This window comes from Uranotaenia lowii, chromosome 3, assembly GCF_029784155.1.
Source record: "Uranotaenia lowii strain MFRU-FL chromosome 3, ASM2978415v1, whole genome shotgun sequence".
In the NCBI taxonomy this organism is placed as follows: Eukaryota; Metazoa; Arthropoda; class Insecta; order Diptera; family Culicidae; genus Uranotaenia; species Uranotaenia lowii.
In genome coordinates this window covers 138,114,059-138,186,147 of record NC_073693.1, presented here as the reverse complement: position 1 = coordinate 138,186,147, position 72,089 = coordinate 138,114,059, and the positions used below count along the sequence as shown (strand labels likewise).

At 36.6% G+C, this 72,089-nt stretch overlaps 4 protein-coding genes across 16 annotated transcripts; 2 read left to right on the top strand and 2 right to left on the bottom strand.

Annotated features, from left to right (window-relative positions):
- Positions 1–13,282: 13,282 nt before the first annotated feature.
- LOC129750880 (DE-cadherin) lies at positions 13,283–57,624 on the bottom strand. 13 transcript variants are annotated; one of them, XM_055746015.1, is made up of 5 exons: positions 57,187–57,624; positions 46,483–46,553; positions 45,418–46,031; positions 28,930–29,093; positions 13,283–28,791 (listed from the first exon to the last, which is right to left on the bottom strand). In XM_055746015.1, the coding sequence occupies exon 5, from the start codon at positions 28,407–28,409 to the stop codon at positions 23,871–23,873; it is 4,539 nt and encodes a 1,512-aa protein (XP_055601990.1). In that variant the 5' UTR covers positions 28,410–28,791; positions 28,930–29,093; positions 45,418–46,031; positions 46,483–46,553; positions 57,187–57,624; the 3' UTR covers positions 13,283–23,870. The 13 variants fall into 13 exon arrangements, with proteins under 13 accessions (XP_055601990.1, XP_055601994.1, XP_055601996.1 ...); XM_055746019.1 differs by having other exon boundaries at positions 45,418–45,608; XM_055746021.1 differs by having other exon boundaries at positions 45,418–45,608; positions 46,483–46,529.
- A 1,307-nt stretch (positions 57,625–58,931) lies between these two features.
- On the top strand, positions 58,932–60,592 carry LOC129756513 (UPF0389 protein CG9231). Its single transcript, XM_055753419.1, has 3 exons — positions 58,932–59,089; positions 59,854–60,129; positions 60,196–60,592. The coding sequence occupies exons 2-3, from the start codon at positions 59,855–59,857 to the stop codon at positions 60,401–60,403; spliced, it is 483 nt and encodes a 160-aa protein (XP_055609394.1). The 5' UTR covers positions 58,932–59,089; position 59,854; the 3' UTR covers positions 60,404–60,592.
- A 183-nt stretch (positions 60,593–60,775) lies between these two features.
- On the bottom strand, positions 60,776–61,832 carry LOC129755593 (vacuolar protein sorting-associated protein 28 homolog). The gene is made up of 2 exons (XM_055752165.1): positions 61,709–61,832; positions 60,776–61,644 (listed from the first exon to the last, which is right to left on the bottom strand). The coding sequence occupies exon 2, from the start codon at positions 61,586–61,588 to the stop codon at positions 60,956–60,958; it is 633 nt and encodes a 210-aa protein (XP_055608140.1). The 5' UTR covers positions 61,589–61,644; positions 61,709–61,832; the 3' UTR covers positions 60,776–60,955.
- Positions 61,833–64,717: 2,885 nt separating this feature from the next.
- Positions 64,718–67,111, top strand: LOC129754609 (uncharacterized). Its single transcript, XM_055750759.1, has 3 exons — positions 64,718–64,921; positions 64,984–65,551; positions 65,609–67,111. Exons 1-3 carry the CDS (start codon positions 64,790–64,792, stop codon positions 67,072–67,074), a joined length of 2,166 nt encoding a protein of 721 aa, XP_055606734.1. The 5' UTR covers positions 64,718–64,789; the 3' UTR covers positions 67,075–67,111.
- The last annotated feature ends 4,978 nt before the right edge of the window (positions 67,112–72,089 follow it).

Genomic DNA, 72,089 nt, shown 5'->3' with positions numbered 1-72,089 from the left:
CAAGAGTCTACATAGGAAACCTCCATAGCTAAAAAAAACTCATACAAAAATTGAGAGTGTCTTTCATTATTCTGGCAACACTTGGAAATGGGTGATTCAATTGACTCGAAATTTTATACCTGAGTGGTTTTTAAGGATAAGAAGAGGTTTTGTGATACATATGTAGTTACAAACCGTTTCCACCTGTTGAATTATGTGAAAATCAATTCAAAATATGGCGTTACCAGGCTAACGACATACGAGAAAAAGATCTAGTCGCAATTTTTGGCTCAGGACTATGACATAATTTCGTCCTTGAGCGTTACTCGAATAATTTTCAAAACAGTTTCATCACTACTCGTACTCAGGCAAGTTTTGACTACACGATGATTTATTGGGCTCTAAGACCCCTTCCATTTTTTTAAAAGGGGGGTCGTTAATTAAAACCAATGTGAAAAACGACAGAAATTTAGATGTTTTGAAACATCCTCGATAGTATTTCTATTCAAAATAATTGTCTAAGAACTGCGTTCTCTCCACTCCACAAAAGGTTTAGTTCCAAAAAAAAACAGAGCAACGAAAATCAAGAAGCTGACCTCGACCTACTAATATTTCCTCGATGTAGCACATAATTCCATTGCTCGGTTTGTGGTTCTTCTGACCACTTCTCTGCTGAATATAAACTGCGTAAACACTAACTAGACAGGGTCAAATATCGCCACACCGACCAATTTGACTATCCTATAGGGCATTGTTTAGGCAGCAAATTGTTGTAATCAAAAACTATGCTACACTTCACCTCTAACTCTATGGATACAGATACAGAAACTTAACCGCGACACGGTACGTTTTTTTTTTTGTCTGAATTAGGTGTGAATTAATGCCCTCACAGCACCAACGTGCAGTGCGTTCTGAGGAGTCAAATTATGTTCTGGGAAGCGGGAGCTCAAAGTGGAAGCACGCGAGATCAGTCTTGAGATTCATATTACCAAATCAACCGGCCAACTAGCTAGCTGGGCCAAATCTGAACAAAAATATGTCTGTCTTAAGCTTAACCAGACACCAACAGCGAGAACGTGTTGTTGCTGGAAGCATGGTTTGCAAAACTCTACTAGCTCTATAGTATCATATCTCTTAACGAGGGCACACGATTGTTGTTTGTTCTGCTTTAATTTCACTCAACCGTCGTCCACCGTACACCAAACTAAATAAACAAATTTTCACGCTGAACAGATTCAGAATCGTGCTTGGTTGCTAATGCTTGACTTTGGATAACGCTCCGCTTTCGGTTGCATTTTAATGGGGTACTTTATTACCAGTTGGTGCGTTCGAAAAATTATTATTTGAAAAAAAAAAACGATATTACTTACTGCATATGCTGTATGAAATGCATTGAACAGAATTTTTGTATATCATAAAGGTATATGTTCTCTAAATCAATGTTAAAAGTTATATAGTTATATGTATTATTTTTATTTATTTGATAACATAAGTTACTATACACTGTTAATGTCGATAAAACCTTGTTTTGAGTTGTGTAGCAAGAAACTTTTCATTCCTCAACAAATCACTTCTTTTGAACGAGAACGACATCAATCGGCGGTCTGTCTATTTAAGATAATCGATTTTGTTAAGTTAAGCGTTATTTTCGATTAAAGCTGTTCTAAAATGGTTTTAATTGACTTACCAAACATCTTTGGGTGATTATGTGTGAATTTGTTTAGTTTTTGACGGTCGCCATGGAAGAGGACAAGCTATCGCACACAAATTACTTTGTTAAAAAAAGTGTACTGCAAAAACTACTATCTACATGATAGCGAAGCTTAAAACTTTATTAACATATCTTTTCCGCCCTCTAATGACGCCGCTGTTGTAAGAATAACAAAAAAAGTTAAAAACTAAACACTTAGAAAAATGTGCCAAAGTAAACATTTTTTTATGTAGATAACTGGTGATTTCTGCCAAGTTTATTTTAAATTATAGCTCGTTTACGTATAGATTTTTTGTAAAAGAAGTGAACTTTCCTTAAAGTCGGTATCGGTGCTCTCTGGTTTAACAATATTATTGAAACGTTAAATGAATGTAACGGCTGTTTCTCAGTTTGTAAAGGTCTTATGTTGAACTGATCTAGCTATTTTTGGTAAGTTTAAATTAGAACGTGACATTCATGATGTATCCAACTTTTACAACTGAATTGATTAAAAATAAATAAGTTTTAAATTTATTAGTGTGCATATTGAATAGCTTTATGAGTGTAATCTGGTAAGAACGTACAATTTCCTAGAATTTTTTTTAAATCAAAGCTAAAAGTTCTTCCAATTGCATACCCTATATCTGTGGCAGGAATGTCCGTTGGGCAGCAAAATTCGATACCGATTCTCACGATTTTTCCTCAACCGAGCACGACTCGGCGATCAAATTTCGGATGTGTGTTGTTGACATTTGACTGGCTGGCCACTCGACTGTATCGACTCTGTTTTATATATGTGAAACTATGCGTATTTCAGACGAAAAGTGGACGGACAAACAACTAACGAACAAACGAGAGAGAAAAAAGAAAGAAATGGCCGTTATGCGACATTTGCATATTTAATCAATGGGGGATCGGCCGGTGATTTCGATTTGTTTGTGTTTATTTTGCGCTTTACTTTTGCCGGGAGTAGTACATCACATTGTGATGGATTTTGACCGGTAAACGAGACGTGTTTTGAATCATTGGTTCATGAGCTAGCTTTACTTTGAATAGTGCAAACACCAGAAGTGGTTATTGAGGTGATGCCACGTCTCATTTTGATGGATTGGATATTGGAAACATAGATCCACGTTTAACGATAGAATTCATTATGCAAAGAGCATCATAACTCCATTTAACACATTTAAATTCAGAATGAGAGAACAATGAATGGAACTTTTTTTTATAAACATAGGTGACCACATTTTAAAATCTCATAATTATATTTTAAGAGCACGGTGTCTTTTAAGAACGATTTCAATTGAAAAAAAAAAACTTCACATCTCTGAAAATATTCCACATTATAAGTGAGACTCTCCCCTATCTATTGCACTATTCAGGTAAATAATCGATCTAAAACAATTTTTTGCTAAAATTTTCGAACAAAATATAAGATATAAGAGTTTTTAAAATTTTCACTTATAATCGTTATTAAGAACTTGAAATTTTGCATTTGCCAGCTTAGATGTATAAAAATTCCTTCAAAAATAAAAATTAACTCCAAATATTTTGATAAAAAAGATTTTTACCAAAAATTTTGGCCACAAGCTTTAAGAAAAAAGAAAATAAGAAGAAAGAATCTAGAAAAAATTACTGACAACACTGTAGCAAATTTATAAAAACACTGTTGTAAAAGTGTGTTCTCCATGATCATTTTTATTCAAGACTAAGACTGAAAGTAGTTTTGAGTTGAGTGAAGAAAGTTGCAATTAAATCATTCAACATTACATTGTTGCTTTTTCAAAATTCATTTGTACTTTGGACATATTTGGGTGTGATTCGAAAGAAAAAAATCCGGAAACTTACTGTTCTGATTTCGATTTTGAATGCTTTTAGCTTTGTGCAGTGTATGTTGTAAATTGCCTGCAGTGTTGCCAGTTATTCTTACAGCTAACTCTCAAATGTTCTTATTAACAATTTGAAAAATTTTCATAGAAATTTTTTTTTTGCCTATATTTTTGATTTAAAATCTTTTTCCTGAAAAATTTTGGAATTATTATAAATTTTTGAAGAAAGCTTGAAAATGGAAATTGTAAAGTTTTAGGAATTATTGTTAGTAAAAATTTCCAAATTTTGCTAGTGTTTTGTTCGCAAAAGTAAAAAAAGTTTTTCTATGCCGATGCCGATTTTTCCTTTTTAAAGACCCTTTGAAAAGACGCCGTATAGAGTATTACATCCATATTTTATGCCTTTAAAAACCCATAGAAACTTTGATTGATTGAGTGGAAAAATTACAACTTCATCTTTCTAAAAGAAGAGAGACTCTTATACCTATTTGAAAACGCCCAAACCTACATAGTGAAATTCGCTCGTCCGTAACTTTCTTTCGTGGTACAAAACGACAATAATTGTACTTACGCTATTCCGGTACTAAACGACGGATTTCATGGTTCAGTTAATGGGTGGCGGGCGGCGTCCTCTATTTAGTAGTAGGTATCACTTCATTCACATATGAAGGTGCGTGTTTATCAGGGTACAAATACGATGGGGTGTTAAAAATAAACACTGCTACGCTGCCATATGCACATTTTAGTCGCGCAATTATTGTTACTGCATCGTCGAGCGAGGTGTGGTGGCCGTGACTGTTTTTTTTCTCTTCTCCGGCATCCGAAGAAATGAACGAATAAAAAATAGGAAAAAAAATGCGCGTCCCCTGATTATTTTATTCCAGCGCTAAATAAACGCATTCAGACGAGCTTGCACGCGAGAGAAAAAGTCATCGTATTGCGCTAAAAAACACAACGAAGGTGATTGTTTGATGTAAACATCCAGCTCAAATGATGCTAGGCGAAGGTATTATAATGCTCTTGATGTTAAATGTTCAAAGGTTACTACCAACGAGCTTAACGGGAACTACTGGTACAGTTCTTTCAAGTTTACAAAATTGTTTATCTAAGGCTGTCATTGAACGACAACTGTAGGTGTGGTAATACCTGGAAACAGTTGTTGCATTAAAATTATAACATTAATCCACCGTCTGAGGTTAAATACGTACCTACCATTTTCGCAATGAACCAGTGATAAAAAAGAAATAAGTATTGAACGACTTCTTAAATACAACAATTTTGAAACACAATTTTTTTCAAAAATGTGACGCAGCTTCTGTAATGTTAACAATTTAATAAAATTCTGTGGAATTAGAGATTTTTCTGCGATTTCTGCAATTTTGCATAAGGGTTGTCGAAAAATAAACGATGTGCCCCGATATTGAGACCTTAGCTGAAATTGGTTATGAGCCTGCCTGAAACCTCATGCCAATATTCAGCTCATTTGGTCAACTCATAGCGAATCATGTCATGTGGCATTGGTTGTGACCAGGCTTGTAAGTGGTCACCATCGTTTGAATTTTTCCGGAGACAACCACCACACATCGTTCGTGACAATCGTGGAGAGCGCAATCGTTTGATCGGAGAGCAAAAAAATGTCAAATGAAATTTTGATCTTTGTGTGGTTAGTCGTTTGACTTTCATCCCTCTTGCGTAGATAATCGAGATAATCATTCCACATTGTTCGACCAACACATCCAAGCCTGGGGAAGGAAGACTGAAATTTGCTGTATCGTTTTCTGTATCGTTTTTTTACTGTTCGGCAAAAAGCCAGCAATTGTTGAAAAGATTTGTAATCGTTCAAATTTAAACATTAGATGATCAGTTTTGTGTAGCGAGTAATGTAACTCAGTTGGTTAAGTGCTTAATTTAGATTTAGCTATATTTTTAGAACAACCATTAATCAAACCATTTTATTTATCAGCTTCAAAACTTTGACGAAATTTGAGCGATTCAAACGCCTGATCATGCAAGAATTTGCCAGAGCAAAACAAAACCTAATTAAATCATTGTTTTATGCAAAACAAGTGCTTTTCAGCATCAAACAAGTTTTATTAAAAATCACTAAATAAGAAAGTAAAATTTTGAACCTTCACACTGGTCGGTAGATTGATGAGAGATATTTGACGTTTGAAAGATTTTTTTCTTTTTTTATTCAGTCTTCCTCCCCCAGATCCAAACGACACCTGGCGCTGCAGAGTGGCGAATTTTTTTTCAACAGGAGGGAGTTAATAGAAAAGATTGCATATGCTTATTGAGTCTGTAAGTTCTGCTGCGTGAAAGAGATAGGCGATGTCGTAAACTGTCGGGAATTACGGTCGTTTGGCCATCAAATTATCCCTCTCGTGTACCAAGACACGAAATTTCGTTCGACAATCACACAAAGAAGAATGAATGTCGTTTCGTTTGATGGTAGTCGACTGTTCGGCAAGTTCTCGGTCGCATTCGTTTGATGGCACGAACAATGAAACTGATGAAAGCAGGCTGTGCGACTGTCAGGCTGATGTCATGCTGAAGCAACTAGCAACGCAACACAACGCAACGTTCCAATAAGAAAGCGTTGCAACGCATTGGTATGTCATGCTGGCGCGACATGTTGCTTTGAAATTCCCTACAAATCATCACTTCTCTACATCTGATAATGCTTTGAATCGTCTCCTTTCTTTCGGGAGCCATCAAAAACTTATCAAATCACGACCCGGATTGCAAGAATGCCGAAATTTGAACCGACAAAATTCCTTGTTTTTTTTTTGCCGGAACTAAGAATTTATGAAAATTTTCTCGCCGATTAAGATATTTTTTAGTTTATTATCACAAGTCCGGACAGATCTTCGTACTATTGTGCTTAAAACCCGGAATCACTACCTCAAATCGAGAAAAAACAATATTCCCAATGGATTTCCTACTAGTCGCGCTACAAAACACACTGGCATCAGATTTGTCGCGCTTTACAAAGCGACCAGTATGACAGGTCTGCGCTTTTTCCATGGAGATCAAATGAGAGGTGGTTTGTCGTGTGAACGTTGCGTTGAAGGTCGCGTTGCTAGTTGCTTCAGCATGACATCAGCCTCAGAGAAAATGTCGATGGTTTACAAGTCTGGTTGTGACTAAGAAGCTTCCTCAGTTCTATCATTTGTTTCAAAGAAGTGTGCAAACAGCTGCGCGACTTCGGCTGGACTAATGAATCCTTATTGAAAACTTAAAAAACATATTTTGGGCAAATCCAACCCGGTTTTTATATTACGGGAGAGTGGGATTTCTTGGGCCACTTTTTTTTCTTTGCTTTATCACGGTGTCTCTGAAAAAAAACTTTATTTGTCAAAAATTATCATCACTTATTTCTGCACCATTCGAAAGCTGGGACTTTCCACTTTCACCAGCCCAAATTTGAAATAATCCATCCATAATTTCCCTGGCTACAACTTTGTAGAATTGATGTCTAATACAAATTTAAAGATAAGAGTTGCGAGATCTCATGCCAAATTTGGGCCAGATCGGATCACAGGAAGGGGTCGCTCAACGAGGCTGAAGTTTATATGGGATTTTGAGACATTTTGTTCGAGAGAAACATGAAAAACCATTTTTTCATCAATGACTTTTGTTTCCGTTGGCTGATTTCTTTCGAAAACGGTTTTTCTTTAAGCCTAAACTATGAAAAATATTTCATCCGAAGACTGCATATCGATACGAGTTAAGATAAAAATGTTACAAGCCTTCAAAAATGGGCAAACTTTTTTAAGGATGGTATTCATCACTGTTAATGAGTCGGGGCGGTCGAACATATTGACGCCTCATTAACAGTGATGAATACCATCCTTAAAAAAGTTAGCCCATTTTTGAAGCCTAATAACTTTTTTATCTTAACTCTTATCGATATGCAGTCTTCGGATGAAATATTTTTCATAATTCAGGCTTAAAGAAAACCCGTTTTCGAAAGAAATCGGCAGACGGAAACCAAAGTTATTGTTGAAAAACTGGTTTTTCATGTTTCTCCCGAACAAATTGTCTCAAAATCCCATATAAACTTCAGGCTCGTTGAGCGACCCCTTCCCATTATCCGATCTGGCCCAAATTTGGCATGAGATCATGCACTAGGCCTAAGATCAATTTTAGCCTGCAGCGCATAACTTTTTCGAAAGTCGGGTCATTTGGGGCACTCTAATAATTTTCCCGTCCTGAGTGTTTGTATCGTTTTAAAATTCGAAATTCTTCTGAACTTAATTCTTATGCGAAATTCAAGTATAGCCAAGCTTCAAAATGGTGATCCAGAACTGAAAACTCGGAACCAGATCTTCATTCGAAACTCATATTTAAATTCAGATTCACAAGTCGGATAAAAAAAATGAAATAATGATTGAAACCCAAAACATCAAAACTTAAAATATAGATTCATGGATGAGAGCTCTGAAACATATTTCACATCTTGGTTAATTATTTAATTCTGATTTGGAATAAAGATTTAGAAAACGTATTGAAATACAGAAACAGATTCGAAATTCAATTTTTGAATGCAGGTTCCGAATTCAGATTAAGGATTTATATTAAAAATTCATGTTCCAATTCAGATGGTAAATTATTTCTACAATCGACATCAAAATATCGAGATGAATATATATTCCATTGAGGCATTCAAATGTCAAGAATTGATTTTAAATAAAGAATGTTTGCCGATAAAGAAACATGTAATCTTTACGTGAAATAATCTGTAGGGAATTTTATATTTTCTCGGTGTATTTATTGATTAGTTTTTTCAAAATCGCAGTTTTCCAGATAATCAAATTTCGAACTAAAATTTTTTTTTTCGGGAAAAAAGATTTTTTTTTTTTTTTTTTTTTTTTCGGGACTTGGTAGGCTGTGACCGTTTATTACGGATGTTTTTTTTTCGGCTGCAAATTTTTACTCCAGAAAGTGAATTGAAGAATTGAGATTTGTGCTGAATTGAGTCAAAAGGAATAGCGCTAGGCCTTCCGGATTGGTCAGGATCATCTTCCTAAGTGAACGACGGTAACCTTTGGAGGACTCATTAAGATAAGTGTTGTTTTTTTATTATGATTTTCCTTAGTTTACAATGGACGTTTTGTAAATTTCCGGTAAGTTTACGTGTGCTGTCATGTTCGAAATTTGTTGGATTCGAGATTATTTTCTGAAAAATTTGATCATGTGAAAAATATTTCTTTTTGCCCTTGAACGTACTGGTTTTAATTACTATAAATCGTTTTAGGGTGAGTAAAACACGCTGTCAAACATTGCTCGGTAAAATCGTTATCAGAAGTCACACTGTATAATTAAGTATATGAACTTTTCATTTATATCCACTTGAATAGGCAAGGAAGCTAAAAATCTACTAAAATTTACTATAAATTTACTTTAACTTTCAGGTTATTGAACTGCAAAGTCAATTTCAGGTGTCGAATAAGATGAGTAAGTTGAAAACAACATATTGAAATGGTCATATTTTTCTGTATTGTTTTCAAAACAGAAAAGCTAACAAGTCCCAGAAATAACTGAAAGTTTATATTCACTTGAAAACCAACAAATAAAATATTTTTCTTTATTCATTAAATGAATATAGAACAGGCTTTTAGAAAAATGTTCATAAAATCAGAGCATTCGAACACAAATCTTAAGACTTTTTATAATGCTCGTACAGTATTTAGGATGTTAATCAAATGAACAAAAAATTACTTAACTTTGTTTATTTTTCCGAAGTAAGAATGTCTAAAAAAGAGCAAGCAAGTTCGGTAGAGAAGAAAAAAATAAGAAGAATCTGAATGCCATTTTCCATTGAATGTCGCACTATTTTTGGCTACTGTGCTTGAAGAAGCTATACAATTTTATTCACAAAATTTATCAAAAAGTATTGAATTTCATACAATCAAACAAAGTCTCAAGGTTTTCTAACCTAAAGTAAAAGAATCAGATGCAAAAAAGTATGTAAATTTAAACCTCTGATAAATTTGAACACTACCTCTTCAGAAGAACAGAAGTTTCAGTAGAGAGCTCAGGAGATTAAGAGAAGAAATCTCATGCGACTTCATTACCTGTCAGGGTGATTTCCAAGTTACACTACTTTTTCTCCAAATACTCGTCGTGGAGATTTCTGGATATAATGCGTTCAACCTAATTATAAATCTTACATTTTTTTTATTCTAAATGAGGCATATGTTAGGTACACGTCAACGAACTTGAAAAACAGCGAATTTAATTACTCATGAAAAAATCGAGCACCTATTTATTTTTAAAACAAATATCATTGCATTATTTCTTATTAGTTATGATAACAGTGCCAATCACATTCTTTTTGGATTTTTTCAAAAATGTTGATCCTCATAGTAAACACTAGAAGCATACGGAAATAGGTTTCGAAAACAAGATCTTTACACTTGTCAAAAGTGTTTCCTGATCATATCCTTTTTCCCCACATCCGCACCAAAATTGTTTTGCTAGGATGCAGAGGTGACCTCGGTCCTAAAGCATAAGTTTGTTTTCTTTCATCCTTTTCTCTTATTTTCCTCACTATCTATTGACTACTAGGACGTGGCCGGCGCCGTTATTGATGTATAAAGAGAGAGCATCAGTTTTGTTCATTGAGAATATGCTGTCAATCCCAGACACGATTCTTTTGACCTCTGGACAAAAATGATGGCCTCGGTCAATCACGGAGTAGCAACCATTGGCGATGTGGAATTCGTTCTACTTAGCCACGCCTGCGGTTATGGAATCCGAAATGTTTAAGTATTAATGATGACGGAATAAAGTCGAACACAAAAGTATCAAATCAGTATCAGTAATAGTTTAAAGTGGCATTTCGGGTTCAATGACTTAAGGTGGATGTGAGTAGTCGATCAAGCTAAGCTAAGCTAATCAAATTTCGAACTAAAATTTATAATTTGGATTTTTAAGAATCAGATTTAAAAAACAGAATTTTGATATTCTACTGTCACTTTTGAAAATTTTAAATTTTTTCCATCGATGGCTGAATCGAAATGGTTGATTAATTCTAATAAGATTTTGGAAATTTCAACTGATCAATTTTTATTAAATCGTCGTGTTGTAAATAAATAATTTGTTCTGATGATAATTTAATTCTGTTGTGTTAAAGCAACAATTATTCTTTGCATTTACGGTTGATGGTAAACTAGTTCTTGCTGATGCTTCAAAAACAGTGAAAAGCTAAAAATTGTAAAATTTTGCTTAAAAAAATGCAGGTTTACAAGATTAACCGTGCTTTACCACGATTTTGTAGATATTCCATTAAAAAATGTATATAATATTAGCGCAGTGAGCTAAAGAGCCGTAGCCTTACATCAAAAGAGCCGCAGGTTGCCGACCTATGTTCTAGACGCCCCGTGGATTATTTCAAATGGCCGAAAAAGAACTTTGTAATGTATAAATATTGAGTCCTACCAGATCCGGATTAAGCCATGGGGGGCCCGGGGCAATTACAATCAGAGCCAAAGAAGGAATCATTAATTTTTAATTCAAAATATGAATTTTAATTTCAATTTTATATTCATAAACACAAAAAAAATCTTGTGATAAAATTAAACAAATGTGCGGATTTTAAATTTTACATCGAATATTGGCAACAGAGAAATTTGTCAAATAGTGATTCTTAATATGACAAAACATAAATTTGAAAACATAAAATCAGAATGTAGATTAGATATCCAATGCAAAACACATAATCAGTAATCCTTTAATAAATGAGATGAGCTTGGAAGTATCAACAAAGATTTAGAGTTCAAAAATTTAGAAAGTTCGGCACATCATTTTTCAATTGATAATTCTCAAACTGTTTTCAATACAAATAAAGATTCAATTTATTGACATTTTCAAGTCTTAAGTTGTTTTTAAGTTTCATTTAAAACAATTTGAGAATTATCAATTGAAAAATGATGTGCTGAACTCAGGATAACTTCAGTAAGAAAAATTTCAAAATAAAAGACATCAGAATCAAAAGTAGAAAACTTCAGTTGGAAATCTTAAATTTGATTTCTGAAATAAGAATTTTTAATTTTATTTCTTAATCCCGTACATATACCTATTATTTTGTTATATTGTTTTGTTATATATTTTCAAAGCGATCTCTACCGTCGCTAGGGGACGTTAAGAGTCTACAAGAATATGCAGAGTGTAAAGTATGGATGCAATGATTCATTTTCATAACGAATTGACTTCTTCGGTCGAATAACTGAGTGCTAAAAAACTAATGAACCGAAATGAAATCTGATGTTTTGAAATCGTCTTGGTACATCTTCGTACCTGAAAATGAACAAATTTTCAAAGGTGATGGGAAGTTTTAGAGAAATATGAGATATTTTTTTGATTCATATTTCTAATCAACCTTTCTTAAAAATGGAAATTATTTAAAATTTCTTTCAATACAAACATCCTTACTATAAGTTGTTCAATAATATGAAAACGATAAACACATTAGATAATCTCAATCAAAACTATAAAAAGATTAGCAAAACTTACAAAGCTTGAATGGACAAACATCGACCAAATTTCTTACAATGATGAAGTCAAAGCTTCCAAAATTTCCAAAAGTCGAACGACTCGTTTCGATTTATTGTCTCTGAATCCCCAAACTGGAGTTTTCGTTAACATCAACGACGGCGACATCACTGACAAAATTTCATGTTTACCAGACAAACATCTTCCAAGTGTCGGAACCAAACAAAAGAAAGGGTTGCCGATTGTCGAGGTATTTGATGAATTTTTCATCGTCGCTGGTTGGCAAGGTTGCCAATCACCAGCACGAAAACTTCGGATTTCAACTACATTGACAATATATTTTATGCGATTCCGAGCAAGGCAGGGTAAAATCAGATAGTGTAAAATAAATTCAAACGAAAGAAATAAATATCAACGAATAACATCGTTTGTCAAGTTTGTACAATCGGGGAGAAAAAATGACGATAATTTTATTTTTAAGTATATTTGTGTCAAACTTTGACAAAAAAAAAAAAACATAAAAAGACTATTAAAGTACAATGCTGTCACTGACGCGACGCACCACTGTGGTGGCTCAAACAGAAAATGATACCCCAAAATGAAATGTCAACGCAAAGTTGACGCGACGCGACGTCCGACGGTCTATTGTGCGGCGTCTTGACGAATACTTTGATTATAAACTTTCAAATACGCAAAATAATTATGAAATTAATTTTACGGTATTTTTCACGTAAACTAAGTGTCTAAGTATTTCCCTAATCAATCCGCTGGCAAGAGCTTCTGAAATAAAAGTGCAGTGTAAGTGTGCAGCGATGAAGTGATAGAGAAAATGAAAATAAATATTACCACGAAAAATTTCATTCGCATTATTTTGAACAAAAACTAAAAAGAAATAAGACGCAAATATCATTTCAATACTAAAAACATATGACGTAGCATCTATCATCACATCGCGTTCAACTCACTAAAAGTTCACGTAAATTGTTAGTCAGCGCCAATTCCATCTACGTGAAAATAAATTGGATAAAAATTATGAAGTTTTTCACGTAGTCACAACGTGTAAATTATTTTGCGTGTAGCAATACTTACCGCATGGTTGACACTCGGAGACACTGCCGGTATTTATTCTACCTTATAGAGATCCATTCAAACGAGACTGCAGTAAAACTTAATAATCCAACACTCCCTCAGACAATAACACACAGAACCAAACAACCAACAATTTCTTTCCTTCCAAGACGGTCATCGGCTAGAGGCGTAGAAACGCCAATAAAAACAGGCTGGCTTTCAAATTACTAGTCATTTATTTTCCGTCTTTGAAAAAGAGCCTAATTAAAAAATGGAATTATACATTTACAATTAACGTTTTGATCATTATTCCGTTTCTCTCTCTTGCAGCAGTTCGTTTTCGCACCCACGCTCATCATTTACAAAACGCACTCAATTATAGGTAAATATAGTATCAATCATATTAAACCGCTAAGTTTTCTAATTTAATCGCTCGCTAGCTGCTTCTCGACTGGACGATTCCAACTCGCTCGTGTATCAAATAAATTAAAATTAAGTCTAATCAATCTGCGCGCTTATCTAAAATTATTGATCACTTTTTGCGGCGCTCTTCGCTTTTTGCCGTTGAACTTGTTTTTTCTTCTTAGTTTGTTCGTGTCTCTCTCTCTTTCTTTCGATTTGATTATTCTCTACTCGAAATGTACCAAACCAACTTTTGCTTGTTCCTTACAGTATGTGTGGTATGCGTAATTCTTTGATTATCACTCTTTCTATTCTTTTTTGTTTCACTTTTCGCAGCAGAGCTTAAAACTATATGTTTTTAAAAAATTGACACCTAAAAGTTGGTTTCGCTTTTACCGCTAAATAAAACTCTCATTTGCCTATTCGAATATTCTCTCTCGCACAATCGAGAGTGGTCCGCCGTTTGACGAGTCTTCTTTTCTTCGAGAGAAAAAATAATCGTTTTTCCATTTTTGATTAATTGCAACTTTACAGGTTTTCTGTTTTATTTCTGTTTTAAAATCGCTATAAATATAATTACGTTTAAGGACTTAAAATTCTTGCCGTGCTTCGTCAACACGTAAAGGCACTCTCTCTGTCTCTCTTTCTTCTTAGAAAAAAAAAATACGATTTACATCATTTTTCCGTTTGTTCGTTAAAACTAGTTACTGTTTGATTTCCGTTTCTTCGTTTGAGTTCGGTAAAAGCGGGGTTCTGTTTCGCCGTTTTTCTTTATTATTTAGTTAAAAATGAGGACTAAATCGTGTTACAGGATTCCGTTTTTTTTGTCTCGGAATAAGGCAGCTAGATTGCAAGTATTGTTTATGTTTGTGTCTCATATTGTTTCTCTTTCGCTTTATGCTGTATCTGTCGTAGATCGATTGCTGAAGTTTGAAAATAATTTTCCAAGCGCTGTCAATGCTGTTGAATGTTGGTTTACGAGTAATTGTTGTCACAATCTGAACTTTTGAGTATTAACTCTATACTCTATACTTCTTCGGAAAGAAGCTATTTCTTTTTACGTTGAAATGAATAAATCAATTTTACTGCAAATAAAATACATCCAAAGACAATACTGAAATATAGAGCTTCCGTCAGCAATCGGGGAGCCAGCAGTCATTTTTCCACGCTCTATCACTTCTGATATTTCTCGGACTGGAACTGGACCTTCGTGTTCAATCAAAGAATAAACAACGATTCGTGTCGTCTATATAAGGAAAGTTCAATGTGTTCTCTCGGTAAAGTACTACTACATGGTTCGGTGGAAAGCACAAGGCAATCGGCAGTCTAGCGACGGCCCCGTTACGCCACTTCGTCATTCATGGGGCCGACCTGTACACGGTCAATTCGTTCGGAATTATAGTCCAGCTTTTAAATGAATCGATGTCATACTTGAGACACAGGGCGTATCAAAAGGAAATCGAACTGATTTGATATGTTCGACCAGGGGTTTGTTAAAATACTGGAGCATGACGACACCCCTTCCTCCCTCCCTCATTCAGGTTCTCTTTCTTCATCATTCTCACTGGACAGAAGCCGAAACACGAAATGTAGCACGGGGGGAGAATGACCTATGCCATGATGACCTACCGAATTCGAAGCGTACAGGGTGTACCCCGAAAAGAAGACACTTTTCTCTTTATAGACGGATTTCGCGCCAACTCAACACAGTATCTTACATGACTCTCTCAGAGTTGAATGAAACTTTATATGTGTATAGACCTAACGTAGTCACTTGGTATACTTAGTTTTCCCAAAAAGGATCTAGACTAACATTTAAAAAGGGCGCTTTTCAGGCCAATTTTTTATGTAAATTTATAGCTCTAAAAATACAATTCCTACACAAATGTGGTTTACCGGGGAGTTTTAGAAAGATGATTGAATTTTTAGAAAAAAAAATAGACAAAAAATATTTTAAAATCCTACATTGAGAAAAATGCATTTTAATAACTAAAACTTTATTCCCCAACAAACTCCATCTCAGAATTTAAGGATTTTTTTTAAGACGAGTAGTAATAATGCCTACATTGCAACTTGTACACATATTTAAGGGGAAAAAAATCTCTAAAAAAAAATTTCTTCAAGTCCATACTGAAATGAATTTTTTTTAAGTGTATAACTTTAATCCAAAACTAAAAGTTTATTGCATTGGTTCATTGCAACACCAATAGAACTATATGACTGGACAATTAAACAAACAGAGAAAGGTATAACAAAATTCTATATCTATTACATATCTAAAGAGTTATTCAAGTTCATGTGCAGGATATTCTGCAAGGACGCTTCGAAAAGTCCAGGACCAGACGGAATTCCTCCTGTATTCATGAAAAGTTTGACAATGGAAATGACAGCTTCATTGTTTTGGCTTTTCAATATGTCATTGGAATCAGAAAATTTTCCTAAAATTTGGAAAAGTTCATTTTTAGTGCCTATATTCAAATCTGGTCGAAAGTCTGACATTCGAAATTATCGCGGAATAGCCATTATCTCTTGCATTCCAAAGCTTTTTGAAGCAATTATAAACGAAAAATTATTTGCCCAAATTAAGAACCGAATAACTGACAGGCAACATGACTTTTTCAAAGACCGTTCAACCTCAACTATTTTAATTGAATTTATAGACTTTTCATTGAATGCAATGGATAATGGCAACCATGTGGAAGCTCTTTATACAGACTTTAGTAAGGCATTTGATCGCATAGACATACCAATGCTTCTTTTCAAATTACAAAAAATTGGCATAAAATCTCAACTCCTGAAATGGCGTGAATCATACCTAACGAATCGCCAACAAATAATAAATTTCAATGGAAAGAAATCGCTTCCTATTCAAGTCACTTCAGGAGTTCCACAAGGATCTCATTTAGGACCCCTACTTTTCATACTATATGTAAATGACATTTCCTTTATTCTCAAAAATCTCAAAATGCTCATTTATGCCGACGACATGAAGCTCTATTTGGAAATAATAAATGAAGAAGACATCAGCTTATTCCAGAATGAAATTCACATTTTCTACCTGTGGTGCAAAAAAAGCCTTCTGAAGCTCAATGTAAAAAAATGCAGCTTAATATCATTTAGCAGAAAAAGAACAACACCAAACATAACAATTACATTAGGAGATCAGAATGTAGAAAAATGTGAACGAGTCAGGGATTTAGGAATTATCTTAGACTCCAAACTTACTTTCACAGACCATTACAATACTATCATCCATAGGGCAAATAACATGCTGGGCTTTATTAAGCGCTTTAGCTTTAATTTTCAAGACCCATACACAATAAAAACACTATATATTGCCTATATAAGGTCTTTACTGGAACATTGCAGCGTTGTTTGGTCCCCATATTCAATTTCACACGAAGAAAGAATAGAATCAGTTCAAAAGCAATTTCTACTATATGCCCTTCGTAAATTAGGTTGGACATCATTTCCACTTCCATCATATAAAGCGCGCTGCATGCTCATTGACATACAAACACTAAAAGAACGCCGCGAATATGCAATGGTTTCATTTGTAAACGATATCGTTTCGAAGCGTATAGACTCAAAAGAAATTCTATCAAAATTAAACTTTTATGCACCCTCTCGGCAACTCCGAAATCGAAATTTATTTTTCATTAATCACTATCGCACAAACTACGCGAAAAACGGGCCAATAAATCGCATGATGGCCTCTTACAATCAACACTGCGAAACCATTGACTTTACAATGTCTCGGCAAAAACTCAAACAATATTTTCATCGAAGAAATCTAAATTCTTGAGAAAAATTGTAAAGCAGACACTGCTTAAACCTATTCTTAAGGAAATACACATGTATCAAACTAGTCTACGTTACGATTGACGAAACAAATAAACAAATAATGCACACAAATGTCAGAGGAACTTGAGAGTTTATTTTAAAAAAGCCAAAACGATTTCCGGAACACAAAAGTTTGATTCGTTTGTACCTACAAATAAATAAACATCAAATTCCTGCTAAAAGGTATTTTTATTCTGAATATGGCCCCAAAAAACTTTAAAAAGTTTTTGATAGTCAAACTTTTTTCCCTTAAGAGTGCTCACTTTGTGATGTTCAGAAGAGTTGTAGACCACATTATTCTCCACCACTTTTTTTTTTAATTACACTGTATCAAAAAATTGTCCGTACAGCACGTACCTTGAAATTCAAACAATCAAAAAGTGCACTTTTTCAGTCAATAAAAATACTACAATTACATCATTCGCTGCAGAAACTAGTCCTTCTTGTAGATCAGTATTAAAAATGTTTATGAATTAAACCTTTAAAATAATAAAAATCATTTTGTATAGAAAGTCCCAAAAACGACGTCAAAAAATTGTCCGTACACTGAGGCCTTTGTCAAATATTAGTCAAATAAACAGTTATGTGTCAGTCTATCAAACGCAGAAACGTGAGTTCTCTGCAAAGACAATTTCCAGTGGTCTGAGCGATAAATACGGTAAAATGAACGGTATTTAGCGTTAACCAATAGATTACAACAATTTGTGGATTAAATTAACAGGAAACTGTCTGCTCCTCACAAAAAAAAAAACCCGTTGTCATCCGGAAACTGATTGTTGACCTGAAGAATGACGGTAAAAGCTTGTCCGGAATTGCAAGTATAGTAAAAGGGCCACGATCGTCGGTTCAGTATGTCCTTCAGAACTTTAAGAAGACTTGCTCCCTGGAGACATAACATACTTCAGGAAGAGGCTGCGAACTGAAGCTTACGGATCGTCACCATCGCATCATTGTCAGGCAATTAGTCAGAATCCTAAAATCAGTGCACCGAAACTAGATGACAGCCTGAAGAATATTGAAAACATACACCCATAGAAGAGGTTGCAAAAATCCAATGCCTATTTAGCATATCTCTGTGCCGATAATGCGCTGAAATGTGCACTGTGCCGAAGATGATATGTTTGAAAAACCGTAACTGGCATAAGGACTCGGCTCCCAACTAAAATGATGCATGACCACTACATTCAAGCAAAACAAGAAAAACATTTTATGGGATTTCCTTCCTATTGGATAATTCATCCCAGAAACAAGAAAATAAAAATATAAACCACAGCGCCCGTAGGGAGAATCGAACTCAAATCACTAACTAAATGGACTTGCCAGACCGACATTTTAACCAGTGTACTATTTGAGCTTCATGCAGGTAGAGGGATATTTGTCATAGGCATTCTGCCACCGATCAATCACAAAAGAAACGCACGACAGTGGCTTCCCGGTGTTTGGCCTCCTTTCAAGGTATTCATTTGTCTTGCGATGGAAACGGGAAAGGGAACGGGAGTGAAGGAAACGGGAAACCCATTGAATGAGAACTGTGCTTTGCTTACTGCCTGCTATTACATACACACGCTACATATACACAGCTGCTAAAGCCGGGCAGCTTTGCCGGTGCTTGTTTGCCGGTGAATTGAAGGAATATATTCTTGTTGCTTTTGCTACATACACACGCACAGCTTAGCCGTGGTTGTTTGCCGGCGAATTGAATTGAAGGAATGTTTTTTTTGTTGTTGCTTTTACTGCATACACACGCACAGCTCGGCCGTGGTTGTTTGCTGGTGGATTGAAGGGATTGAATTAGAAGGATGTTTTTGTTGTTGCTTTTGCTACATTCACAAGCACAGTGCTCGGTTCGCTGGCTGCCTGGTGTTGGCCGGTATTTATTTCCATCCTTCTTCGTCTTGTGGTGCGATAGGGAGGGACGTGAAAGCGTTTTTATTTTGTTTCATTCAGACATACGCAATTCGGTTAACTTGGGAGATTAATGCCGGTGGGAGCAAATCGAATCAGCACCGATCGCGTTATCTTCTTGTACCAATGATGCTATGTAATTGACTACACGCCATTGGCACAGAGGCTGAATTTTGGGTGTACAAATTAATCCTCAAACGGTACGGAGCATGAGAAAAAATACTGAGGTCGTGTTGCCATTTGCGCTGAATGCACCCCACACCATTACATGGCCACCACCGTGCTTAACTTTTGGTCGCAAGTTTTTTGGATCCAATTCAGTATTTGGATTACGCCATACTGCTACATGTCCGTCTGACCCAAAAATATTAAAATTGCTTTCGTCAGTGAATATGACGTTCTGCCAGAACTCTTCCAGTTCCAGGACATACTTTTGGGCGTATTCCAGCCGCTTTTTCTTATTCTTAGCAGATATAAACGGCTTCTTACGAGCAACACGACCACGGTTTATTTCTCATGAAGTATGTTCCGTACCGTTTGAGGATTAACTTGTATGTTTTCAAAATTCTTCAGGCTGTCATCTAGTTTCGGGGCACTGATTTCAGGATTCTGACTAATTTCCCTGACAATGATGCGATGGTGACGATCCGTAAGCTTCAGTTTACGGCCTCTTCCTGAAGTATGTTATGTCTCCAGGGAGTTAGTCTTCTTTAAGTTCTGAAGGACATACTGAACCGACGGTGGCTCTTTTACTATACTTGCAATTTCGGACAAGCTTTTACCGTCATTCTTCAGGTCAACAATCAGTTTCCGGATGTCAACGGATATTTTTTTATGTGAGGAGCAGACAGTTTTCTGTTAATATAATCCACAAATTGTTGAAATCTATTGATTTACGCTAAATACCGTTCATTTTACCGTATTCATCGCTCAGACCACTGTTTCTGCGTTTGATAGACTGACACATAACTGTTTATTAGACTAATATTTGACAAAGGCCTCAGTGTACGGACAATTTTTTGACGTCGTTTTTGGGACTTTCTATACAAAATGATTTTTATTATTTTAAAGGTTTAATTCATAAACATTTTTAATACTGATCTATAAAATGGACTAGTTTCTGCAACGAATGATTTAATTGTAGTATTTTTATTGACTGAAAAAGTGCACTTTTTGATTGTTTGGATTTTAAGGTACGTGCTGTACGGACAATTTTTTGATACAGTGTAAATCTGAGAACAATATTTTAAATCGATTTTTTATTTTGCATTTTTATCAGTGTACTGTAGGATTGCCACTTACTTATCAATTATTACAATCGGAGCTATTATTTCTTCGAAATCAGTACAACCAATTCAACGAAGCAGCTTTTGAATTGAAGGTTGGAAATCTACACTGAAAAAATAAATTACATGATATTCAAAAAAAACTTTTTGTTGGAAAAACTTGTTTTCCTTAAATATGCACAAGTTGTAATGTATGGACGACTTGTTGGCCTTATTATTATCCGGCTTAGAAAAAAAATTCATCAAATTTTGAGATGGCATTTTTTGGGGATTGAGTTTCAATTTTTCGAAATGTATTTTTCTCAGTGTAGGATTTCAAAAAAAAAAATAAATATTTTTTTCTAAAAATTCAATCGTTTTTCCAAAACTCTCTTATGAACCTCTCTCATGTAAGATTCTTATATCTATAAAGTTTCATTGAATTCTGAGAGGGTCATGCACACTTCGTGCCGATTTGATTTGAAATTCGTCTATATATAAGGCGTTATCCAGAATTGATTCTCAAGTTCTCAAAGGTCACACTACAGATTAAATTGGGACAATCAAGTTCACATTTGGCTGAGTAAAGGTTACTTGAGGGAAATCAAACCACTTTGTAACCAAATTGAAAAAAAGTGGTAGACGAATTCAAAATTCATCTGTACCAACAAAGGTTCATAGAAGTTCCAAATTAGTACCAAATGGAACAGAAAAGTTCGTTAATGAGTCATTGGAAATCACATTGGTTATTTTTTACGGCAAATGCTAATCCGAACGCTAGCGGCTTTTTGAGCCCGCGAAGTTCCATTAGAGGTCTAATCTAGGACCTCAGAGAAAACTTTTGCAATTTTAGCGGCATTTAACATTTAAAAGATTGGTTCCCCGCAAAAAATCAGAAAAAAAGCGATGAACGTGATAAAACTGAGTTGATATTGATGATCAATCTTTGTCTTTTCTCAGAACGAACTCGAACTTAACTATCCAGTTGTATAATCAAGAATTTCTAACGAAATCGTCAGATATCAACTGTTTTTGCAATTGCAACCATCCACTATTCTACAAGTGAATTAGTACTTCATACACGCTCCTTTATTTTAACTCAAAATTAAGTATAACCGAGGTTCAAAACATAGTTCGATTCTATGAACTTAAAGTTTAGTACCCTTTTTCCTCCTTGCGTTGGTTCAAAGGGAGTTCGAACTGCGAACTCAAAATTGATCCCTTTTTTTCCTTCGGCGAGGGAGCAAAGCTGAGTTCGACCTGTACCGGAACAGCAACATCCGGGTACAAAAAAATTTATATATCCTTAAATTCCCTGAAAATAAGCAACCCTCGAATAAAAAGGATAAATTTGTGTTCGGCTGCCGAACATAATATTGAGTATGCCTATCTGAACTTAGTTTTGCGATTGCCCAGTCGAACTCAAAGTTGAGGGCTGCTACTGAAGTGCTGTTTTGAACCAAAATTACTTAATTTTGAGTTTAAAAAAAGGAGCGTGTATTTACCTTTTTCCAATAGGCAGTGAGGATTTACTTTTGAACAGATAACAGCATCAAAGCTTTAATAGATTAAAATTAATTTTAAAACGAAAGCGCAATGACTACCACAATACATAAACGTCTGATTGCCACACTCACCGTGTTCTAAACGGATCGATAAAAATACGTCTAAATTTGAAAAGTCAAAACACCAATTTGGAGATATATATTTTATTCAAAATTATTTCGGATTGTAACCATATTTTTCTCCGTTAGCCTTTCATAGTTGGACTTTTTCTGAGTGAGTGACGATTGGCGACGAACATGTTAATTTTATTTTTGAAAGATTTGTCGACTCAAATTTTCGAGGACAGCCTGTACGAACTGAACAGAAAACAATAACAACATTTCCATGACGAACTTCTCTACCAGAGGTCGAAATTTGGGCAAAATGAATATTGACGTCGGACGCCGGATGGTTTAGATGTTATTTTCGTCAATCTACCGATGGAGAAGATTTGTCAACACTTCATAACAAACACATTTCAGTTCCCATCGAATTGGACAATCTTTCTCGTGCTTGCTCAAAAGAGCAACAACAGATGCCTCTGACATTTACAACATTATCAGTCTAGTCTAGACAGTCTTTCTACAAGTGATAGAACTTCAGCAGACTATTTCGAAATTACATCGATAGTTGGAGCGTACTTTTGCGAAAGGGCCTAAGCTGTTAAATATTGATTTTTAAAACAATTAAATTTTAAGGAGAGTAAAAGTTTGTTTTAATTAAAAAAAAAACAATATTCCGACAGCTTAGAACCCAAATCGAAAATGTACGTTAAACGCGACAAGTATCAATGCTTTCTGACGAAAGCATTCTTGAGTGGGGGACAATATGTACAACATGTTATCACGACTGAGACGTTTCGATTGGATGGATAAGAAAAATGTTTCCAATACCTCACTACTATTATACATAAAACATCAGAACCCGAGCATAAGACTTCATCATACCTACACAACATACATACATAACTAACACAAGAAGGGACACCGATGGAAGACATTGTCTAATTCGATCAGCTCGCCGCACCGTCGTTTTCCCCGTAATGGTTCCTGTCCTACTGGTTCCGATACCAATCAATCAGGGCACCCGAAAACCGGCCTACGGGAACTTCAATTCAAACGGGCTTACATATTTATACACATACACACACACACTAGACGCATACACACACTCTCACATACATTTAAAACGATTCGTCATGTTTCGAAAAATGAAAATGACTCATGCAGCGAACAGCGCTGTTAATAGCTACTAGAGTTGAAATGAAGAAAAAAAAAAATGAAGAGAAAAAAACGAACGGTATAAGGAATGTCTCAATTTTGGGAAAACCAGCCCAGAGGAACGGTGTTTTTTTTTGTTATTTTTGTTTGGGGGTGAATAAATGCTTTCTCATCCACGGGCTCGGGTACCGGAATCTAACAAATGTCACGTGACCTTATTTTTTACCTGTAGTCAGCACCCCGTCAGCAACTTTACGCTAGCTCATTCACACGACGACCACTTTTCGATGAATCATCTACGAAACCACCAAGCTGGAGTCAACGAGATTGCACATTGTGCGGTTTGGTCAATTTGCCTAAAATACTTGTATCCGTTTTTTTTATTGCTTTAGCAGTAGACTCTCAGTTCAAAAATTCAAACAATGTTTATTGATCGCCGTTTTCTTCTCGTTTAAAATATACAAAAAAAACTTTCTATTTCATATACCGAAAAAATTGCTACCAATATTGGTCCAAACTTTAGTCTTTGGCTTCCGCGACTGATAACTCTCTTCTAGTGGCTCGATGAGACAAACGATGCCGATTTTAATAGATATTTCTAAACTTTTGTACCCATCGTTTTCGCTCAGATTCTCCATCCTTCGTCGTCGTCCACGTTAGAATCCGTGTCGGATGGTTCCTCGCCGTACATGTCAGCCAGCTTCCGGAAGCGAGGTCCGAAGTTTGATAAATAGTTAAACTTGAGATCACCTTCATCGGTGCACGATGCTAAACTGGACAAGGATCCGGAACTGTTGCCGTCCCCTTCGTAGGCATAATGCCGCACATCGTCGATTGGATACGCATCGGCATCCTTATCGCACGCGTCCTTCTTGTCTGTCAGGAAAGCACCGATATCCGGTACGGCTTCGTTCTGCCGCGGGTCGATTCCGTAAGGTTTATCCGTGTATGGTGGTGCCCGAAGCACTGTGAGATCATACTCTGCGTCCCGCTCTCCACCGCCTTCTTCTTCGTAGTTGATTATTGTCTCCCGTATGTCATCCATATCCTTCTCGTGCCATCCGTCTTGATGTTTCTTGTGCACCACGACTGCCAACAGTAATATCAACAGAACCGCAATGCACACAATGATAGCGATCAGGAAGTTAGAATCGATTCCGAAAGATACCGCTACCGCCACCGATCGATGACAGCCCGGGTCATGGTTCTTGGCCAGGCTTGGCGAACCTAAGTTATACGTCTTGTCGTTGATCGTTAAATTTCGTAAGCAGCCACTGAAACCCTTACTTTGCGGTACATAGGTCCAGTTGAACATCGACCCGAGAGACTCCAAATTCACGGCAGCTCCACCCAATTGCAAAGGAGAATTAACGTTCAGCGACTCGTTCGGTCCTTTCGGAGCATCTAAGCTCATACAAGTCGAAAGCTTACAGTTGTCCACGATCATTTCCACCGTTTGCGGTTGCAGCACTATTTCCACAGTAAATGGTCTACCTTGAGGGTAACGATGCTTGTGCTCAATACGGATTGTACCGGTTCCATAGTCCAACAACAGAACCGGAAGTCCTTTCACCAGTTCCAGTGCCAAGAAATCTTGAATCGGCAGCAGCGGATTGAAACTCATCGGCCCAATGTACATGACCAATCCATCCTCTCGATGTGGCGTAAGCTCCAAGCTTATTCTGGTCATGTTGCACGGACTCACCGGTGGGTACATTGCATAACCATGCCCGTAGAAACCGATAGCGATCTCCTCACAATGAGGACCTTCATAACCTTCCAAACATTCGCACTTATCGTTGTAAGGAGTGCCTCCGTTCAAACATTCCGTCATTATTGGTGGGGCATCGCACACACACTCTGCCTGCACAAACGCATTGACTCCGACAAACGAGCTTGTGTTCGTGTAAACTGCTATCGGTACACTCGACTTGTGTAGCACATTTTTACATGACAGCTCACACCGCATTTTCTCTTCGATACACTCATCAATACTAACCATCAACATCCGCAGCCCAAGTTCTTCCTCCAGAGTCCTCTGATGGTAGCCAATCAAACCGTTCAAACGTTCCGGCTCATAATAAGGACTTCCGTGAGCTGAAAATCTCACATCCAACAATGATGCATTGTTATCGCGCTGCAACACCGTAAACACATCCACATTATCCTTGCTGATGTTGAACAAATCCGCAATACTGGCCTGCAATCTATCCTTTGGCGTTAGCGAAAGAGAAGGACTACGCGTTACAAATTCCTCTGCCGTGATTCCATAGAATCGTATCGACCCACTCTTGTCCACCGCTTCTTCCGGGATTTCCTTAACCGTAACCACCACCTTTGCCGACACCGAATGCCGCGCGAAATAACTCGACTGTTCCGTCACAACGAAAAACAGCTCATACTCTCCACCACGCGTACCCTGCAGCATCGTTATCATACCGGTATCTTCGTTCAACATGAAATTATCGTGACCACTGTACTCATCCTTCCAGCGGAACGTCTTGTCCGGAAGATCCCAATCATCCAAATCTTCAACATACACCCTTCCGATCTCGGCATTCGGCGATTCTCCCTTGTAGTTGTACACGAAGATCTTACTCTCGCCGTCGCTCATCTCGTTGTCGTTCACATCTCCAATCACCAGATGCAATTCGCTGACCTTGCTCAACGGCCTCGGTGAACCACTATCGGTTATCAGAATCGGAATACGGTACTCCTTCTGCTGCTCCCGATCAAAATTATGCTGAGCATACAGCACATCTGCATCAATTCTAAACTTGTTCTTGATATCGTTACTGGCACCGTCCGAAATCTCAAACTTAAACGGTGGCCCGTTCTGAGGTTCGTCGTAATCATCCGCCGTTAACTGAGTTATCCTTCCCGGCTCCTGATTTTCGTACCAAACCACCGGCATCGAATTGGTTAAAAAGGGTGGATTATCGTTGGTATCGATCAGAATGATATTCACCGTAGTTGTCGACTGTCTTCCACTACCGTCCTCATCGGTTGCCGAAATAATAACTTGCCAAGCTTTGTGCCCATTCGGTTGATCCCGGTCAAGCGGAGCCTTCTGTCGCAAACATCCTGCATCGTCAATCTCAAGCAAAGGCCTCTGTTCAACCTTCACAATCGCAAATTTAATGTGCTGTGGAGCCGAGCGATCCTTAATATCTGGATCCCAAGCCTCAATCGTCGCGATACAACCTTCCATAATCTTTTCTTCTTCGATTTCCAGGTTGTAGTCGTTCTTCGCAAACTTCGGTAGATTATCGTTAACATCTTCGACCTTGATCGAAACCGTTGCGTTATCGTCGTAGGTTCCATCGAAGGCACGCACCTGCAACGTGTACTCGGTAATGTTCTCATAATCCAGCTCGTTGTCTACCGAAATAGCACCCGTCGTCTCGTCAATCTTGAACGCATTTCCGATGTTACCGGAAACGATCGAATACGTGATTTGGGAAGCCGTATCCACGTCCTGGGCCGTGACCACAATCACTACCGTGTTCTTGTTGGCATCTTCCGCAACGTTCTCGGAAACGTAATAATCCTTGGTAAACTTGGGCGGGTGATCGTTCTTGTCGGAAATCTTGATAATAAAGGTCTGCGAAATGGAGTTCGGTTTGCCGTTGTTGTACAGCGCAGATGGAGAATTGTCTTCGGCAATGATTTTCAGGTGATAGGTATCGGTGGCTTCACGATCAAACATAGTCAAAGCCGTGATGTTACCGGTGTTGTAATCGATGGCAAAGTATTCTTCGTTGTCTGCCAATCTGAACGAAACGATGTTGTTGGCCGAGGTTCCATCCATGTCGAAAGCACGAACTTGCATCACAGGAGTTCCTGCGGGTTCATTCTCCGGGATCCAACCGGAAGTTACTTCAGTGAAGTAGGGAATGTTATCGTTCACATCGAGAACTTTAATTTTGACTACAGTTTGAGCTATCAGATCGTGGGTATTTTTTACACTCACAGTAAGTGTATATTCTGTAATGGTTTCGTAATCTAGCGCTTTGCCCAGAAGTATGATGGCAGTATCTTCTCTCTGTTCGAGCAGAAACGTGTTTCGTCCGTTGGTTTGTTCTGTCCTTCCAGTGATCAGCTCGTAGATCAACTCCGGTTTGCCAGCTATGTTTGATTTTGCTCTCATCGTCGCTAGAGCTGCACTGTAGTTGCTGAAATTTTCATCCAGCGAGATAGGAGTTTGTTGAACTTCAGTGAAGTAGGGAGGGAGTTTATTGGATTCGATGACGGGAATTTTTACTTCCACTTCTGCATCCTGTTCCGGTACGGTGTTGTAAGCTCGAACGTAGATTTGATAATATTGACCCGGACTTTTGTCTATCGATTTAGCTAAGGTGACAATACCGTTGTTGGGATTAATCCTAAAATAGGTGTGATCGTTGTGCTTCTGAAGAATCTCATACTTGATAATACTGTTATCTCCGTCGTCCAAATCGGTGGCTGATATTGAAGCCACTCTTGTCCCAATTTTAGCATCCTTGGTGATGGGTTCGTCGTATCTGGTTTTATCGAACACCGGTGGGTTGTCGTTGATGTCTTCGATGGTCACCTTGAAGGTACAGACATCATCCAAATTCGGAAGCCCATCATCAGTGGCACGAACTGTGATGTAAACCTCCTTCTCTCGGATCGGTTCATCTCGATCAAATCGATGGGTCGTAGTAATTTGTCCGGTAGTCTTGTCTATCCTAAACTTGGATCGTTCCCCGGGAGCCGTCACAAAACTGTAGGAAATCTTCTGATGTTCGTCCGGATCCGTTGCATTCACTTGAATGACGTACTCTCCTGGGTCTCGCTCTTCCTTCACCGACGGAGCGTAACCTTCACAGTTCACAAACACCGGCTTCCGATTATCGACAGCTTTGACAGGCCTCGAAGTTCCCAGTGGCAAAAGACCAAATTCATTCAACCCATTATCAGTCTCATAGGTTTCATCGTACAAACTTCTTCGACTTCTCCGACTATCTACTCGGTCCAGACTAAACACTTCCCTGAAGCCGAAACGGCTCACATCGTCTGTTCTACTTAACCTACTGCTGCCATTGCTTTCTACATTTTTTCTGAAGAAATTACTATCTGATTGCGTGGTAAACACCGATATCGCTAGATATACGACTACAGCTATCACTATCTTATTCATTTTGCTTATGTTTTACGTTTAGTAAACTTTTACGTACTAATGGGACTTTATCTCGATAAAACTAAAATCTATCAAAATTTTCCGAAACCGAATAAAAAGGTTTCCGTTCGGAAAAAGGCACTCTTCCCGTAGTTCAAAATACTCGCTCCCTCTCTCTAAGGGTGATGCATCTTTGCGCCGCCAGTTGAAGTCATCACTGCTGCTGCTGATAATAACGCTGCCATAGGATAGTGTCTTCCCCCATCTGTCATGGTAAGGAAAAAAAGCTGCACCCAGTTGTAACGAATCACCTTAGTCAGAGTGATAAGAAGAAGGGCTGACTCTAGAAATTCCTAGTAGAAAAGCTGAGGTGTTTATTCGAGTGTCCGTGAAACGCAAACCCCTATACAACACCATCAGTTTGGAGGAAGAGAGAAGAAAGGGGAACACATGAACATTGCGTAAGGCTTATCAATAGAACGTTGATAATGATCTATTTCAGAATTGGTTGATTGACAACTGGAATAGAAAATGTACATACCAAGTTAGGTTTCAGCTGGCTGACTGATGGCGTTTACGTTTGCTTTCTTTCGCATTAGCTGCTGCTGTAGTATCTGGGTGAAGTGATTATATGTGTACGGGTGTAGTAAAATGGGCGGCCCCGATTTCCGTTGCAATTGCAGCAACAACAGGAGGTATCGATTTCTGTCAATGATAGGGGAAAAAGATAACATCAGCGCAAAGCTCTAGCGTACAGAGTTGAGTTTGATTCATAGAAACGATACATATAAGAACAGAATGCAGAAAGGACGGAATTTTTCGACTTGAAACCATTGATGATGATAGAAAGAACGAAATACGTTCTCTATTTGATTTGCCAGATGAAAAGAGATTATGAGGGCAAATGCAGTTTAGAATTGTTACAGAATCAATGAAAAGAATAACAGTTGTTGTACCATGTATTCGATTTTAATGGATTTTTGAACACAAGTCTGAATTCAGCGAATTTCTGCTTATCCGATGTATACATTGCTTATGAACCGATAAGACAATACTAATAAGGCTGTGTCGATAGAAACAAATACCGTGGATAATTTTAAGATCAATATTTTGATATTCAAACCTTTTGGTTTATTCCTCCCGGGATGCATTTAATAACTGATCTCTTTTCTTCGACTCACTGAAGAATGTGTACAAACTCCAAACAAACATCTCTAAAATCGAGTTAAACTAGTCTGCATAATCTCATAAGTCGGCTTGTTTTTAAACAGATCTCCTTGAAAGCAAGAGTTCAGTTAACACTAAATTTGGACCAGAATTAAAAATTTTGTACTGAACTATCATTATTCATCATGATTGTCAGCATTTGAAAACAACATCAGATTTAATTAAAATTTAGAATTATAACAAAAAAATAAGTCCAGGATCTAAATTCAGATAAAGTTATCGGTAATCTCAATTGCATTAACAATTCGGACGTAGTTCACATTCTTTTGAAACATTTTTGTAATTGTTAAAATTGTTTCAATACGATTTTGTCTAATTCTATCTAACATTGTTCATTATTATATTGTGATTGGTCACGAGATGAATGAATGAATGAAGAAAAAATATAAAAAATTCCAAATCTGTCAAAAAGCTGTTTTCCAAAAGCTTAATATATTTTTTTCAAATTTTTTACATGAAAAAAAGCTCAAAATAGAGTAAATGTCTAGAACCACTTTCTTCTAAGCTAAAAGAACTAGAATGAGGAACCCTTTGTCAGATTCACAATTCAGAATTCGACAATCAATCATGAAATTAAACATAATAAGTATTTGTAATGGGGATAATCCTGTTTTCCCAAACGTGAATCTGAAGGCTTTCAGATCCATGTGGTTCTTTTCAAGCATACATTTGATACATATTTTGTAAGATTTTCCTCTCTACCCAGATGGAATTTGATTCCACATTTGTTTATGTGGACTATTTGTTTGATTGTTTTATAAATTAATTCTAATATTTGAGTGAAGAGGATCCCATCTTGTAAGTTTCTCAACAGCTAACCTTATACTGAACCTACTCCTGTGCCCTTTGGAATGAATTTAAATTAAGGTTGCCAGAATTGTTTCAGCTATTTTTTTTTCTAAAAATTTGGAAAAATCCGGGCAATTTATTTCAAGATTGTCGACCAAAAATCCGGACAATATCCAGGCGAATTTTGTCAAAACCCGGAAATTACTCAACAAAGAGCAAGATAAAAAAAAAACTGAAAAAAATTATTTTCTTCGAAACTTGTCCAAAAAGTTTCATTTTGGACACATAAATAAAAAAGGTTATTCAACACAATTTGTTTTTTTTGTTTGGTTTGGCAAATAAGTGAACACATCCGGACAAAATTCAGGCTTTTTTCAATGATTTCTGCATTAAATCCGGATTATACCAGGCCATCTACAATAACATTTTGTAGATTACATATTACAACTTTTTTAATTGAATTCACGTTTTGGCATATTTATTCAGGACAGGAAATAAACTTCTTTCTACATTCTGGAATTAAATATTGGGTACAGTTTCGTTCGACCATTCGGAAATATTTTTATTTTTTTTTCGCTCGCAGTGTTTGTGCTGCACTTAGAATCAAAACTCAAAAGTTTTAAACTGAATATCTTCAAAACTTCAAAACTTTATTCTACCAAATTAAACACAATACTTCAATTAACTCAGAATTTGGCCCAGTGATTCCAGATACATATATACAATGTCGAATTTTTAATGTTTTCTGGTTAAGATTTTTTCGCGGTCCTTAGTGTGTTAATATGTTTTAGTTTACAATGAACCTCCTTTATTCTGTTCTTAATTTGGAATGTTTGCATCTAGAGCATGGGTGGTCAACATTTTCAACAGGCGGGCTAAATTTTAGAAATGAGATTTGCTCGCGGACCAAACAATTTATTTTTCTTTAAAATTCAAGGAAAACAAAAAAAAAACAGATTTTTGAATGCGTTTGGAAAAATTTAAAACTTTTGCAAATGCTTGGTTTAAGATTCATCTTGGTAAGTAATTTTTGTTTTAAGCATTTAAAAAAATTCTTTGTCATTTAATTAGGAATTATTCTAAAACTACACGCAGAGAAAACTAGGCTTTCGGAACAAAACAAAACTGATTTTGATTCAAAACACTCAATTTTTTTTAAAATCAAACTCCTGTTTTATTTGAAACAAAGAGTTTTGTTTTTGATGCAAAAAAAATATTTTCTTAGGAAGCCATGACTTTTTGGTGACACAGGCGTTTTTCTTTTCTCCCATCAACAATTTTGGTGAATTTAAGTTTAACTAAGAATTTAAGAAAAACTAATGGAACATGTTCGAATAAGTGGCCGGTGGAAGTTGCCGAAGTGGTTCCTGGTTTATTTAAGAATACTAGGGGAGAGTCATGAGCGAGTGTGAGACATTCTGATAATACAGGGGTGAGCAAAGCGCGGCCCGCGGGCCGCATGTGGCCCGCGAGACCCTTTTGTGCGGCCCGCGAAGCTTTTTTCAAATTTTTATGCCTTAACTTTTTTTTACGATGGTCTGTTAGGAAATTTATATGCCTTGATCAAATATGCACTTATCTGCATTTGCCCTACAATCATTCAAAATTCGCTTGTTCACTTTTTGCTTTTTTCAAGCATTTATTATTTTCTGTTCAAAGCATGAATGCAATATTCTACATATATTTGCACAACGTTATATTGGAGTTTTTTTTTCTTTACTCGGGGTACATTTTTCCTAATTATTCAACTCCTAACGCTTTGAAAAACAAAATCCAAGTGAGTCGAAAAAGCAGCAAAATATCGGAAGCTCACATGATCAAAGGAATTTCGAAGTCCGTTAGTGCAGTCATTATTTTCGTTCCAAGCGTAAAGTTGTATGATAAAAATTACGCTCAGCAGAAATTTTGCTTAAATTATTCTATCAAATTCGGCAAAAGGCTTGTTCTGTTGCTGGAAAGAAATTGAAATTAAAACCTTGGGAAATATTTTTTTTATTTCTGAATATTGAAGAAAATTTCAAAAGTTTAGTAATAAAGTTTGGGTGAACGTATTTAGATTTTTTTATCAATAAGAATCAGCCGGCATCAAAGCTACCGACAAAAAATATTAGTTCTTGATAAATGCAATAGATATCTGAAATTCTGTGATTCGACCTAAAAGGTCTTTGATGATTATCTGTGATGTTGTTTTTTTTCCGAAATATGATATAAAATTAATAACAAACATCGATAAATTGAGTAACGTCACTTATGATTCGCATTCCACATTACCAAAGTCGTAATATAGCTTTAGAAATCCTACCCCAATGATATCTAAATAAAGTTAACAATTATAAAAAGGAAGGTAGTTTTGAAGATAGTTGCTTAAAATATTTAAAGATGAACATTTTTCTGTGACTTCGACGACCTTGCTCAACATCCCAATGAAATGATCCAAGCAGAACATGAATTTAAAAATCTAGTTTTCAACGAAATAAAATCTAGGTTTTAAGGACACGTTTGAATTGTGAAAAAAAAATCACAGAAAGTCAAGTAGCGATTCAACGACCAACGCTTCAAATGTAAATTTTTCACACTCTTACTTATCACTGTGGTAAGTTCCTGAAGATATTTGAATGAAAGTGATGACGAATAGTACCATCGATTTCAACAAGAATGTTGTAAGAATGAATGTTCGCCAAGAAGTGTTATTAAAAAATTGAAGGAATTAGAAAATTACTAAGATTTAGTGATGTACCTTTTCAATACCGGGTATTTATAAAGTCGTGTTGAATTTCTGTGTTTAAACATGTGAATTCGTTTCATCTTTCCGTTCTAAGATTTGACTCGCCAAATATTTGTAGTTATAAAAAATGACGTGAAGCTCTGCTAATTATAAAAAAAATGTTGTTTTAAGTGCGGCCCGCCGACAAGATTGCAAATTTGAATTGGCCCGTGGGTTCAAAAGGTTGCTCACCCCTGAGATAATATATTTCAGATGCTGTAGAGCTTTTTTTATCCTGGCTAGATATGCGCAAGATTAGGCAGTAAAAGCAAATTTGATTCCTAATGCAGAAAATTCCACCAAGTGTTAGGTAGTTCCAAATATAAAGATATGTGCACAAATACAGTGAAACTGTAAATCAATGTTCAAAAAGTGTTTGGTTTTAGATTAATATCCAAGTGCTTCTTCTAGGGAAATATTGTTTATTATCAGGGTAACCAGCGAGTTTCCATTTTCAAATTCCCGGGTTTTCCCGGTTTTCCGATTGACACTTTATGATCCTCCCAGTTTTAAATTCCCAAATGAATATGTTTATCAGGGTTTTTATTTAACCAAAATAAGAATATTTTTAAACATAAGCGTATATATGTGAGAGGACTTAAAATTCTAGCTATTCAAACATCAAATTCGAAGGTTATTTAGATAACAATGTTGTTTGTTGGGATTTCTATAGAAAATACTTTAAGCGGCTTTGAATGCAAAGAAGTAGGAAAATAATTGAGGCCCTTAGGATCGAATGGATGAGGTGTCAAAATGATCAATTCTGAGTTAAGTAAATATACCAATCGATTCTTCATATCTAAATTTATATCTGGTGCAACTCATTTTTTTTTTATTTTGTCAACACTTTTCGATTGAATGAGAACGATGATGTTACAATTAAAATTTAGTTTATCGCAAACTGAATTTGACTACCAGAGCTCAGGTTTCTAAATTCTGAAATTTGAAATATAACCATTAACGATGGATTTCGGGTGAATTACGGATCCAAACTCAAATCAATTGATTGATATTCTAATTTGAATTTTTTTCTTAGCAATTTTGAAAACAGAATCCGCTGTATTTTATTCCTCTGAAGTATTCTGAAATTTTGTATCGATTCTCGTTTTAAATGCCGAGTAAGGTTTTTAATTGCATAATTATAATTTATTAGTGCCTGAGATCTGGGTGCTTGATTTTAGACTTGCCATTTTAAAATATTGCGGATCAAATACATGATATCTCGATATTTCGCTCGCCGCAAGTGTGCTACACTTAGAAGCATAAGTTCTCTATTTTATCAACTTTCTTCGATAAAACTGAACATAACACTTGCCGTTACTCAAAGCAGTGAAATTTGTGGAATTTGGTTCAATGACTTGACTAATGACAATGACTAATAATTTAGATATAGAGTGCCGAATTTCGGTGGCTAAGACCAAGCCCACCAATGGTTGCTAAACCTCGAATCGAGTACATTCAGCAACATATCTATCAACCCATCATCGCACCAACAGTCGCTAACTTGATTTGAGAAATAGCATTCGAGCAATAGGTTGTTACAAGATGCGTTTATGTAGCAACCCGGTAGCAACGCAGCCGGTCGTCGCCTTCAGAAAATAAACAAACACAAATACCAACCTTGATGGTAACAATGGGTGCGAAAATCAGTAAATAGATAAAAACGCAACCAATCAAACCATCTAAAATACCGACCAAAATAGGAACGCCCGGTGGGCTTGGTCTAAGGTGTTAATAATTCAGGTTGCCAAAGTTTATTATGTGTTTATGTGAAATAATATTCAGACTTTCTGTGATCAAACCCGAAAATTCTGCGATGGTTTTCTGTGATGCTTTTTCCATTAATTTTAATTGAAAAGCCATGACAAATTGGTTGTTTTCTACAGTTCACTTAAAACTCAAAAAAATCCAAAATCAAAAGCAATCTTTCCGGATACGAATGCCAAAAAGTTGGTAAAATGTCCTAAATAAAAAAATATCTATCTTATTACATTTTATCCTATGAAAAGATAGGAATCCAACATTTTTATTGACATGAAATTTTTAAATTTTAGATTAAAAATGAGCAAAATTTAAAATTGAACTCAGTGAATTCTGTGATAACTTAATAAAATCATTTTTTTTAAAATAATTTTTGACATGTAATACAAACCAGAAAATTTTGATTCAATTAGAGTTTTTTTTTAAACTTGAAGTATGGTTTTATGATAAAAATGTGTACTGATTATTGTGAGTTTTGATAAAATGTTCCATTCATAACCCCAATTACAAACAGTCAAAATTAAAAAAATTCATAAAAAAAATTCTCAAAATATTTTTGAACAGTACCACTTTTGAGCACTAAAATGTATGCCCTGAGCTCAAAAATCAAGATTTTTCATATCCGACAATTCCGTATTTTTCAACATTTCTCCGATGGAATTTAGATTTTATACCGCTTTTGAGAAAAAAATTATGAGACCAATGAACTTTAGAGTGAGGTTTATTTAGGGGGAAAATGATCCATAAATAATTTTCCCGGTTTTGATCTGAAATTTTCGGGTTTTCCAGGTTTTCCCGGTCCCATTTTCAATTTCCGGTTTTTTCCCTGTTTCCCGGTTTTCCCGGTTCGCTGGCCACCCTATTATTATTCATGGGTTTGTTTGGAATACTAGACGCGAAGAGCTCGGCAGTCTGCTTTGATTGCCGTAAATGATCCAAAATTTAATGTGCTTCTCGGGGTTGTGAATTTTTTTCGGGGGATTACGCCATGATTTGGGGAGAGTATGATGTTGGATTTGTACTTCTGTGACTATCCCGATCAATTTAAATTGTGTCCTTAGGAGAACAACAGAAGGTTTGATTAATTATTGGAGACACGCAAAGATAAGTATCCCTCGGAAATTTCAATTATCAGATTTGCAATTTATTTTTTTTTTGTACCGATGGTTAGTGTTTGGATTTTTTGGGAGTATTCTTGATTATGACTACTTTACGAGTTCTGTGTTTAATGACTGATATGAATTATTTTATCAAAGCTCAAATTTTCCTCATAGATTCCACAAAATCTTTTGAAAAAGTAATTTTCAAAACATTTTGTGGCTCTACTAAATTTGTTTTTTTTTTGTTTTTTCAATGTTTCTTTTCAAGAGCGAGCAAAGGGCCTACACCCAAGGTCGCAAGAGGACCAGAAATGATGGCGCACAAAAATCCAAAACATTCATTTCTAAGAAATGTCAAATACAGATGAATTGCTTATTTCAAAAAAGAATATTAACCAAATACAGCACTACTACCAATTCATAAGATGAATAATTATATGCAGCTAAGTTTTGGATTTCTGTGCAGAAATACCTCATTTCCATACACAGAAGGATGAAATCCTTAGGAGCACAATCAATTTTAGCATATGCGCTCCAAACTAAAATATTTTAAACATTTTATAATCACAGAAACGTATGGTACTGTTGTCCACGTTTTTTCCTCCCTTGGTTCCAGTTGTCTCTGTGTCCAATACTGCACAGTGGGCCTGGCCTAGTTAAGATGAGTAGTAAATGTACTTTTACTACTCACCGGGATGCTGACAAGATCTGGCTGTGTATGTATCATAAACATAAGCATAAGCATGATTCAAAAAAATATTTTTTCAAAGAAATAAATAATTCTTTGAACTAAATATTTTTGAACTTCGATTTTAAACAAATTTTTTGATTCTAAATAAATGGTTTAGTTGCTTATTCATTTTGAAATTTTTTAACCAAAGAAAAATGTTTTCAACTTAAAGAAATGATTTCTTTAAACGAAATTTTCAACCTTCGTTCCACAATATATTTTGATTTGACTTTGCTTGACGAACAGGAAAAATCGAATCAAGTTCGGCTAGTCGTGTGAAAGTGTGGATTAATGAGGAGGGTTCAGTATGAAGTATGGTAAGTGCATGATAATTAAAAAGATTATATTAAAGATTTTCTACAAGTTAATTCAAGTCCCTGGATGCCTCAACCGAGGTGAAAGGTGCACAAGATGACACCGCTCCAAATTCCGCGATCAGGATGACGAAAAATAGGATCGGATGATTCGATTATAGTGCACCAATTTGTGATCCAGTGGTTCATTTGTGAAATAAATTTGTGGAATAAATGGAAAATGGTTCAATGATTAAATGTTTTTAAATCTAAACCTAAACTACATTATGCCAGAAGAAAATAACTTGAAATCAAATGAAACGGTTTTTTGTATCAAAGCGTTCAAATTTTGAATCAAAGATTTATCTAAAGAAAAATTCTTTGAAACAAAGGAAAATACATTTGTAAATTGTTACTTCCGGATCGCAGTAACAATGAAAGCTAGTTTTTAAATTCGTAACGTTTCCTTCTATTTGTTCGTTCGAAGCTCTACCGGGACACGTTTTAAATTCCTACGATATTGATAACAATTATAATAGGGAAATTCAAAATTATGATTCGTTTGCTTACGTTTAGTGAACTTTCTACCGTATTCTTCAGCCTCGATTTCAGCTCTTCGTTTCCGCTAGTCCCTACACCTTAAATTGACCTAGGTTAGAGATATCACTAAATTTTCTCTATGAATTTCTCACCTTTGTTCGAGTTTGGTTCAATCTGGCGATCCGGAATCGAAAAACGCTTTGCTTCGTGGTATTGTAACCTAAATTAAACGGTCGCACATTAGGAACCATCACTTTTCATGTCTAAGTACAAGCATATCTGGGTTCAATTTTCCTGCGCAGTTTCACTTCGCACCCTTTCGTACTATTAAGTACTTGCTAATGCCCGGATTAAGATAGTTTAGGAGTTAGAATCTGCGTTACGCTATTCAAATTTCATTTCAGGCCTACCTTAGCATGTAAATTTAGGGTAAGTATTTGAATTCTACAAAAAACCACTGTGCACTAATAAGCTTTAGTTTCTTTCGGATCACCAAACGCTACTACTTGCATTGAAATTCCACAATCTATGTTTGTTTACAATTCAACTCGCTTTTATTTTCCCGCCTAGACTCCTGAACTCACTTCTCACCTACATTCGAACGTTCGAGTGCGTTCAATGGCACCTTTGGTATCGAAAGTCAGTTCAGTGACAGCATTTGAACCAAAGAAATGTGTATTTATCCCTAAATCAAAGGGAATTTTCTATTGTTTTTGTTGCACTTTCCTTTGAAATAAAAAATCTTTTTTCTGCGTGTAATTGAAATATTGCTTTCGAGCTGCTAAAAATAATAAACAAATAATTAAAATCTCAATATGCATGCTGAATTAAATTTATCCAATTATATCTCAAATTTTCATTATTCCTCCAGTAAATGTCACAAACACTATGGTTCTTTACGCGGTATTAAATCCGCCGAAAACGTATAGGACTTGGAATACGGTCGCTCAAAAAACGTGTTGATTCGATTGAAATGGAGCGGAATGGATGTTTAAAATAAAAATTTAAAAAAAACACTGCTGAATGGAATTGTTGAAAAATGATGCAACTCATAAGCGCACGGCATTCAAATGTTCAATTGCTTTAGTTATGCAATAAATAATACAGTACCGTGAATTTGTCGAAAATAAAAAAAAGCGAATACAAGAATTTTTTTTAGCCTTAATTGATTAGTTATAAAGTCCTGAGCAGTGTATAGGGTTTGTATCGATCAGTTTTAATCATTTTATGTATTTAAAGAAGTTTACCTTACACAAAGAATCCTCTTTAGTTTATAATACTCTTCCTCATAGCAATCTCAAAGCCAAAGCCTATAAAATATCAATTAAATAGTGTTAAACTCATTAAAGTGTATCCTTGAGTGAGTTTATCTTTTATACAAATATTTGTGAATTTGAACAACTCAGAATATTAAAACGAGCACACACAGAAGAGATCTAAATTCTACTTAAGACTAAAGCGTACATCTTTCAAGGATATAATGGATAGCATTTTACTAATGCTAATACCACCAACCCACAGAAAGAGTACTATGTATGACGTGACCGAGACTCGATATCATGACCTCTGGCTTAGAAGACTTGAACGCTATCCTTTAGGCCACGGTCGGCGGCTAAAATCATATTGAAGTCGTATTATCTCGGAATAAGTTTTTGCCTTCAAAAGCCACACATAATCTTTTATCGATAATCCCCTTTACCATATTTTTCAGAAAAAAAATTTTGGAGTCACTATCTGTCACTATCGCATATTCAAGCCTAGGCAAATAGAATTTTATTTTTATCAACAAAAATATTGAGTATCGTACTAACATTCCTTCCTTTTATCCCCATTTACTGCGCTGTTCTTAATCATTTAATAAAGGAGAGCATCGGTTTATTACATTGAGAATGTACTGCTAATCCCAAGCAATTTTTTTTTTGATTTAGTACAAAGTGGATGGCCTCGATTAATCACGGAGTAGCAACCGTGGAACTTGTTCTGCTTAGACACGCCAGCGATTCAAAATGTTAAAAATGAGAAGAAAAAATATTTTGAAAACAGAGACATTAGAATTCATTTTCAAATAAACCGTTTAGAAAGCATTTCGAGTTTAAGGTGGATATGAGAAGTCAATCAAGCTAAGCTTCATCAGCAAAATTTTCGTTGAGATAAACGAAATCTCCTTTCAAGAATGATTAACCAAGCACAAATAACGCATGGCACATCACCCACTCTACACGTAGTTTGACGTCGTATGAAGCAATTGATTAGTTTTTTCTCAATAAAAAATTAAACAAAACAAGATTATACGTGCTCCTTTACTGTAAGATTAAAAGGCAATGCATGATCGACATTTTTTTTAAATAAATTACAGAATTACGATGCAAGTCAATTAGGTTTTCTTTTCTTATAAAATGCATAAAAAATTGATCGAAAAAATCCAACAGGTTTAAGTCAAAAACTTTTCCGTATTCTAGCCATCCTGCTAATCAATTAATCTGAACAAGTCGGAAACCACCGTCAATGCTTTTCGTATCTTGATCTGCATTTGTGGGTCAGTTGCCTAACTAAGATATAGAGCATTCGTTTATTTTAAATCGTTCCACTATTCACCTACCCAAGGACATGAATCCTCTAATTGCACCAGAACTTAAGACCCAACGAAAAATACTGGGTTATTTTGAAGTAAATACTACGAAAATATCTTTAGGAGTTCGAATCGGCAGAAGAAATGAAGAAAAAGTAGATTTCTGTATAGAAAAGCGGCAACAAAATTTAATAAATGGTGTTAGGCTGAAAAGGCGATTGTTGGAATATGGTATTTAATTAAAATGAAATGAATTTCATTGTCTGAAAATTTGAAAACGATCGGTCAACTAATTCATTTTCAACAGCGTTTTCCCGTGATGCATAAGTCCAGACAGGCATTACTTCCGCTGATGTTCTGTAAATTCATCAATTCAATTTTTTGTATGAATCAAATAATGCATTATTGATTCAGTTGGCCGCTACGAATTCCTATATTTTTTCAAAACTGAGTCACTGCTATTAACTTTAGTCTTGGTAGGTGCGGTATTGCAAAATGGGTTAGCCTAGGCGTAGCTGTTTCTTAGAAAAAAAAAAATTGATTCAAATATAAGAGTAAAATATCGCGAGCGTCAAACAAATTTGGATCTTTCTGGTGGCTAATTTAAAATATCTATTCAGAAATTTCCTGGACTTCAGATCAATTCAAAGCAGTTATTAAAATAGGTCCAGATATCTTATTTGACAGATTGGTAAGAATAAATATTCAAAATTTTCAAACTTATCTGGGTCTCGGTTTCTGGTTATATTAGGCTTGCCAGATACTTTCAGAAAAAAGCGGGACATTTCACGAAAAAAAGCGAGACACAGCCGAAAAAAGCGGGGCATTCGTAAATTCTTAAAATAAGCTTAGTTGTATAGCCAAACCTATACGTATATTGTCAAGGCAGTTAAAATTTGAAGTTTTGGCGCTGGTGATTGGCAACTTTGGCAACCAGCGACGATGAAAAATGTCATATCAATTCAGCAAACACCTCGGCAACCCTTTCTTTTGTTTGGTTCCGACATTTGAAAAATGTTTGATAGATGTCTGGTCAACATAAAATTTCGCTAGTAAATGTAGCCGGTGCACAGTGGTCTTATTCTCTAATAACCTGGCAAAAGGTATGATTTCAACATTTTTGGCTCTGAAACTTGCTATAATTGTTCAATAAACATGACTTCATTGAAAATAACTTATGATTTTCATATATACAAAAAAAATTGTTTTTCCCAATATTTCCGTATAAAACATGATAGTTTTTGATAGCCTAATAAGTGGATCCCAGTATTGAAATTTTCTAACAGCTTCCTGAGAAATGCCGCATATCCTAGAAAGGATAAATGAAGCTAAAATCAAATTCAAACTTAACACAAATTAAATGTTATCAAATCAGATTTGTATAAATTCTAGATGTAGTGCTGAACACCTCATAAATTTTTCATTGACTTTATTTTTTTACAAGGTAATATAGAAATTTTATGTTAGATAAGAATTTAAAAAAAATCGCAAACTTTTATCAAAATTTTGAAATCTATATATATAAAACAGGGAGAGAGACAGACCATACAGAAATGTGCGAACACGCAAAACTCTTCAGTGGAGCATCCGATTTGCATGCGATTTTTTTTGTTGTGTTCGTCTTCACGCGAAGAATAACACAACGGAGAGATAATTTCGAAAATGTTTTTGTGGAAATTGAAAATTAATTTTTAGTTTTCATTCGTATCAAATAAAGGTCATGGCACCCAATTTCCATTTTTTTCCATTCGAATCACCCAGAGTAGGAAGGCGCCAAAAGCAATCAAGGCTTACTAATGTTCATCCATCTCTCTATAGGCAGTTTTGGCGCCCATTTTCGTTGCAAGTGTACTTTTCACGTGGCAACAGTAAAATGGATACTTGGATGTATGGGGTGAAAAAAAAGAACGCAATAAGCCGGCATGGAGTATACCTATTTTCACAAATTGTCATTTTTGCTTCAGCATCAAGGCAACTTTAACATTTTTTAAGCTAATTAACCCAAAGCTAGCCGGATTGCCCGGTTTTACCTGGACTTGACCGGGTAATTGATAAAACAAAATTTAAAGGGCCCGGTCAAGTCGTCCAGCCCGGTTGTCCGGATTTTGATAAATAAAACCCGAATTTTCCGGATTTAGTCATTTCATTTGCCAAATAAAAAAAATCTCTTATTAAGTTAATTTCTTTTTAATTTTGCGTACTAAAACGAAATTTTTTGAGCAACGTTTAACATAATAATCATGCACGGTTTCTGGATGCTTAAAATATTAATTCAAAATTTCTTGTGTGTTGCGAAGAGAAAAAATTATTAAAGTGCTTTTCGTTTAAATTTTTTTTTTTGAGTAGTTTCTGAATTTAGCCCAAATTTGCTTGGTATTGCCCGGATTATGGATTGACAATTTTGAAATCAAATGCCCGGATATTGTTAGGTTTTAAGATAGAATAAATTTGCCTGACCAGGATACGCGCGGGAAAAAATCTGATCTCTTTTATTTACTCCGTTTTTTTGTTTTGTTTATTTTCCGGTTAAATGGAAGACTGTCATATTATTCAAGAAAAATAATATTCTACGTATGACTGTGGAAGTTTTGACATATCCAAAACAACAATGAAATAATCCATTACAGAATCTTCTGTTCATATTAATGGTATAACACCAATAGAACGTCTAATTTTTAATTAATAGAATAAGACGACCATAAATTGCTTTACTTGGTTTTTGTAAACGTCAAGAATGTAATGAGTTGGTTCGAGAATAACTTTGTAATTCTATATGAATTTCATCAGAAAACCAAGGAAATGTTAGATACTATCCACTTCTTCCTTTCATACTAAGGTGCTAAAAAACTAAACAAAATTAAGGATATAAATAGGGTTTACTTTGTAAAAATAAAATTCATAATTTGATCCAACACTCAGTATCAGAAATCAAGAACAGATAATTGGTTCAATAACATCTTCAAATACAAGAAGCTTGGAAAATAAAAATTTTAGTCTCGACGAAAATATGATTCAAAATCCAAAACAGAGATAATGAAAACTGAATTAGATTTGCAAAGACTTTTTTGAATTTCATTTCTGATTTTGAATTCAAGATCTTAATGTAAAAAAAGATTTCACAACCGTTTGATGTGAAATTGCTGTGAATAATAATGCCATGTACATACACATATATTGAATGTTCAAATTTTTTTTGTTCAGTGCTTAAGCATCCATTTCTCGATAAATATGATAAAGTTAAAGTCGATATAAAAAAGATGATTTCAAAAATTAAGAAAAGATTATCTAATACAGAGAACATATCAAATGCATGATAGATAACGAAAAATAGAATGGTATATGAAAATTGGTTGATATTTAAATATTTGCAGCATAACAAAAAATTGCGAAATTTCATACCATGTAAAGTGTTGTGCCATTTCTACAAATTTGGTACCTATACGATAAAGAAAATTTCAAACATGGTTTTGGCGAAAAAGGAAAGACAGTTGATCAAAACTGCTTAAAATGACGACACATTTCAACAAAACACTTTTTGGCACTTATCTTGGGGTTAATAGAAATTGAACATATCGGTGTCAAGGATCCTATGTAAATGAAAAAAAAAAATGTAAAACGGAAGAATATAGATTTTTTTACTCTATCCCAGAAGATATTCGTTTTCCAGTTTTGTTTGCCCCTGGAGGTAGGCACTACCATAATATAACAGAAGTATTACGAAAATAGTCAAAAAACTGTGTCGATTAACTCCGTTTGAGGGTAACAATCCAGTTTCGTGAGCGTAAATAATTATTTACCTATTTTCTGCTTATTTACATGTTCATTATTTTTGCGAAATTCAAAGGCTTAACGAAGTTTGCCGGGTCAGCTAGTAACTGTATAAAGGAGACACTTCATTTCAATACAAAATGAGAAAAAGACGTTATAAATATATTTTTTCGAATATTATTTATTTATTTTTATCTCATATTTCGCATGCTTTAAAAATCTGTTTTTAAAGTTTGTAAATATTTTCAAAGTTTCCATAGGTTTTCATGATTTTTGACCAGCAAATATGTTCTATGATTTGATCAATAATCAGAAGAATATTTGAGGAACCGTGATTTTACCGTGTTTTGAGAGTTATAAGCGATAGTTCCTGATAAATTATAACTGAGATTACAAAGAAATTAATTTTGACATTGCTTCAAATATTATAAGAATGTTTTCGATTGATTTTTTGAGAAAAATGAATTTAAAGATCTAATTAGAAATCAATTTAGTTCGTGATCGAATTTTTCTTGCTAAGAACTTCAATTTGAAGAAAAAATTACTTATAATTTTTTACAACATAGTAGAGAACATTTAAGTTTCTGGACATTTTTAATAATAATTGACTTTAATTTAGACGTGCAAAGGTTCCTTAAATTGATTTCGAGCAACCTTGCAATGATTGTCTAATTTTTTTTCCTTGATAAATCTGCTCGCTAGGTAAGTTTAATTATCGTTGGTTCCCTAAGAACTTTCAACATGAATTAATTTAATTTCTTTTTTATGAGAAATTCATGAATGTACAATTTGTTGTAAACGCGATTTTATCTGATAAAATAAAATTGTGGAGTTTTAAATCTCCTTTTTTTCTAATCCACTATCTACCAAAACTTAATATTCGAAAAAACCAACCATGTATTACAAATACGTTTAAGGAAGGGAAAATTATCTAGTGATTTATCATTTCCTAAGTAGTCAGGGTTTTCGCAGGATTAACCCTAGAATTCCTATGTTAAAAAATGAAAAACAACTAAGAAATAGTTTTAAATGAGTTGACGACATGGAATAATGAACTAACATTGAAATTTTCGTACAGTTGGACCTCAAACATATTGAGGTCGATTCCACATTTTTTTATATTAAGTGGCCACAGATTATGCTGAGCAAAAATTGATTCTCTTTCCAGCAAATGCATAACCTAACAACAGTGAGCTTTTGTACCGCATTTCCGGCACGGCTTCCAAAACAGATTCATCCAGCAATCCATCGCAATGAATCATCAACCTACGAAATACCTTCGTAGCAGAGTTCGACAAACAGCCAGCCTAAGTTGTTGTTGAAAATATAAATAACCGCTGTTCTGCTGTGTTGTTAAATGAGATGCTTACCAAACACAACAGAAACATTTCAGCCCGTCGCCCATCGCATCGGGATCATCATGGTTAGCGCAAAGGCTTATTATTAAAAACCTACGAGGAAAAAAACTAAATCTTTCGAACAACTCACCTTTGCGATTCTCTCGCGCGTTCAAACTTGGACCTCCTCAGTTAAGCTCTGACCATTTCTTGAGACACGTTCGCACAACCGGCAAGATTTTTTTTTCTTTTTCTTTGTGCACAATACACACCACGGCTGCCTTCCGGCTTTACTGAATCACACTTTTTTTGCTTTTTGTTGACGTTGTTATTGTATTCACTCTGCAGGAATATATAAGAAAAAATCGGTCACCACCAAAGGTCAAAAACTTTTACCAGCATGGCTATTTTCCCTTCACTTCTGACCCTCTCACTCAGCAATAACTTTTACCTTCCAACGAATCAACGAATGAATCTACTCGGAAAAGCGGAAGGCAATTCTATGGGACGGTCGATTAATTCACTTCCGTGTGGAGTTTGAAGACACTTGAGAAACTTTTCGTATTTTCAATTATCTTGCAATTTCACTCAACGGTCGCTTCGAGGGAAGCAAACGGAGGTACATTTAACAATAATCACTTTAAAGCGGCGGCGTTATAACTTCACTGACCAGCTTAGGGGGCGCCGGCTAATCCAATCCAAATGGCATTATCACACAGCGCTTGTTTCGATTACTTTGCTTTTGCCGAAACTCGGGAACGGAATCTTCGAAAAAAAATCAACAGAGACAAACCCATAAAACGTCCCGGCCGGCACTCTTCCAATCCAAAGTCGGGGATCGTGGTGATTGCTGTACTTCCTGAATTTGCACAATTTTGTCGCGTTACGGTGTATTTCCCCCCTCTAAACTTCGTTTGCTCAATTAAACGCTCTCTAATAGCCAAATGCAGACGAACTTGAGGCGGCAGACAACACTTCGTCGTCACACACTGAAAATTTGTCACCAATTCGCTTTCTTCATTTCAAGCCGGCTCCAAATCAGTCGAGCGGAACTTAGGCACAATGGGAATAGAAATTTGTTCAAGTGCACTTTCTGGGTTGTTTTTCTTGCTCTTCTCTCGCTTTCTGGTTAATTACCGAAGCAGAACGCAAACTTATATCCCCCCAAAAAAAATCGCGTATACAACGGCGCGAATTATAAATTGTTTCTTCTTACCGGTGAATGACACACACACTTCCTGGATTTAGCTGCTCAGATTGATGCTATGAAGACGGGTGGTAGCAGTTCTGAAATAGAAAGGAACGAACAATTAATTCTCTACTTAATCGGTGATTAATTCAGTTTGCGTAAATGTATTTCATGTTGAAAACGATGTTTTTAAATCACCATAAACTGTTAGATCTATGAATTTAAATTTCTTGGTACCTACATACTTCCTGAAACTCCAGCAACAATTTGTGGTTTTATCAAGAATTTATAGTGTACATATTTAAAAAAATCAATTTTGCTTAAAATTTTACTACGATTAGCCACTTTTATCATCATTTAACAGTGATTACCGATGTAAAACTGTGTACTCTTTCCTCGCTTCTGAGCATAAAATCAAATAAATTCGAAATGAAATTCCCTAAAATTTGATCACTTATCGATGCATAAACGGACTACCTTCGAGAACATTTCTTGAGAATGGCATTTGCAACTCAATAATAGATCACAGTGAGTTGTTCTCCAAATGTGCTGCGAACTTCTACAAACCCCTGACAACAGTTATTAATCGATTGTTTTCGTGCGAAAAGCATCCTACAAGTTGAAAAAAATCGACATGTTCCAGCTTTCAAAAAAGTACATAAAATATGTAGAACAACTGTAACATCCGTCTGTCTAGGGTAAAATCTAATTAAATAGGTTCCAAAAGCTTCATGATTGAAGGTAAATCGTACCTAAAGGGTGATACGGTCAAAATTTGGTCAAGGGAAAACGCGTGTAAATCGGTAAAATCGTTTATTTCAAAAATCCAATTAAATTTCTTTTTCAAGTTTAATTAGTATAAAATTCAGGAAAAATACTCAGTTAGGCTTCCGCTTTTCCAAATCCGAATTGCCGGGCCTTACGCTTAACCCCTGCCATCAGATTTTGTACAGCCACCTTGTCCACTTTCTTCGCCGCAGAAAGCCAGTTTGCCTTGAACTGCTGCTCGTCCTTAGCAGTTTGTTTGGTCCTCTTTAGGTTCCGCTTGACAATAGCCCAGTATTTCTCAATTGGGCGGAGCTCTGGCGTATTTGGAGGGTTCTTGTTCTTGGGAACCACTTGCACGTTGTTGGCGGCGTACCACTCCATGGCCTTTTTACCGTAATGGCAAGATGCCAAATCCGGCCAAAACAGTACGGAACAACCGTGTTTCTTCAGGAAAGGCAGCAGACGTTTATTCAAACACTTTTTCACGTAATTTTCTTGGTTGACAGTCCCGGAAGCTATGAAAATGCTACTTTTCAAGCCACAGGTACAGATGGCTTGCCAAACCAGATATTTCTTCGCGAACTTTGACAGTTTCATGTGCTTGAAAATATCTGCTACCTTTCCCCTTTCTTTTGCCGTATAAAACTCCTGTCCCGGAAGCTGCTTGTAGTCGGCTTTGACGTAGGTTTCGTCGTCCATTACCACACAGTCAAACTTCGTCAGCATCGTCGTGTACAGCCTCCGGGATCGCGCTTTGGCCGTCGTATTCTGTTTATCATCGCGATTTGAAGTCACTACCTTCTTGTAAGTCGATAGTCTGGCTCGTTTTTTAGCTCGATGAACGGTTGTAGACGATACATCCAGCTTATTTGAGGCATCTCGGAGAGAGAGGTTAGGGTTTCGCTTGAAACTACCGGCAACCAGACTTCCTGGCTGTCGACAAACGTTCCCCAAACACTTTAATTGCATTTGTAACGGTTGATTTGGCGACTTTCAGCGATTTTGCCAGCTTTGCGTGCGAGTAACTCGGATTTTCGCGATGCGCGAACAAAATTTTGATACGCTGCTCTTCTTCCTTAGACGGCATTTTGACAACTGAAGAGTGAATTCTAAAATCAAATTAGGAGCAACTTTCTACACACACACACACACACACACACACACACACACACACACACACACACACACACACACACACACACACACACACACACACACACACACACACACACACACACACACACACACACACTCACACACACACACACACACACTCACACACACACACACACACACACACACACACACACACACACACACACACACACTCTCACACACACACACACACACACACACACACACACACACACACACACACACACACACACACACACACACACACACACACACACACACACACACACACACACACACACACATACACACACACACTCACACACACACACACACACACACACACACACACACACACACACACACACACACACACACACACCTTCAAAATGAGGGGTGTTCAGGTTTTTTAAATGCAAAATTGAAAGAAATACGTCAAGTTGATATTGACCAAATTTTGACCGTATCACCCTTCAGTATTTTTTGCCATGTGAAGTGATCCACAAATAGTAGTAGCCTGAGTTTTGTTGTCAAAGTGAGAAGTATTGTGTCGCTGAAGTGAACAGCAAATAGTAGCTTTTTCAGGGCTGAGTTTTGTAGTCAAAGTGAGAAGTATAGTGTCATGTGAAGTGAGTACGAATAATAGCTTTTGTAGAACTGAGATTTGTTGTCACAGTGAGTAGTATTGTGTCATGTGAAGTGAGCTACAAACAGTAGCCTTTGTAGGGCTGAGTTTTGTTGTCACAGTGAGAAGTATTGTGTCATGTGAAGTGAGTATGAATAATAGACTTTGTGGGGCTGAGATTTGTTGTCACAGTGAGTAGTATTGTGCCATGTGAAGTAAGCAACAAATGCAAACCCCGTTCGATTTTGGCCCAAACATTTTGTGTTGCCAAAATCAAACGGTTTGTTTTTTCTCAACTATTTTATCCTCATTACTAGGAAAAAAAACTGTTATCATAACCATTGACGCAATTTTTTTTTCATGTTTTAAATGCATTTAGCACTTTTCTTGTTTTTTAAATAATTTTCGTTTTTTCTGTAATATTTGGTATTTTTGTCTGTCTTGACTTGACCATTTTTTAGTTATTTTTTGTCATTTTTAGTGTTTGTATTTGTTTTATTTTTATTAAATGGAATTTTCTTAATTTTTGTCATTTTTTGATTAGGGGGAAGTCGTCTATGGCCGGACATCGTCTATGGACGGACAACATAGATTTTTCGAAAACACAATATCCTAATAATGTTTTAACACCATGAAAATAAAGTAAATAGTAGCCTGATATGGTGTTAGAAATATGGTAGTCCAATCTGAAAAGGCAAACCAATGATAGGCATCTAAAGCTTTTGCCTAGTAGTACGGAGAGGATCGCCTAAACTTTGCATTTGTATTGTGGTCAGTTTTTTCGGCTTGTAAAATTTGAACTGCACATGAACGACATCGTTGATTGATTATCTTTCGACTACATTACACAGCAAATTTTTTTTAGCTGGAAACCAGCAAAATTTTGCTGGTTTTTGTCCCGCTGACTTTCCAGCAAAATTTCCAGCAATTTCAATTGCTGGAAAAAACAGCAAACGTTAATGCTGGTTTCCAGCAATTCAAATTGCTGGAAAATCAGCAATCCAGATTGCTGGAAACCAGCTATTTCTTTCAACACAACCGGCAGTATTTAGTATGAAATTTATATTTCAATATAAAATTAAAGTTTAATATTGGCTGTGCATATAATAAGCAATAAAAACAATTATTTTCTCCCATTTTCAATTAGGGATTAATTTATTTTCCAAAAAAAACTTTTTTTTTCACAACTTTCTAACACCGGCTCTGGGGTGGCCGCTTTGTGCCAAAATGTTGATCATCCGCCACCTGTAAAAATAGTTTTGATTAGTATCTTCAATGGAATATCTACCTGTACAATAAAAACTTACCCTTGACTTGATGCCTGATTGCTAGAATATAGAGGAAAATAAAATAATTATATTAATTTAACCTAAATTCGTAAAATAGAATCTCACCTTACTTCAGCGTACGAAACCAAAACAAACTCCAAATTGACAACTCGATTGCTGATTTTCCAGCAAACTAGATCAATTGCTGGAAAGTCCAGCAATTTGAAAACCGATTGCTGATTTTTCAGCAAAAATGACAAGCACATAACCGAATGCTGAAAAATCCAGCAATTCGAAAACCGATTGCTGGTTTCCAGCAAAAATTTGGATTGCTGAACGTTTCCAGCAATTTTTTTTGCTGGAAATCGAGGCAAAAATTTACAGTGTAGATATGAGATAACAAAACGGAAATTCAAACGAAATATTAGGAAAATTTAAAAAAATGCGATTTGTCTATGACCGGACACCAAGTTGTTGTCTATGACCGGACAAGAAAATATTCAAAATTATAGATGATTTCAACTTGAAACTTTCATTTTTTCATCTCTATAGCACCCTCAAATGGTTAGCAGAAGATAAGGATTCAATAACGAAACTATTTTGGTCCTCTGAGAAACTTCAGTTTTTGCTGTCCGGTCATAGAGAATTTTTCTCTAGTTTTTTCGAAACAAATGTTCCATTCTGGTTTGTCAAAAAAACTTTTATGACTGGCTTCATAGAACGTTCAGTATTGGAAAACACATACTCACAAGATCTGCGCAAGTGATTTCAGTCATTTTGCTACGTTTTTGTGCCATTGGTGACAATTTTGGTGAAGTAATTCGTAGTGTCCGGCCATAGACAACACTTTTGGAAATGAGCGAAAACTAACATGAAATGATTTCTCTTACCACATGAATATGTTCTAAATTATTTTTTTTCTAATATAGTTAAGTGATCATAATATTGATACTCTTCAAATCAGAAGGGGAACCAATATTTACAAAAATCTATTTTTGAGGTTATTGCTTAGAAACCTTAAGTGTCCGGTAGTAAACGACTTCCCTATACTTCACAATTAGGTAAAAAATATTGTTTTTGTTGGTGAATTTTATTACCATTTAAGAATTGGTTCTGTTATAACGGAAACTGTAAGGCTATGTCGCTTCAAAAAACCGTTCGATTTTGGCACATGTGACAAGAAAGATACAGCGGTTTTAGTAAGGAGTGTCAAATTGACACTCTTAAACTTTCAACGGGTACAAAAATCTGGTATAAATTAGTGTTAAGATGTTCAACTAGGCCGTTGGGCGGACTTTTGCTTCATTTCCTTTCATTTCATCCGTTCCACTATTCAAAGAATGTCCTGAAGTGATATGAACTCACTTTTACACATCAGAACGCATCGAACCAGGCACTCAACGAGCACTTTAAAGATGTCCATCCCGAGGAAAAAATAATGAAAAGCGGATTTTTGTACAGAAGCAGCTGCAGCCAGATGTTGATTCAAGTCTTAAAAAAAATCACTCATGGATCAAAGTTTATTGTCTGAAAGATTGAAAAGAATCGGTTAACTATAGGTTTGCAAATAATTGAACCAGATTTTTAAAATTACATGATTGAAATACATATTTTTGTAAAAATTTTAGGAATTCTGGGAAATTCATACGTGATAACATACTAGACTAGTCTAGTTGTCAAGAATTCATCTGAAAGATGATTCAACAAGAGTTTTTTTTTAATAGAAATTGTCACATACAACAGAGCTAAAAAGATAAATGAGTCACATTTAAACTGATGTAAACAATCTCAATTCAAAATTTCTGGGAACCCAATACCTACTGGATAAACAATAAAATCGGTCTCCGATTTCGGTATTTTATTTCAAATCGATTCACAGCAAACATAAAAAAAACTTTACAGTAATCGTTTTGAATAATGAGTCAATGGGATATACTTATTGGAAGTTGTTTGTTTTTTCAACATTGAAATTATCAAAAATACATTTATTGAAAAAAAACTTGCATTATTTTTTTCAAGATTGGCTATGAATCTGACGACAACATTCAATGGCTTGCGTTTCGATTTACGTCAATGCACAATCCTTTATCAACAAAATTCTATTGCCCATGTAAAAGGTGACCGTACTTTTCAGTCACTGGAAAAATAATAAATATTGCACAATTAATTAAGAGTAACCTACAACTCATTACAGAAAAAAACCACAAAGGTAAATTTCATTGACCACACCAGTAAGCATACGGATGATAAAAAACCGTCGAAAGCCAATGTAACACTTGAACGGTGTGATTAATTTTCAATGGAAATCTAAAACAATGCTCACTTTTTGTACTACGCCAACCAACCATCCGGCTTCAATGGACGCCCTTACTGCTGCTAACTAGACACAGATTGGGTCGCCGTAGTGACTCACCGCGTTGCAGTTTAGGGCCCAGTTTGTACAATTCTATCCAGTAACTGTCACGACGACGACGACAACAGAGACCGCTACGAAGATCAGGCACGGCTCCAGGTGTATATATTACCGAGCCAATCGAACTTCGCCCCGGAATGTTGTACAAGGTATTTTCAATACACACGGCCGGATGACCACTTCTTCGATATCATTTGAACGAACACACCAACACTCTCGATCCCATCCGCGAGGAGTACAACTGTACTTCTTATTCTTTACCAACGGCGGAGCAACACAAATCTGCTTCAGCTTCAAACTCAACCGCTCGCATCATGCTGGGCTGGGGCTTCACTCATCATCATCGATCCTCGCCGCGTGTCCCTTCATTCCGACAAACGATCGAGGCACACAAAGAAAATTTCCTTTTTCTGAAATTCTTATGCATCCATCCACCTCACTCGACCAGCCACCAACCTTCTGCGTGTTTGGTTTTAGATTGCTTCCACTTTCTTGCGTTTTTCTTCGTTTATTCCTATCCACACACTCGATTCGTGTATTATTATCGTTCTTCTTTCTGCTTTACCTGGATTTTCAACTCACACACAGGCAGGCCATTAGAAGACTACTTCACATCCATGATACTGCTGCTACTTCTTGAGGGAATTTCCAGGAGCAGGTTTCTTACACACTCCTTCGCACAGCACACATTCAATTATTAATTGTCGAAGCACAACGATCGACAAACACAAACAAGCTCAACTGGAATTAGGAGTTATTCCTGAAGCATACCTTCTAGACTTCTACAGTACCCCTGTGCCATCAAATATCACAACCCACAATTTAATCCTTCCAATCCGACAAACGATCGTGATCTTTGGTTTCGATTGCGCAAAGGTTACATGCAAACGATCAGTTACTTCAACCCACAGGAAACTTTCCTTCTCCTCTTCTCCGTTTGAAGGTATTAGAGACTGCCACCAAGCAGCAGAACTAACTAGGTCTTGTCGCGAGCTCGCAGCGGAATCCGTACGTAACAACGTTTTTAGGTGTTTTCGCTCGCGCGACACTGAGGTGACTGAATGTAGTCGATTCGAGCGCTTTCAGTTCACCAGTCAGCAAACAAGCAGTCCCTTCATTCTCCAGCTTCGACCCTGTCCTGCTGCTGGTCTGCCACCAAACCGGAGAGGCAGCATACTTTCACATAAACATTAGCGCTCGCTCTCGCAACATAGCAGATTGTAACATGAAAATATGCGTGGTCTGGTCACTGAATTCTCATCACCAGTGAGTATGACTCATTCCGCTCCGTGGCTGGCTGGCTGGCAACGTGAGTCGGATTGGTTGGATTTCGGAACGGAGAGGATTCCGGTGTGGCCGCCGGTTGTTGGCAGAGAGAAGAATTTATGCGGTGCGATTACTGAGAAATGTCGTTCATTGCTCAAAGGATTGATCTCAAATTACGTGATGCACAAATTTCGTTTGTTGTTGAGTTTATAGTAGTAAAGGGTGTCCAGTATCCACGATGAAATTGCCACACTATGAAATTGCTCTAACTTTTTAACCGTTGGGTAGAATTTAATGAAAATTTGGGTGGATTTAGTTCATAGTGCATTGTTTACATCCTGCAAGTTTTAAAGTTCTGTGATCAAAACTCGCGGAAATGAAGTTGAAAGAACAGCTCGTGTGTGATAAAATCTTGCGTATTCATCACGAGAACAAGGATCTCTTGCATTGTTCTATCGCTAAAACGTTGAGAATTGCGAATTCCACGGTATCGCGAGTGATTAACCGGTTCGAGGAACGATTGACCACCAATCGGAAATCCAGAAGTGAAGGAAAAAGTATTCAGTACAACACCAAAAATCACAACCGCGTAGTTGGGGCCTTCAACCGAAACCCGAACACCTTTGTTCGGGATGTGACTAAGAATTTGCACCTAAGCACCTGTCCAGAAGGCCAAAACTAAGGCTGGGCTTCGAACGTTCAAGGTACAAAAGGCCCCTAATCGCGACGAGAAGCAAAACAAGTCCGCCAAAACCCGTGTCAGGAAGTTGTACCTCAACATGCTGACGAAAGTTGAATGCTGCATCATGGACGACGAAACATATGTGAATGCCGACTTCAAACAGATCCTCGGCAACCTGTTTTTTTACGACCAAGGATAAGTTCAGCGTTCCAGAGCATGTCCACACTCAGAAGATGTCCAAATTTGCGAATAAATTCCTGGTTTGCCAAGCCATCTGCATGTGCTTGAAGCGGAGTGCACCTTTCGTGACCCAGGCCACGGTGAACGGACAGGTGTACATGAAAGAGTGCCCCCCGGAAGTGGCTGCGTTCTCTCCTGGACGCTCACAACGTCCCAACAATCTTCTGGCCGGATTTGGCCTCATGTCACTACTCCAAAGGCGTGATGAAGTGGTATGTGGACAATAAGGTCAATTTCGTGCCGAAAACGTTCAACTCTCCCAACACTCTGGAGCTCCGCCCCATCGAGAAGTACTGGGCGATTATGAAGCAGCACCTTCTTAAACAACTTAAGGTAGTGAAGACAGTCGAGGAACTGAAGAAAGTATGGGTTTACATGCAAAAAACGGTTGATTCACAGGTTGTGCAGGATCTTATGGCTGGGGTTAAGGCCAAGGTGTGGGCATTTGCGTATGGACTGTAAATAAAATACGAGTAAAATGGTAAAATTAAGTTTAAAATTTATTTTTCAATCCCTTAAAATTTTATGGCAATCGGATGAAAACTCGATTTTTTTGAATCAATTTTGTGTGTGGCAGTTTCATGGACACCCTTTATTCGGAGGGACTCATGGTCGCGATTTTACGGTTCTTACAAATCTCAAATCCGGTCATTCACTCAGACACATCTGTCGCTCACAACAATGAATCAATGACTTCCATCCGGTGTTCTTAGCAAACATTCTTCCCAATCTATGCTTTTAGTGACGCTCCGTTTTTGTTTACCGGAGCCGAAAGGATCCGAAAACATTCTTAGCTAAAGTTTTTCCAATCTGTGCTTTCTGTGCTGTCGCTCCGCCTTTGTTATCCGGAGCAGGAACTATTCGAAAACATTCTTACAAATCTGAATTCCGATGTCCATTCGGGCTGCCACTGAAGTGCTGTTTTGGACCAAAACAACTTAATTTTTAGTTTAAAATAAGGAGCGTGTGTTGTATACGGTATACCGGTCAGATGAACACAACAGAGATAGTTACCTGTTTTTTTTTTTTTTAATTTGTATGCGCATATATTACTCGACTTATGCCTAAGACCAATAGATTTAACTTACCTGCAAATTTTTATTAAAACCAACACCGCACCCTAACCCCTCCTGAATTGCTATTGATCCTTTTGTTCGCGATAAAATTTGGAGGGGAAAAAGCTTCCCAACAAACATTTTTGCTGATTTAGAACGCCAATTCTTTGAACATATGCTGTGTTAAGGTGATGATTGCTGTTTCAGCTTGTTGGCTGAAAAAAGAAATATTTCAGCGCTGTTTCAGCGTGTAAGGAAGTTTTATTTCAGCCACTAGAAAGTAGGGGAAAATATGCTGTAGAATAACTTGTTCAGCATTTGTTCAACCATTTTTGACACCATTCAAATTTGACAGACGTCAGCTGTACAAGGGTAGCTTTGAAAGCGCTTTTTCAGCCATAACAAACTATATGTTGGTCATCTGTTTATCAATCAATGCCTGAAAGCAAATAGATAAAAAAAAATTTGATAGTGAATAGATTCAAGACTTTTTTTATCATTACCCGATCTCATTTTGCTAATTAAAATAATCCGAAAAATGAACTTTAATGTTCTAGAAGCATTTCATTTTCAATTTCTTCATATGAAATTGACCTTGATTGGGCGAGATATTTCGGTTGTTTAAGTACGACTCTTTTCTAATGCTCAGCAGAGTTGATGGTTGGTTCGGCGTTCTGCGGCATGGGACCAAGAAGTCGTAGGTTCGAAGTTCGAGACAAGGTTAAATGAAGAAAAAACAAAACGAGAGGGGAAAAGTAGCTGGCAAACATCGGACAGACATCGCCCATTATTATTTTTGTTTTTTTTTTCGATGATCCGTCAAGTGACGTTTCATGTCATCTTCGCTGATTAATTTCTCCAAATCTCGATGTTTAAGGGCTGAACAGCAGCTTCTCGCTGAATTTGGTTTGCCTTCTTTCAGCAAGATAGCTGATTTAAAATTAGAACTAAATAATGTTTCAGCGGTCGTTCAGCCAAAAATGTTTGTTGGGTTCTGACGAGTCCCCAGATGAAAATAAACAAAACTTACTTTCGCCCCCGGGATGAAGATGGCGCAAAGAGCATCGTGATTCCACACTCATGAAAAAAGCTATTCGGCTTTAATTATTAAAAAAATAAATTTAGCTACACTAAAATAAAAAAAAGATGATCTTATATTGCAGATCCAAAATAGAAAATTTTTTAATACGATTTGCGATACTGCATTTGCTTACAATTGGAGCATAAACCCTTTTCAAAAATCGATATCGAATGTTTAAAAACAAACTCAAACTACTCACCGTTCGCTTTCGTCCTCTCCTAGCTTAATGCTTTGCTCTCTCTCTCACACAAAATCCTGCTTCGCTCTCATCGTCAGATTTCTCACACAAAAAAATCTCACCTCACTGCTGAATCACTCATTTAAAATCCAATTCGAATGTTTCAAACAGTTTGCGTGTGTTCGTGAATGCAATATGATGGGCGATAATAAAAAGAAGCACAAAAACACCACCTTCAAGAAAACACCATTTCCACACCTTGTTCGGCAAGTTTTCCACTATTTTCGATAGTATTTCCACGCAAAAATGGGAAACTTTTGCACTTTCACCGCTCGGCTACCGTTTCGCGATAGTTTTGCCCGATTTGGAAGCACTTTTCACTGGATAAAAAGGAATAACTGAGGACCGAATAGACGACCGCGACCCCGTCTTGCTGGCGTACGTCAACGAAGAACCGTTTTTTTCTCTCTCGCTCGGCTAGTCTCCAATCCAATCCGCTGTACAGAAATCTCACCTTGTTGATTTCTCAGGCTGATGTCATGCTGAAGCAACTAGCAACGCGACCTACAACGCAACGTTCACACGACTAACCAGCTCTCATTTGATCTCCATGGAAATCGCGCAGACCTGTCATACTGGTCGCTTTGTATAGCGCGACCAATCTGATGCCGATGTGTTTTGTAGCGCGACTAGTAGGAAATCCAATGGGAATATTATTTTTTCTCGATTTGAAGCAGTGATTCCGGGTTTTAAGCACAATAGTACGAAGATCTGTCCGAAGTTGTGATAATAAACTAAAAAATATCTTAATCGGCGAGAAAATTTTCATGAATTCTTAGTTCCGGCAAAAAAAAACAAGGAATTTTGTCGGTTCAAATTTTGGCATTCTTGCAATCCGGGTCGTGATTCGATGAGTTTTTGATGGCTCCCGAAAGAAAGGAGACGATTCAAAGCATTATCAGATGTAGAGAAGTGATGATTTGTAGGGAATTTCAAAGTCACAGGTCGCGCCAGCATGACATACCAATGCGTTGCAACGCAATCTTATTGGAACGTTGCGTTGCGTTGCGTTGCTAGTTGCTTCAGCATGACATCAGCCTCACTTGTTGCTCAGGTATAGAGCTCAAGCATTTGAAATGCATTGTGTTCCCACACACACTACTGCAGCAAGCTACTCGAAACCAGTGGCGTAGATTTTTAGCCACAGCTATGACAATGATGTTTTTATTAAATTACTTTAATTTTTGAAACAAAAACTTGCGTTTTTTATGCGAACCTTCCTCACCACAAAGCTAACTTTTTCTATTATAGTATACTGTAGAACAGAACATAAAAAAGATTTTTTTGACGCGAGAGTTAAGAAGTAAAATTTTCGCAAATGTGATTTTTCAGGCAAGCATTCGGAAGATTAATGAAGCACAATAGAAAATGCTAAAATATTAACGAAAATTGGATACAGTGGTAAAAGCGTTTTTAAGTAGTATATCAAAATTTCCTTTTCTATACCACAAACGGTTAAACACATTTTCAAGGAGTGAGTTAATTATATTTTAATTCTGTGCACCTCAAAACCACCTCAAAATAAGCGCTCTGTGTCTGTGAGTTACTTTCTATAAACGCAAATGTAACTTCTGTCATTGAAGCGTGTAAATTTCATTCTCTCCCACTTCATGCACTCTCTCGAACATAAAGTCCAATTGGAAATGTACATCAACAGCATCACTAGCGAGGGAGCATTGCTGTTCTCACTTGAAAAACAACCGCCGGATGAGCCAAAAGCAGCTGATTGCTTCAGTTTCCATTTGAAAAGCCGCAGCGGAATTATTGTTAAAATTCGAATTACAAACGTATTGTGTCGGAATTTTTGGCCCGGGTTGAATAAGTGATAGTTTTTAGGTTCCATACCAAGCAAGTTCGAAGTCAGGTAAGTTTGAGAAATTTCGAAATTTTGTGGATTTCTTCTGCTCATAAATTTATTGTGGCAAGTTGAACCTGTTGTGTAATCTTTGTTGTGGTTTGTTTGTATTTTGATTATTTTTTAATGATTTTCTCATAATATTAAGTTATTAATCTATTATCTATTTATTAAAATTATAGATACCAATGTTTATCTGGATTTTACCAGTATAATGCTATTAAAGGAAGGCTTTGAATTGAAAAAAAATCAGAATTTCAAGACTTGTGTTTTCACAAAATTTGAAAAATGATTTCTTCATTAATCCATTAATCTATCACTTTAGCTTTGTCGATTTTTTTAGGATTTCCTAACAGAGTTTATTTGACGTTCGAATTGACATAAAATGGCAAATAATTCCAACGTCCCAGTACAATAAAACAACATCATCTTAAGATCGTTGCGTACACCTTGCGTGAGCTACGTTTTGATTGCTGGAACAAAAAATGTGATCGACAATGATTCAGCTGATTTTGTTCCACACTATTCTACTCGGTGGAGTTGATAATGCTGATCAAAAATTAACACTTTTTTTTTTGTTTCGAGGACTAGTTTCGAAAATTTCCAAGTTGCTCAAATGGAGTTTCAGAAGAGAATTTAATATGTTTTAATCCAAAATTACGTTTTATTTTATTTAGATTGTTCGTTTGCATCCACCCAAACCGGTTTGAAGACAAAACATCAACCAAATCTCATACATGCTTTTCGCCTTTCCTTTGTCCTCTATTTTCCAGCATGAGTGCTTTCATCAGAACAGTAGCCGCTGCATGCGTGCGGTCACGTATCACAGCTACGCAAAAGGTGGCACGTAGACCGTACAGCAGCAGTGGATCGGTCGAACCTACCAAGGGAGCCCCATCGTCGGGCAACAAACCTCCACCAACGACGTCGGCCGAAAGTGCCCACATCAATCCGGGTGCCCGATCACACATGCCCAACAACTTGGAAAAACGAATGCTCGTTTTCACCAAGAAATACAAATCGATTGATGAGGTTCCCCGGTTTATCAAGTAAGTTTTGGACGTTTATACGATTGTAGAACTAAGGAAATACTAATTAGACAATACTTTTTACAGCCAAGAAGTGATGGAACGTTGCCGCAATCAGGTGCGCATCAAAATTGCCAACTACATGATGGTGGCCACGGCTCTGGGCTGTATTCTGATGATCATCAGTGGCAAAAGGGCCCTAGAGCGGGGCGAGTCGGTACAGAAGATGAACCTGGATTGGCACAAGGAGTATAATGAGCGTGCCAGGGCTGAGGAAGCTTCGGCCAAGAAATAAGTGTCCCCACAATTAAATGGTAAGCGTGATCCTTTGATTCTTTTTCTGATCTGTTTAGAAATTGAATGCGAAGTTGTAAAGTGATAATCATATGTAATCAAATGAGTTTTCAGTTTGGTTCGATAAGGCGCTTCTGATCCAAGCTGTGTTTTAAAGAAAAAAGTGTATAAACGAATGTCGAATCTGTTAGCATCGTATTTTTACTATGCTTTTAAAACTTATCCATATCCATAAATCCAACTTTTTGAACAGAATATACTGAAAAACGCTATTTTTACGGCTTGTAGATAGTGTTCATTATTTTTTAGATTTCTCAGATATGAATGAAAAGAAACTAAACAAAATATTCAATGCCTTTATATGAATTTATCAACTATTGCATATAGTTTATCGTTATTCGTAGTACATATCATACTTTTATTTACTTCTTTTTATGTAAATAGTCAGGAATTCCATGTTATCATGCTTTATCCCACCGTGTCCACCTCTGACTTTGACCAACATACATCAAAACTTAACTTAATTGAACATCAATTCCGAAACTTCCTGGGCTTAGGTCGAATGTAGTAAATTGTTAAACGCCGAATAGGAAGATTCCAAATCAAACAGCAACTGTCGCACTTGGGTTTCCGAAAGTTCGTCCGAGGCCTGCATCGAGTTCAATGTGGCCAACCAGGTCGAAACCTTCTCTTTTCCCTCGAAATTATCCGGAATCAACGAAAGACGGTTCATCGTGTCAAGTAAATCACGCAACTCCGGTTGTAAATCGTCCATGGCACGGATCTCCAGCCGCAACTTGTCCATCAGCGTTATGAACATAGAAACGATATCGGCAATGCATTTGCTCGTATTTCCTTTGTCGTCCCGAATGGTGATGGGTCGATCTTCTCGGATACGTTCCAGCGCTGCCGGGCAATCAAGACGAAACTTTTTGACGAATGTTTCCACCGTCGGGTACTCGTCGCCCTGGACCAGTTTGAAGGCTACCTTGTATTGGACCAGTAGCTTGGAGCAAGCTGCCGTGTACTCCTGGGGCGTTACGCAGTCCCGAATGTAGGCCTTCTCTAGGTTCTGCAGCGTGGAAACTAGGGCAAACAGATCAGCCATGTTGTCGAACTTCTCCCGTTCCCGAGCATGGCGGTACAGCTTGACTTCTTCGTACAGTTCCGGTCTGTTTTCTTGCATGGTCTGGCCGCCGAACGAGTTGTTCAAGGTCACTGCCTTTTAGCGCAAAGATAAAACTTTTATCGAAAAAAATAGTTTAAAATCTTTTTTGATTCTTAATTTTTATTCAAACTAGCTTACCAGATGTACTCTTTACCTCACAACACTATTTTTCAGCAAGATATTGCAATTTTTCAAGCAGAAATAAGGAAATAACGCAAAATTCTTTTAATTTAGTACTGTTTACGAAATTTTTTGTTTTCCATTTGTGAATCATCAAGAAGACCGTCATGGTCATCAATCATCATTACACGCTGTGCAGCTATCATGAATCTTCGAAAACTCAAGTAAACCCAACCAAATTAACTCAGAAATGAGTTATCGAGTTCCATACACGTTTTTGATTTCTAATTCTCTTCGAATACATTAGAATGAGCTCAAAGCTATCAAGATATAATATCCGAACTGCAACTTTGATGTCGACGTCTATAGCTATAGCTTGAAAACATGTTCTAGAAATAGAACACCGATGTTAACCGCCTTAAGCAAGCGATTTTGAGACTGAGCAAAATCCGGTGGTCCCTTTGGACAATCGAATAATAGTAGTGCGAATAAAGAAGCCTTTATCATGTGGACGAGCCATTACCCATGGTACTCTCGATGTTAAACCGTCTCTTTGGAATACTGCAACATTCCAAAGGTTCCTAAACATGATTCAGGGAAGAGAAACGCTATACACTGGATTCTTTTTTTAAACGATTGTTGTGTTCGTGCAAAAAAAGAAATCGTGTAAAAAAGTTCGAAACAACCGGGCAAAATTCATCGCTCATTTTGAGTAAAGTGGCCAACTTGGACTGTAAATCGATCATTTCCAACCTGGTAGACCATTCCGAAGTGATTTGAGTGAAACCGGGACGCTCAAAGATTTGTTTTGGGTTGCTTTGTTTTGGGTTTTAAGCCACGGTTGTTCCGGAACTTCCGCAGAGTCTCTAAATGGCCATTCCAGCACATGTTTCCGTCGGGAAGTAACGTCCGAATCCATTTACCACCCATAGAGTGGTTTGGACAAAAAGCGGAAATGTGTAGAACCTGTTTTTGACATGTTCAAAAATCGTCTTATTTCGAGAAAATCGTTTAAAAAAAGTCGTTTAAAATAAAACCGTGTTATTTGTTATTTGTTATTTATTTCTGATCAACGGATCACATGTTGATCCCAATGATTACTTAAAATTAAGGTTAAAAACAAAACATTTAAATCTAACTATGGGGATCTCAAGGCCCTAATCACTTTTCTTCGGAAAACATCCCTCGAAATGTCGAAGTCAAAATGCTCCGAAAAACGGTTGAAAGATTTCATTGCACCGATGAGGGCGCTGTTAGCTCCGTAATTGTTCATTCGAAAGGGAATGTACAATTGAAGATCCTGATTCCTGAATCCACGGGGTCGTACACTAAGCGGAATAGCCTCCAATAGCGTGGGACAGTCGATTCGCGATGTCAGGAGGTCGGCGACAAATGAGGCACGTGTTGCTTGTCTGCGGGCTTGAAGGGTGTCGATATCTATGAGGCGGCATCGATTTTCGTAGCTAGGCAAGCGAAAAGGGTCTTGCCAGTTCAGGTGTCTAAGGGCATATCGCAAGAATCGCCGCTGAATGGTCTCGAGCCGATCGACACCGTTCTGGTAGTAGGGACACCAGACAGCTGAAGCGTATTCAAGGATGGAACGAACAATGCTGCAGTATAAGCTTTTCAAGCAATACACGTCCTTGAAGTCCTTCGCCACTCTAAAAATGAAACCGAGGCTTCTGGATGCTTTGTCAATCACATAGTTGGTGTGTGCCTTGAATTCCAGGCGCTGATCTAAGATTACGCCAAGATCGTTAACGTGATTCACACGTGCGATGGGTTCGTCTCCGAGGAAGTACTCCGCAATTAAAGGCTGCCGCTTACGAGAAAAGCTGATGATTGCACATTTGCTGCGGTTTAATGGCAGGCAGTTAATGTCACACCACTCAGCGAAGAGGTTGAATTGACGTTGCAGGAAATTGATGTCGTCGTTGTCGTTTATGGTGTAAAATAGTTTTAGGTCATCAGCATAGCCAAGTTTGGGGACGTCGAGGAGTGACAACACGTCGTTGAAGTAAATTAGGAAAATAATCGGTCCGAGATGGCTACCTTGAGGCACACCGGAGGTAGCAGGAAATTGCCTGGAAAAGGTGTCACCCGTTCGAACAATCAATTTACGACCAGTTAAATAACTGCGGAACCAGCCGAGTAGAGTACCACAGAATCCTAAGCGTTCGAGTTTACCGATGGCAATTTCATGGTTCACCTTGTCGAATGCAGCAGACAGATCGGTATAGATTGCATCGGTTTGAGATTTGGCAACAAAACTTTCATGCACAAAAGAAGTGAACGTTAGCAAGTTACTTGTCGTAGAGCGTTTGGGCATGAATCCGTGTTGATCATTGGAGATGTTATTTTTGCAGTACGTGAAGAAAGGATCCAAAACCACCAATTCGAATAGTTTGGCAATCGAACATAAGGCAGAGATTCCACGGTAATTGTTAACATCTCTTCTATCTCCTTTTTTATGTACCGGGAACATGTAAGCTTCCTTCCAAAGTAGAGGGAAGCTGGCTCTATCTAGCGAAGCTTGAAAAATGAGCCGAATAGGGGTCAGCAAGACAGGCATGAAACTTTTTAAAAAAGCAGCTGGTATCCCGTCCGGGCCGTTTAAGTTTAAGACCGTTTAAAAAAAGAATCTAGTGTACTAACATGACAGGTGTCGTAAAAAAAACAATAGAAATTTAAATTCGAAAACTTAAGACCGGTTTGTCAACAGTGGAAATCAGTTTTTTTCTTCAAGGGAATTAATCAGGGTCATTTAAGAACCAATTTCAGTACGAAACCTTCGAATAGATCCAAAATTTTATCTCAGGAAATAACTTATTTATAAAACTTATGCTTGAGTTTCCGAAACCAATTGACTTGCTTTTTAATATTATCGTGTAAAAGCATGCCAACCTTTTTCCCGGGAACACGAGCAAAAAAAAAAACCGGAATCTGACATATTTACCTCTCGCATTTTCTCTCTCGCATCGCACGTGTTTTTGTATTCGAGTCCGCATCGGCATTTTGACAAGAGAAGTCGTGATTCTAGCACACGTTTGAGTTAATTTTCAAAGTTTTTCAATAACTTTTGCATATTTGAAAAAAAATATGGCTAAATTGTTAGCCTATTACAGCCTGTGTCCGATTAACGATGTTCAGGATTTTCTCGGCATGTCACGGGATGTCGATTCCGGCTGCGTGATCAACACCTTGGGCCGGAACATCATTCAAGTTGTTAAGGTCAGTACGGTCCATAATGTTTTTTGTTCAAAAGTTTAATTTTAACGAAATTTAAATTTTAGTTAAGTAACCAGAAGCTGCAGCGCAGTTGGACGGCTCTCGATCGTTTGACCAGCAAGGTCGTGTACGATTTCCGATCGGAACGTTATGTGGGGGTATTTGGCGGAAGGCATATCCGCTGCTGGCCAGCTGATCAGAACGACATCAACAAGGTGAAGAAAGTTAAATTTTTCCGCACGATAAGGGAACTTTTCACGCTGGCCAATGGCCAGGTTTTGGTTCTCTACGAAGATGGTAGCTGCGAATCGCTGGAAAGCGCGGTTGAGACAAGGAACGAGGATCGTAAAGATCCGGATAACGTGCGGGGGAAGGCGAACATTGATATGGCTGGAGAAACTATTCTGGAAGTGATCACCGTTCCTTCGGGTGAGGAGGAGTTTATGTTAGCCTATTTTGTGCGAGAACAGGCAAGTGGCACTGTCGTTTTGAATTACGCTCTGTTGACCAAGGATAGTTTGAAACCAGACGGAGGTTTCCGAAAAATACGTCTGGAAAGAGGCGAGCAGAAGGTTCAGCTGATGGGACAAACGATTGTGGATGGAAGCGTCCATCCAATGTTGATTTCGATTTGTAAGTTTGATTTTCTTTGTTTATTCCAAAGAAAAAATAACATTTTGACTTTTTTAGGGTCGGACAAGCGCATTTTCAGTCAAACGCTGGCCCTGGAGAAGGGTCAAAGTCCGGAGGTTCAGCCAAAATCGATTGGCAATTTCATCTCGATACTGAACATGATCAACACGGCACAGCCACTGTCGATGGTCGGCATCAGTAAGGATTACATCGCCATTTATGCCAATAATATGAATCAAGAGGGGGCAACACTGCTGCTGTACAATGTTCAGTTCAAGGTTGTTCAGGCGAAGCAATTCTTCAAGGTTTACTTCAACAATTCTAAATTTTGGCTTTGCGAGCAACACATCCTGTTAGCTTTCGGGCAAACGCTGTCGGTTGTGCCGTACAAAATAAGCAAAGAACAGCTGTCGGATATGGTCGGAACCCAGCGCAGCTTTGAGCTGGGCAATTATGTAGACAATGAAAGCATCAACGAGGATTGCGAGTTCAACGAGAACTTTGTATTCCAAGGTGCTTCCGGTAAGACCGAAGAAAGCGGGGTGACCGATGACGAGGAAGAACTCGACGAAAGCGATGAAGAACTTGACACAAATAAAAATCCTTTCAAATTATTTGAAAGTGTGGAGAAGTTCGAAGAATTGCTGGAAGCTTCCTATAAAAGTGGGCTCAAAGTCGATGTGTTACGAGATGCTACCCTTCCTCATGGTTTGCTCCAAATGCGTTTGATGAGTAATGTGGACAATTCCCTGGGACCTTTGATTTTCAGTGAGAAGTTTGAAATTCTCGTCGGGGAGCTCGAAAGACATGGATTTAGCGAAATGGACATAACCGACAAGGTTTTACCCCTAATGATACAAGCAAATGCCTCCCTAGACATCGGAAAATGCCTTAAAAGATACAGTACAGTCTCGGAACGAGCGCTGGTATCAGCTTTAAAATATTCTTTGTCGTGTGAAGATAACCAGACCAATGAAATAGGCTCTTCCAAAAAATCATCTAAAGGAAAAACTACCTCAGATGATATACCGCTTTCGGATCCACCTAGTTTCGATGTTATCGAAAGTAATGACATTCAGGACAACTCAGCTAAAGACCTTCTAAACATTGTCCTCTCCTGTAGCTTCAACCGATCGTCGATTCTCCCTCTATTGCGAAACGAAATCGGTTTCAACACCCTCAAACAACTACTCGACCATCTGCAATACCTCCTAACGGATCCAGTGGCAAGATTAGTGGAGAATCCTGCCGCGGTTCCGGATGAGTTCGATAGCGACGAAAAAGTGATCGAATGGGTAGCGCTGCTCATCGATTCCCACTTTCAGCAGATTATTCTGTCCCGGGATGCCGCACTAAAGCAAAAGCTGCTCGATTGGATCGAAGTGGTCAAGAGGCACACGGCCGGTTTGAACGAGCTGAAGGCACTGGCCTCGGAAATCCGGCGACTTGCAGAGGGCAAATTTAGGGAAGGCGAAAAAGGTTTCAATCGGTGGTACAATGTAGAAATTGTTCAACTTTATTGAAGGATTGTTCTAATATAACAAAAATGACTTATTTGAATCATTTTCTGTGGATTTTTCTGAAGCGATTATCCGAACACCTTATTTTTTTGATTTACTATTTTACCAACATTATACCTGACGATACGAGATTTAACCTATGAAAAAACTTAACTCTTGATTTCATGATTTTTAATTTTTCAATTAAAATAATTTTAAACAGTTGGAAACTTATGTGAATCAGAATATAAAATTTTTGGAAAGTTTGTTTTGGTCAGAAACAAAAATTTGGCAAGTTCCAAAAGCAAAGGCGAGATAATATAGAAGTACGACGCCCAGCTAGTATTTAAATATCTCATGTACATATTTATGCAATTGCTTTGAGCATATTTTTATTGTGGCTAGAACTAAAACTCGTTAAAACCAATCCACTGTATGAGTATGAGCAAAAATTGAAAATGATAAAACGTCGAAATCTGGCGTTATTTCAAAATTTTATTTTTGCTTGAAAATCGAATATCTGGGAGTCGTTTTTCGGAAGTACGGTGGGGTTTTATTGACTGTCCAGGAAGTGGCATGAAAAAAAAGCTCAACTCGCTCGATATCTTATGTAACACATTTTCAAGTTTTAATAGTAAAACAAAATCCAAAAATGACAAAAGTTTGTTATGTATGCAATTTAAATAAATGTTTATCTCATTTGTATAAGTTTTGTCATTTTTGTAAATTTTATATTTTTTTTCTTTTTTTTATATTTTTAACCCAATTGTTATATTTTTTATCATTAATGTCATTAATGCCTTTTTTTTCTCGTTTATGTAATTTTTGTATGTTATAATAGTAAAACAAAATCCTTAAATGACCAAAGTTTGTTATTTATGCCATTTAAATCAATTTGTATGAATTTTGCCATTTTTGTTATTCTTTTCTTTATTGATATTTTTAATCCAATTGTTATATTTTTTTTCTTTTAAGTCATTTATGTAATTTTTGATTTGTTTTGGTTTTGGTAATTTTTGTTTTTTTTTTCATTTTTGTCATTTTTTCAATTTGGTCATTTTTGTCGTTTTTGTCATTTTTGTAATTTCAGTCATTTTTTTCATTTTTAAAATTTTTGTAATTTCAAAGTAATTTTTGTAATTTTTTTTTGTTATTTTTGAAATTTTTTCAGTTTTAGTTTTTTTTATGTAACTTTTTTTTAATGTTGTGTAATTTTTTTTTTCGATTTTTGTCATGTTTGTCCTTATTATCATATTTTTATTTTTGCCTATTTAATTTTTATATTTTTCTTATTTTTGTAGTTTTTGTAAGTTTGTCAATCTTTGTCATTTGTGTTAGTTTGGTAATTTTCGCCGTATTGTCATCTTTGTCATTTGTGTAATACGTGTCATTTATTGTCATTTTTTTCTTGTCAGTTGTGTTATTTTGGTCGTTTATGCTTTTATTTTTTATCATTTTTGACATTTTTGCCTGAAGTTTTTTGTCAATTTTGGATATTTTTTCAACCTTTTTATCACTTTCGTTATTTTTGCAATTTTATCATTTTTGTTATTTTTTCATTATTGTCAATTAAATAACACATTAAGGATCGCGAGAATATGTCAATAGGGAAACACCAAAATTCGACATTCTTTCATCAGTCAATCCGTGATTCTTTATCTTGGAAACCACTGAATCAAATTCTATGCATTAATTATCTTAGAGAAACCGAAAGTGTAATGTTTAATTTTGCAGAATAATGTCAAATTTATAACATTTGAGCTGTTTTTTAGTACAGCACAACCGCTGCGAGCGACAAAACGAGATATCTCGTATTTGGTCCGCAATGTGTTAAGTCACTTTTTTAATATGGACTATTTTGTCATCTTTCATTTTAGTAGGTAATTTTGTTTTTTTTTTGTCATTTAAGTTCAGTTTAGTATTTTTGTCATCTGTCGTTTTAGAAATTTCTGTTCTATTATATTTTGAAGCTTTTACAATGTTTTATTTTTTGTCAATTTTTTTTACAGTTTTTGTCATTTTACTAGTTTTGTTTAAAATTCTCTGTTTAATGATAATTGTTGCAGGATATTTTTGGCCATTTTTTTTTATCAACACGAGGATTGATTTTTCAAAATGTTATACCAGACCTTCAATGTTTATGATTATTCCGTGTCTGGTTAAACTTTTTTTTTTTTAATTTTATCAAAGGCCTTTCAACCCCTGAGTGTTTATTCGGCTTCTCAACTTTCACCGAAACAACACAATAAATATAGGAACTACATGTACTTGTGTTCATCAGGTCAGGTCAGATGTCAGGTTTTAATTTTCAAAATTCATAATTAAAATTTCGAAGCATAGCCATCAAACGCCTATATTCAAACTACCAAATCGATATCGAAGGTTTTCCATATTGGAAAAAGAATAAAACGCCTTGGAGTAGGCAACATAAGAATTTTAGATTCTCCGTGTTTATAACGATAATAGTGTTATGGTTTTGAACGCATAGTTAAAATTTTGAAAATTTAGTACCTACTTTAAGGTTGTAATTTTTTTAACCCCGTAAGCTGCCTAAAATTAAACAGATCAGAACTATGAAATATTTCTTTGAAGGTACGCATGGTGAAAGAAAGAAGAAATGATGGGAAGGAATTAAAAATCTTAGTTGTGAATGAAGAAAACGGTCATTGCGCAAAATTGGAAGGCGCTCAACTATAGGGCTTCTTAAAACGGATCGTAGAAATTAGTCATTGGCGAAACCACTGGCTCGGAATGACGTAATATGTCGAAACGTCAGGGCAAGACCTGTATTGAGCTTGTTAAATGTTTAACCTGATGTCGATTTGCTATTTTTGCATGCATGTTTGCCGAGCCCACCGCCATATCGCATTAACTAAATACCACCTAATAGTATTATCTAATAAGACGGCGGAAAAATAGCCTAAATTTATCCCGCAGACTGGCATTTCAGTTCAATTCCAGTCTAAGCAAGCAGAAGAAAGTTCTTTTAGGGGGCCATACAAATATTACGTAACGCAATTTTCGATCATTTTCAACCCATATGCACATATGCGGTAACGACGCGAAAACTGCAAGTATTTGTAAACCGTTGCCTGCGGAATATCATCCGCGCTTGGTGGCCTGGCAACTGGATCTCGAATGAGGAACTAGTGTCATCAAAGGCCGCTAGAAATCGAGATTCGGGAACGTAAGTGGAGATGGATTGGGCATACGCTGCGAAAAGATGAAAACGAGATTTGCAGAGAGGCTCTAGATTGGAATCCAGAAGGTCATCGAAGAAGAGGCAGACCCAGAAACTCGTGGCGGCGAAGCATAGCCGCTGAAATCCGAACTGTCGACGAGAATCTTGACTGGGACCAGGTGAAGACGCTAGCTCCGGATCGTCAACAGTGGAGGTCTTTTACCACGGCCCTATGCACCGGAAGACCGGCGCGGGATCATTAAGTAAGTTCAACCCCCCCTCTCCTCTATGTAACACATTCTTATCAGATTTTCTATCCAAAATCTACAAAACGTAACAAACTGCTATACCCCCCCCCTCCCCCTAAACGCTTACGTAATATTTGAATGGTCCCTATGACAATGGGAATTTCAACTTGATTACGACTTACGTGACTAAAAGCGATTTTTCAGAGTTCTTAAAATATTTGTATTGCCTTTTTTAACCCTCTAGAACCCAATTTTTTTTGCTGAACAATTCACATAAGCTTTGTTTTATGATTTCAAACAACTTTTGTTCTACGAAAGTCGAAAAACTTCATAAATGAGAAAAAAATTATGATTTTTTCTTTTCTAAAATTGCATAAGCACAGGGGCTAAGGAACTTGACTTTCAGTACTTTTTCGGTTGTAGTTTTCACACACTCAACCCAATTTTTCCTTAATTTTGAAACATATTAAGACTGACTTAAAGATTTATTTTTATACACTGAACCCAAATTCACTCTTAAAATACACATGATTTTTCACTTAAAAGCAAGGATCCAGTGATTTTCTTCCATTCAAGTGCGACATATACATTTCACTTGGCAGTCACTTAAATTTCAAGTGAATTCATCCACATTCACTTCAGTCGTCACATGAATTTGAAGTGAGAAAAAATATTCACTACCCCATCACTTGAATTTCAAGTGAATGTCGGGTTGTAATTGCGTTTATTTTCAGAGTTCAAAATGGCAAATTCTAAAGAGCAGCGTTTAAAGCTTATGCTGGATTTGGATTTTCCCAACTCTTTACTAGGCGATTTTGGCGGTAGTTTGTGTTAAACGTGATCTAAGAAAAAGTTATTTAAAGGTGTTATTATGTTTCAGCTTGTGGATTGAACTGGACAGATTTTCTGGTTTGCTGCAGGGAAGATTTAGAAGTCGAACTATCCGCAGTAACCGATCTACCTTGGGATCATGATGGAATTTTCCAATCAAAAAATTTATGGCGAAAGCGTAATGTAAGTATTTGAAATCGAAGTGGTTTTCTATAAATGTTCTTTTATTTAAAAACACGAGAGATAATTAATTAGAAACTTACTTAGAAATTCAGATAAATTTCACTCGAACGTCATAGTGTAATTCACTTGACCGGTCACTTAAATGAATTCACTTGACCCATCACTTAAAATTCAAATGAAATTACGTATGGCGAGAATTCACTACAGATGTCACTTATTTTTTAAGTGAAAATTATTTTGGGTGTACAATGCGCGCCTCCGAGGAACGCGCTTTTCCAACAGCTTATCGAAGCTGTTTCTTCTAGCGGCTTTCGAAGTACGCTATCTTTGGAGCAGGCTTTTCCAAGCCCCTTTTCCTGAGACCTTCAAGGCGCGCACTTTTCAACCGCTTATCCTTTTCAAAGCTAGCTTCCTCACGCACTTTTTCAACAACAGCTTTAAGAAGCCGCTCTCGAGGCGTGCTTTTTTCCTACAGCTTTCCCAAGCGGTTTTTTTCAGCGGAGTTCGAGGCATGCTCTTTTCAAAGCTGTTTTTTTTCAGGCGTCCTTTGAGACGCGAATTTTTTCTCAGCTTTTACCTTTTTTCTCTGGTAGGTA

Coding starts and splice junctions, on each gene's coding strand:
- LOC129750880 (XM_055746011.1), bottom strand. CDS start 28,409: ATGAATAAGATAGTGATAGCTGTAGTCGTATATCTAGCGATATCGGTG.
- LOC129756513 (XM_055753419.1), top strand. CDS start 59,855: ATGAGTGCTTTCATCAGAACAGTAGCCGCTGCATGCGTGCGGTCACGT. Junction 60,130..60,195: donor GAGGTTCCCCGGTTTATCAA/GTAAGTTTTGGA, acceptor TACTTTTTACAG/CCAAGAAGTGATGGAACGTT.
- LOC129755593 (XM_055752165.1), bottom strand. CDS start 61,588: ATGCAAGAAAACAGACCGGAACTGTACGAAGAAGTCAAGCTGTACCGC.
- LOC129754609 (XM_055750759.1), top strand. CDS start 64,790: ATGGCTAAATTGTTAGCCTATTACAGCCTGTGTCCGATTAACGATGTT. Junction 64,922..64,983: donor ACATCATTCAAGTTGTTAAG/GTCAGTACGGTC, acceptor TTTAAATTTTAG/TTAAGTAACCAGAAGCTGCA. Junction 65,552..65,608: donor TCCAATGTTGATTTCGATTT/GTAAGTTTGATT, acceptor TGACTTTTTTAG/GGTCGGACAAGCGCATTTTC.